Genomic DNA, 72089 nt, shown 5'->3' with positions numbered 1-72089 from the left:
CCTATTCTCTCTGAAGTTGATGCTCAACTTCAGAGACAAGTAGCGAGCAGCAGCAAGTGATTGCCAATCTAATGGCCAATCAGAAGCCAGCTCCTCCCACTCCCCCAACTATTAATGTGGAGACTCCAGGGGTGACTGAAGTCCTATCAGTTGCCCTGGAAGTCGCCACAACACCTAGAAGACAAGAAGCACACCTCATCCAGTGGCTGAAACTAAAACCAGAAAGCTTCTCAGGCACGACTGAGCCCTGGGATGCTCAGGCTTGGTTCAAAACACTGGAGAGCACCATGGAGCTTCTTGACTGGCCAGAAGTCGAGAAGGTCAAGTGTGCCTCCTTTTGCCTGACTGGAGACGCACGTATGTGGTGGGAGAGAGTCAAAAGCAAGAGGGCAGTCAATCAGATGAGATGGATTGATTTTGAGACAGAGTTCTACGACGAGTTCTTCCGCCAAAGGATCACCAATAAGCACTACGAGGAGTTTATGGAGTTCAGACAGGGTGATTTGACAGTGGAGGAAGCAGTTAAAAGATTCAATAGGCTAGCTCGTATCAGCCCAGAGCTAGTAAGCACGGAAAAGGAACGAGTCAGACTGATGCTCAGGATGCTGAGACCAGAAATAACACTTAATGTGAGTAGTGTGTAACGTCCACCCTTCTTACTACTACTACTACTACTCTCTAAGAGTGACCGTTACTTATCTACTACTCTACTTAACCGGTTTATTAAAAATCACATGGAAAACCCTACCGAAAAATTTTGCCAGAGTCTCCCCTGTACCGGTGACCATTTTCCATAATACAAGCATAATATACTCAGCCACAGGCGGCTGGAAATATATTCCAATCAACCACGCAGTTTAATAAAAATGAAAACTAACCACAACCATGCAGTTTAATAAATCAAAATATGCAGGTAATGAAAAGCGGAAACATAACTTCTTACTACAAAATTTTCTTATCAACTTAATAAGAAATTAAACTAAACAAATTCTTAAACTAAGTGAGTTCTTTAGCTAAGTCCAAAGGATCTCCATAGTCCACACATCACACACCGTCACAGCATCTCCTTGTCGCCTTCTTCCTTATACTTTAGCTTTTCCTTTATCTGCAGTAGGAGGAAAATAGTATCTATAAGCTAAAAGCTTAGTGAGCGCTATCCTACTCACAAAAACTCGATATGCATGTATATAAATAAAAAACATGCTAAAACTGAATGCTAACATGTAAAGCTACTCATGCTCATAAATAGCAAAGAAATCAACTAACTGAAAAGCTAACATGTATAGCTACTCATGCTCATAAATAGCAAAGGAATCATGCTAACTGAAATACTAAACATGTATAGCTAATCATGCTCATAAATAGCAAAGGAATCATGCTAACTGAAATATTAAACATGTATAGCTAATCATAGAACTATCATGTGTACCAATAGGAAACTGAACTGATACATTAGCTGAACTAATTAATGCTAAACTGAGTCTAACTTGTATTCACATAACTAATTTGTGGAGTTTTGAAAACTATTTACATAATAGATCAAAATAGTAATCATGCTGCTGATGGGCCCGGCAACTGTACTTGCTGTGCGTGCATCCCTAACTAAACCCGGGATTGCAAGTTCCGAGTCTAGTAGGGTTTACTAGGTTATCTAAACCTAGGGATGACTGTGGGAGCCCAACCCAATGGATATCTAATCCACTGCTGAAAATAAAATACTGATTTCATAGCTAATTTTCTTACCTTGCTTTAACTAGGTTATCTGAACCTAGAACTAGGTTATCTGAACCTAGAGGCGACTGTGGGAGCCCACCCATTGGACCGTAGTCCCATATAAGCTGAAGCAAGACTAAATAAGTTATTTTAAATGCTTCTACTGCATTAACTGAGCTATTAAAATGCCTACTGTAGCATTATATTGAGCTAAGCATTTTATCAAGCACTTGGTGTGCACTAGAACACACCCTACGTACTGAAAATCTGTATACAAAGCTTAACATAAATCTGCATGCAAAGTTTAACAAAAATCTGCATATTAAGCCTATAAAAATCTACATACTAAGCTTATCTAAAATCTGCATGCTATAAAAACTAATAAGGAAGGATCTATATCGAAAACTAAACCAAACTTACAAGCTTTAGAAATCTTGATCTAACCGCAAAAGAACTAGATGCTAAAAGGGAACTAAAATTCTGCGCTGCTAAAGAGATGAACTGCAAATCAATTCCCTTACCACAAAATCCGGAGGCCAAAAGACAACCCCCAGCATACCTATTGAAAACTAAAACCAAGGCATGTTACAAGCAAACCATGAAAAAGCAAACTAAAACCTGTTCATACCCAAACCTAATGATTTCTGAATCTGGCAGCAAACCAAAGTCTTTAAGCATGTTACAGCATATATGCAGGGGAAAAGGAAAAAGGAAACTTGAATCTACCTTTAACTCTCTAACAACAGGTATACTACTGTTCTGTGCCACAACAAGGAAACCATAAGGAACCAAACTGTTCAACATACTTAACTTGGTCTTCTATTCTGTTCCTGCTCCATAATCTGGACTATACCCTTGGACTAGAATTATTCATGCTCAGCATTTACAAGGGAAATTCTATACTGTAATTCTATAAGCCTATTCCTACACCTGACAGCAAGAAGGAAACACTAATACTAAGATGTTACAAGCATGAAGATCAATTCTGTTAACAGCAATAATCCATGAAAACAGCACAAATAGGTTTGCAACCTGCTAAAACTCAAGTTCCATGTAAATATGATCAAAACCTAAACTTTCTTAAAGTAACAAAAACTCTAGGGCGAAACATGTTGCGGCAGAACTTCAAAAGCCTCGCACTTTACAGGAAATAAAGGCTGAACTAAAGATTCAAGAACTACCCTTAATCCTCTAGAAATCCCGGTTCTTACATCCTTCCGGAAACAAAGAAAAGAATCAAAAAAATAACTCTTAGCAAACTCAAATTTCTGTATAGCATGTTCCAAAGCAAAGAGGGAGAGAACAAAGCTCGGAACAACCCCTACTGCAGGTGAGTAGCAACTCACATGTGTTCCTTGGACTTACAGCCGAAGAGAAGAACTTCTAATTCTTCTAGGGCTTGCGGCGAGCTTGAAATCTCGGTCTTCTTCGCGCCTTCGAGTTCTCCTTTACGAGAGGAGCTTGGATCGGTGAAGAACTCACGGAAGAAGACGCTCGCCGACCGCCGGAGACGAAGCCCTAGCCTCGGCTTCGTCTTCGCCCGAGAACAGGAAATCGCGGACGCCGTCGCCGAGTGCGAGAAGAGAAATTTTTGAGGGAAAAGAAAATAATTAATCCCTCTCCTAACTTATCCTTTTATAACCTAGGGTATTCTGTTATGGCTTAAGATTATTTCGCTCCTTACCTTTTCATGAAATACTCGTGGAAGAGTTGGTTGGCTGCGGTTTTGACCAAGTCAAGGGTTGCGGTTTCGAATCCTCCGCTGCACACTTTTATTTCCAATTTATTTTACTATTCCTAACTACTACCTATATATATATCGCTCCATATATAATTAACAAAGCATCCGTAGACCAGATGGTTGGCTGAGTCCGTTAAAATCTGGTTTGGGTCCGAGCTCTTGGGTTCAAAACCCGGCTTTAACACTTTTATATATATATATATTTTTAAACTTCTTTCTCTTGGTAAAAATACCAAACAAACTCCAAAAATTACGTAAAAATACTCTAAAAATTCCTAAAAATCTCTAGAATTTTTCTATAGCATTTCTAGATTTTTATAAGGACTTTTAGAACTCGAAATAGGGAAAATTGGGTCGTTACATAGTGAAACTCACCGACCATAGATTAGTGAAGAGGTGGTCAGCAGGGCATTAGTGAGTACTATCTGAACAGCATCAAGGCACAACAAACACAACACAAGCCAGTCAAGATAGAAGACAAGACAGTGGGGAAACAGAGACCCCAGTCAAGTAATCAGAACTGGAAGAACAAAGATAACAAGAAAGACCCAAGCGGGAAGACTTTCGGGTAGTCTGTGAGTACCCAGAGGTATTTCCAGAAGGGCTACCTGGACTACCTCCCAACAGAGAAGTGGAGTTTGAGATTGAATTGGTTCTTGGTACCGGTCCAATTTCAAAAGCTTCATACCGCATGTCTCCAGCAGAGCTGAAAGAGTTACAAGAACAACTTCAGGAGCTGCTTGACAAAGGCTTCATCCGCCCTAGTCATTCACCATGGGGAGCTCCTGTGTTGTTTGTTAAGAAGAAGGATGGATCTATGTTAAGTTGCATATATTATAGAGCGCTGAACAAAGTGACAGTTAAGAACAAGTACCCCCTTCCCAGGATCGATGACTTATTTGATCAGTTAAGAGGGGCAACAGTGTTCTTAAAGATAGACCTGCGCTCTGGGTACCTTCAGTTGAAAGTGAAAGAAATTGATATACCCAGAACGGCTTTCAGGACCAGATACGGACACTACGAATTTGTAGTCATGCCATTTGGTGTGAGTCATGCACCTATGGTCTCTAGAGACTTTATAACAGGTCTTCCAAGGACCACTAATGGGTACGATGTGATATGGGTAATAGTGGACAGATTGACCAAGTCTGTCAATTTTCTAGCCATCAAGGTGTTCCACTCCATAGAGTAGTTGGCACAACTGTATGTTAAGGAAGTGATCAGACTTCATGGAGTTCCGAAGTCTATTATTTCTAATGGAGATGAAGGCTTCATCTCTCACTTTTGGGAGTGTGTTCAGAATGCACTAGGCACCAAACTCAAGTTCAGCATAGTCTTCCATCCTCAGACTGATGGACAGACAGAGCGAGTAAATCAGATCTTAGAAGATATACTTAGGGCTTGTGCACTAGATTTCAAGGGAAGTTGGTGCAAGTATCTGTGCTTAGCTGAATCTGCCTACAAAAATAGCTATCAGGCCACCATCAAGATGGCACCTTATGAGATGTTGTATGGCAGGAAGTGTAGATCACCCATTGGCTGGCAAGAAGCAGGTGAAAGAAAATAAATGAAAGTAGAACTAGACATTCAGACAGAGATGATAGATGAGATGAGACCACTCAGGTTATCCAGAAGATCAGACAGATAATTGAGAATGCCCAGAGTAGACAGAAAATTTATGCTGACACACGCCGTAGGCCACTAGAATTCCAAGTAGGGGATTCAGTTTTTCTCAAGGTTGCTTCGATGAAGGGAGTGATGAGATTTGGCAAGAAGGGCAAATTAAGTCCTCGCTATGTAGAACCTTACCTGATTACAGACAGGATTGGGAAGGTAGCTTACAAGCTGGATTTACCACAAGACATGTCAGCAATATACAATGTATTTCATGTCTCTATGCTAAAGAAGTGTATTCACGATCTTAGCTGAGTGATTCAGCCTCAAACAGTGCAGATCCAAGAGGATCTTAGCTACGAGAGCAAACCTACACAGATAGTGGACAGAGCAGTCAAGAGACTAAGAAACAAAGAAGTGCCACTAGTGAAGGTCATCTGGCAGAACCAGAAGCACGAGGAAGTCACTTGGAAGCGTGAGGATAGTATGAGACAGAAATGTCCAGAACTATTCTAAGTTTGAGGACGAACTTTTTATAAGTTATGGGGGATTGTAACGACCCAATTTTCCCTATTTCGAGTTCCAAAAGTCCTTAAAATAATTTAGAAATGTTATAGAAATATTCTAGAGATTTTTAAAAATTTTTGGAGTATTTTTATGCAATTTTTGGAGTTCGTTTGGTATTTTTACCAAGAGGAAGAAGTTTCAAAAAAATAAAGAGCTCCAGCCGAGGTTCGACCCGTAGACCTCGGACAAGTCATAAGCCTTAAGTGAAGCGAGATAACCAAGTGTTCCACAAATATTTCATGAGCAAATAGGAACTCAATTGATCTTAAGTCAGAGTTAGCCTTAAGCTATAAAAGGGAACAGAAAATACCAAAATAAAGGGCTGAGGCAAGGTTCGAACTAACGACCTTTGACTCAGCCAAACCTTTACCTGTCCAGGCTAGCCAATTGTTCCGCGGGTATTTTGTGATCAAAGTAAGGGCGGAATTAATTTAAGTTATAGTAAAGAACAGAAATAAAACTCAAGTTATAAGGAGAGGACTTAAGTTATTTCCCGTCACCTAATTCCTTCTCACCTCTTCTCCTCTCACGCACGCGCAGCGCGGCGAGGCGATTTTCTGCTCTCGGCGGAAGAAAGGGCGACGGAGCTAGGTTTCCTCCCTCCGGCGCCGGCTAAGGGTTTTTCCGGCCGGTCTTCACCGTGCGTGATCACCTCGACGAGGAGAACTCGAAGACGCGAAGAAGAGGCCGAGATCATGAGTTTCTCCGAAGCCCTAGAAGCTGTCTCTTACGGTTGTAAGTGCAAGAACAAGAGGTGAGTTGCTATTCACCTACAGTAGGAGTAGTTCCGCGATTTTGTCTTTCTTCTTTGCTTTGCTTTCGGATTCTTGTTCCTTCTTTAATTTCGAAGCATGTTGACCCTTCAGCCCTTTTAATTGAGTTTCATGTTCAAAATTATATTGGTTGTTACCTTAATGGGCAGTTCGGTTGCACAATGAGAAGGGTAAGAACAGTTTTCTGGAGTTGCTGTGCATCCGGGTTTTTTTTTTTTTCATTTGTGGACAGTAAGCATAAAGATATGTTGCATGAGGTTTGGTTTGTGCACGTCAAATAAAGCAATGCAGATTTTATTAAGCTTTTACTTTCATGGTACATACAGTAGGCATGAGAGAAATATGTAGCAGTGCAGTTGCATCTCCTTAAGAATGCACTTCCTTTGGAAATACAGTAGGCATGAAGATTTTGATATGCATGTTTTAATGTAGATTTGTAAGCAATCATTTTAGTTTTTAATGCAAGTTTTGTGAGCAATCAACTTAGTTTGTATGCAGAATTAAGCATAAGCTGATATGTAGATTTTGTTAAGTTAGTATGCAGAATTTTATAGCTTGAAGAAATGTAACAAGTTTTACATAAGTTTTTGAATCCCAGCAGGTTTTAGCTTGAATTGTGCTATTTAGTGGGCACGAACAACCTTAATCCAAGAACGTAGTGTTGACTTTCTTGCTATTTAATAAACATGAACAGCCCTGTTTAGTAGCATTAAAAATTTAGTTTTTCTTGTTTATTTTATAAGCACGAGCAATTTTTTTTAATTGTTGTAATGTGAGCATGTGCAGATTTCATTAAGTACTAGTATGCAGCTTTTATTAATCTTACAAGTGTAGATTTTATTAAGTTTATAATGCAGAAATTTATTAATAGTATGCAGGAACTTATTAGTAGTATGCAGATTTGATAAGTATAGTATGCAGACTTTAATAAGTAGAATTTTATAAGTATAGCATACAGATTTGATAAGTATAGTATGCAGACTTTAATAAGTAGATTTTTATAAGTATTGCTTGCAGATTTTGATAAGTATTGCATGCAGAATTTCAGTTTTAGAATAGATTTTTATTAAGCTTATAGTACAAAATTTTTGATTAGCATAATATGCAGCATTTTATTAGCATAGCATGCAGAATTTTGATTAAGCTTGTATGCAGATTGTTTTTAGTTAAGCCTTTCGAGTTTAGAATTGTTTAAGCATATCAGATTTAGAATTTGCTTAAACATTTTAGTTTGTAGAAGCATTCCTTTATTGGAATTATTAATAAGAACAAGTATTTTACTTGAACAAGTATAAGAAAGATAAAGAAAAGAAAGAAAAAGGCCAAGGCCTTAAGTAGATCCCAAAGTCAAGACTTTAGGGATTTTGGCACACGAGGTGCTTATTAAAATGCCAAGGCATTTAAAGAAGAAGTAAATAAGATAATAAGTATTTTACTTTTAAAGGGCATGTACCGGACACAAGGTCCAAGGGATGGGCTCCAAGTTGCCCCTAGGCACAAGGCCTAGAAGTATCTTAGTAGTTTCAGGATTAGCTACCTCGATTCTTATTAAGAATGCGCGCAAAGTGGTACAATGTCGGGCCCAAGAGAAGTTGATTATTATTTTCAAGTATTAAAGTATAAATTTTAAACAAGTGAAATAAAAGAATAAATTTAGAGTAAATGAAGTAAGTTTCACTTTGTTTTAAAGATCAGCCAGTTTAGCTTTCTTTTATGCTAAGCAGCTTTTACATGTTTAGTTTCTTACATGTTATTTATTTGCTAGTAGATGAGCATGTTTAGCTTTATATGTTTAGTAGCTTTACATGTTTAGTATTTCAGTTAGTATGCTTCCTTTATTGGTTTATGAGCATGAGTAGCTATACATGTTTAGCTTTTCAGTTAGTTGATTTCTTTGCTATTTATGAGCATGAGTAGCTATACATGTTAGCTTTTCAGTTAGTTGATTTCTTTGCTATTTATGAGCATGAGTAGTTATACATGTTAGCTTTTCTGTTAGTTGATTTCTTTGCTATTTATGAGCATGAATAGCTTTACATGTTAGCATTCAGTTTTAGCATGTTTTTATTTGTATACATGCATATCGAGTTTTTGTGAGTTGATAGCGCTCACTAAGCTTTATGCTTATAGACTGCATTTCCTCCTACTGCAGATAAAGGAAAAGCTAAGGTATGAAAGGAAGGCGACAAGGTGGTGGTGATGAAGGTGTGTGATGGCTGGACTATGGAGAGATCATGAGTTTGCTAAGGAGTTGTTAAAACTTACCTGATTAGAGTTTCCTTTTCTTTTCTCCTTAATGCTATGATGAAGTTGAGATTGTAATTGAGTCTATTCCGCACTTTGTTATGTTTTATTGTTGGAGTATTATCTGTTTACTATTGCTAGAGTAGTTTCATTCTTCTTATTGAGTTATTATACTGCGTGGTTGAGTGATTATATGTTCCAGCCGCCTGTGGCTGAGTATATATTATTTGTATTGTTGATTTGGTAACCGGTACAGGGGAGACTCTGCCGAAATTTTTCGGTAGGGTTTCCATGTGATTTTTTTTTAATCATACCAGTTAAGTAGAGTTAGTAGTCAAGTAACGGTCATCCTTAGAGTGTAGTAGTAGTAAGAAGTGTGGTCGTTACACATGCTGTGTTGACAGCTTCAGCCCAAAAGTATTTTGGTGTATTGTATTCATTTAACATGGTTCGGGTAGCCTCTTGTAAGGTTCTATTCTTACGTTCTACTAAGCCATTTTGTTGTGGTGTTTTAGGGCATGAAAACTCATGGTGATAACCATTTTCTAAACATAAATTATTAAAATTATGATTTCTGAATTCTCCTTCATTATCACTTCTTATCCTTTTTATTTTAATATCTCTTTCATTTTCTACTTGTTTACAAAAATGCTTGAATGTTTCAAAGGTTTCATTTTTATTAGATAAAAATTTTACCCAAGTATATCTAGAGTAGTCATCAATGATTACTAAGAAATATAGATTTCCATTAAAAGATTTTATTCCATGAGAATCAAATAAATCCAAATGTATTAGTTCAAGTATTTTATTTGTTCTATTTTGATTTGTAAGTTTATGAGTTGATTTAATTTGTTTACCTTGTTGACAGGAATTACAAAATTTATTTAAAGGATTTCCTAATTTTGACAAACCTTTAACTAAACCATTTTTGCTTAATTTTAATAAATTTCTAAGGTGAGTATGGGCTAATCTCTTATGCCATAACCAAGTTTCATCATTATTTGCTAGAAGACATTTAGATATTGTTTTAGGTAGATGAATAGAGTATATATTTTTGTCTCTAAAACCTTTCAGTAAAACATTAGTTGAGTCATTGTAACTTATTAAGCATTTAGAAGACAAAAATTGAACCTTAAAACCTGAATCACAAAGTTGACTTATACTAAGTAAATTATAATTAAAATGTTCAACAAGTAAAACCTTTTTAATTGAAATGTTTGACTGTAATTGAATTTCACCTGTACCGATTACCTTTAACTTGTCATTGTTTCCAAAGGCAACTGACCCTAAATTTTTGAATTCAATGTTGGTAAATTTGTGTTGATCTCCAGTCATGTGTCTGGAACACCCGCTATCCAAGATCCATTTATCTAGAGCTTTGGAATCCTACAAAATGTAGGATGAGACCAAAGTGTGGTTAAAGGATTAAGTAAGTAGTTTTGAAATCTAGTTGATTTTCATGAATTTAATATGTATTATTTATTGTTCGAATCAAGTAAAGTGATTAAGTTTTAAATTTAAAGTAATTTTAAAAGTTTTAATTTTAATTATGTAACGACCTAATTTTCCTCATTAGGAGTTCGAAAAGTTCTTAAAAATATTTAGAAATATTCTAGAGATTTTTAGAAATTTTTAGAGTATTTTTATGTAATTTTTAGAGGTCATTTGGTATTTTTACTAAACGAAGGAAGTTTCGACAAAAAAATGTCCAAGCCGAGAATTGAACCCACGACCTTTGACTTGGTCAAAACCCAGCTGACTAGGTGGGCAAACGGATTTTTCTGTTTAGAAAAGGTAGCAAATTTATTTAAGATAGTTAACAGAATATTGGATTATAAAAGGGATAAGTTGATCTTGGATTTGTCTATTTAGAAAAGGTAGCGAATTTATTTAAGATAGTTAACAGAATATTATAAAAGGGATAAGTTGATGTTGGATTTGTCTGTTTAGAAAAGGTAGCGAATTTATTTAAGGAGTTAACAGAAATATTAAGTTATAAAAAGGGATAAGTTGATGCTCTGTTTTCCGGTGACTTAAACCATTCTCTCCTCTTCTGCGTACGATGGCGGAGCTCGGGCAGAAAATGAAAGGGAGTTAGGGCATCATCTCCGGCGGTCGGCCAAGGTCCTAGAAGCCCTTTTTGTACGGTTGTGAGTCCAAGAATCAAGGTAAGTGCTTCTCACCTGCCGTAAGAGTAGTTTCGGACCTTTGTTCTTCTTGAATTCGAAGCATAAGAAGTGTTTATAGTGCAGATTTTTAATTAAGCTTATAGTACAGATTTTTAATTAAGCCTATAGTGCAGATTTTAATTAAGCTTATAATGCAGACTTTTATGTAAGCTTATAGTGCAGATTTTAATTAAGCCTATAGTGCAGATTTTAATTAAGCTTATAGTGCAGATTTTTAATTAAGCTTATAGTGCATATTTTAATTAAGTTTATAGGTGCAGGTTTTAATTAAGCCTATAGTGCAGATTTCAATCAAGCTTATAGTGCAGATTTTTATGTAAGCTTATAGTGCAGATTTTAATTAAGCTTGTAGTGCAGATTTCTTAGAGCTTAAAATGTAGATTTCTTTAAAGCAGATTTCTTTAGAGCTTGTAGTGCAGATTTCTTAAGAGTTTATGGTGCAGATTTCTATAAAGTTTATAGTGCAGATTTTTGGTGGAACCTGTAGTGCAGATTTTTGGTGGAATTTATAGTGCAGATTTTTGGTGGAACTTGTAGTGCAGATTTTTGATGGAACGTATAGTGCAATTTTTAAAGAAAAAGATTATAGTGCAGTTTGGTTAAGTATTATAGTATAGAATTTATGTTTGCATAGTATGCAGAAATAGTGTAGCATAGAATGCAGAATCTTGATTAGAATAGTATGCAGAATTTTGATTAGCATAGTATGCAGATTTTTGTTTATGCATTTCAAAGTTAGAATTTGTTTAAACATTTCAGTTTTTAAAGAAGGATTCTTTTATTAGAGGTATTAACAAGTATAAGAAAGATAAAGAAAAGAAAGAAAAAGGCCAAGGCCTTAAGTAGATCCCAAAGTTAAGACTTTAGGGATTTTGGCACACAAGGTGCTCGTTAAAATGTCAGGGCATTTAAAGAAGAAGTAATTAAGATAAATCATCTTATAAATCAGTATTTTACTTTTATCAGTGGCACTGTGTTAGACTCTCAGTTGTCCTTGGGTTGGGCTCCCATAGTCGTCCCTAGGTTTAGATAACCTAGTAAACCCTACTAGATTCGGGACCAGCTATCTCGGGTCTAATTAGGGATGCGCGCATAGCAAGTACAGTTGTCGGGCCCAAGAAGAAAGATGATTATTATTTTGAAGTATTATAAGTATAAGTTTTTGAACAAGTAAAATAAGTTTTACATAAGTATAAAAGTATTAAAGAAGAAGTGTTTAAACAAGTGAAATAAAAGAATAAGTTTAGAACAAATGAAATAAGTTTCATTTTGTTTTAAAAGCAGCAAGTTGAGTTTTCTTTTATGCTAACATGTTATTTAGATTAGCTTACTGTTCTTTGCTATTTTCTGAGCATGAGTAGCTTTACATATTTAGCATTTCAGCCTGTTTGATTCCTTTATTATTAGATGAGCATGAGTAATCTTCAGTATGTAATCAGTTAGATCATGTTATAGATATATGTACATGCATATCGAGATTTTGTGAGTTAGATAGCGCTTACTAAGCAATTTTGCTTATAGTTGCATTTCCTCTTACTGTAGATAAAGGAAAGGAAAAGTTATAGCAAAGGAAGGCGACAAGAAGGTGCGGATGGATGTGTGATGCCTGGACTATAGAAGCCTTGGGACCTAGCATAAGAATTTATTAAGATTGCTATTTATTAAGAATGTATTAGATGAATCATTTAGTCTTCCACTGCTAGTTAATTGTAAGTTTTGAGTTCTCTAAGACTTTTAGGAATTACTATTAACATGTGAACAAGGATAGTTAAGTAAAGTTAGTAGTCCAGTAGCGCTCCGCCCTCACAGTCCAGTAGCGAGAAGGGTGGAGTGTTACAAATTAAGTTTTTAAAATAATTTTAATTAAGTTTTAAAATAATTTTAATTAAGTTTAAAATAATTTTAATTAAGTTTAAAATAATTTTAATTAATTTTTGAAAATAATTTTAAGTTTAAAATAATTTTAATTAATTTTTAAAATAATTTTAATTAAGTTTTTAAAATAATTTTAATTAAGTTTTTAAAATAATTTTAATTAAGTTTTTAAAATAATTAAGTTATAAAATAATTTTAATTAAGTTTTTAAAACAACTTTAATTAAGTTTTAAAATAATTTTAATTAATTTTTAAAATAATTTTAATTAAGTTTAAAATAATTTTAATTAAGTTTTAAAATAATTTTAATCAATTTTTAAAATAATTTTAATTAAATTTTAATTATGTTTTTAAAATAATTTTAATTAAGTTTTAAAATAATTTTAATTAAGTTTAAAATAATTTTTGAAATAATTTTAATTAAGTTTTTAAAATAATTAAGTTATAAAATAATTTTAATTAATTTTTAAAATAATTAAGTTTTAAAATAATTTACATTAATTTTTAAAATAATTTTAGTTAAGTTTAAAATAATTTTAATTAATTTTTAAAATAATTTTAATTAAGTTTTTAAAATAATTTTTAAAATAATTTTAATTAAGTTTGAAAATAATTTTAATTAATTTTTAAAATAATTTTAATTAAGTTTAAAATAATTTTAATTAATTTTTAAAATAATTTTAATTAAGTTTTTAAAATGATTAAGTTATAAAATAATTAAGTTATAAAATAATTTTAATTAATTTTTAAAATAATTAAGTTTTTTAAAATAATAAAGTTTAAAATAATTTTAATTAATTTGGTTTGAATTAGATTAGATTTGAATTTAGTTAGGTTTGAATTAAGTTTTCAATTGAATTAGTTTGAATTAGATTAAAATTAATTTAGTTCAAATTAGAATTAATTTGAAAGAGGTTATTGAACCCATGTTAGATTCAAACTTTGCTTTGGGTTAATCAAGCAGGCGTCCTAAGGATAAGTTTCAGTTCAGTGGTGAGGCATATGACCTACTTGAATATCATTAGACCACTTGCTGAAGACTTTCCAAAGTATTCCTGCCCAAAAAACTTAATACTAAATTTTGGTCTAACTAGCCCATGTTTGACTGGGGTAGCTTCGGTCAGATCCACTAAGTCTAGTGCACCAGGTAAAATTCCATATTCAACCTAGACATGCCTTCGACAGAGTTTCCTTGACGTACTATCATCCCAATCCATTCCGGTGCTATGTTATAGGGTTTGGTAAACCTTTTTCATCTAACCGTTATAATAATCCTAATCCTAAGTATTGAGTTTGGTTTAAGTTGGTTGGATTGTTTTTCTAGTTGCTCCCCCTGAGTCATAGCTTAGATAAGGTCTATCTAAGTAATGAATTTGACTCTTAGGGACCAAGTAGTGGTTTGATTTGATTGGTTTCGTTAAGTGTTTTGTTTGAACCCATGCTTGGACTTGACTTCTATCATTTTGACTAATTAGAGACATGTATGATTTGTTTGTTTTGTTCGGTTTATAGCCAAGCCCCGATTTGTTGTACACGACTCGTTGCGATCCAAGTACCATATTTAGACACTTGGATCCCATTTCGAACCTTTCAAAAGTTTTCTTGAGTCGCTCGACTTGACCTTTCAAATCGGAATTTTCTTCCTCGAGTTTTTCAACTTGAGTTGAAGTTCCGACTTGAACTTGGTTAGTCGAGTCACTCAAGCTAACTTGTTGCTTAAGGTGGTCTATTTCCTTAAGTAACAAGTTATTTTGTTTTTCTGATTTTGCTATTTTTTTAAACAAATATTTAACTACTTTAAGCAAATTTGACTTTGAATAAATCGTTACCATATTTGGATCTTTCGATCCGGGGCTTCTCTCAGAATCGAGGTTGATCTCGGACTCGTATTCTTCGTCGGACTCGGACTCGGAATCTTCGTTCCTTGCCATAAATGCAAGGTGACTTGAGTGCTTCGTTTTCTCCGTGTCGGATTCGTCGGAAGAGGTTTCGTCCCAAGTCGCTTGAAGTGCCTTCTTCCGTCTTGTCGATTTGGGTCGTTCTTCTTTCCGATTTGGGCATTCATTTTTTAAATGTCCCTTTTTGTTGCATCCATAACAAATCATTTCTGATTTGTTTTTGATCTGGTTCGGTGGAATCTTTTTGGTATTTCTTCTGAACTTTTTCTTAGTCAACAATCTTCGGACCATGTTGACTAGTTCTTCTTCATTTGTTGAATCTGAGTCTGACTCGCTTTCAGACTCGATCTTAGTTTTTGATTTTGTCTCTTTGCTTGAACCTGCATACAAAGCAACTCCTTTCTCGACATGGCTCATGTTAGATTGCTCGTGTAATTCCAACTCGCAAAATAATTCGTCTAACTTAAGAATTGAAAGATCTTTGGAAACTTTGTATGCATTTGCAATTGATGCCCACAAAGCATTCCTCGGAAAAGCGTTCAGAGCGTACCTTATCGTGTCATGATTTTCGAGTTCGTATTCGATCAGGTGAAGACCGTTGAGGATGTCTTTCAGTCGGGCGTGCAGTTGCGAGGCCGTCTCTCCAGGAAACATTTTTATATTAAGTAAATTATTTAAAAGAAGATCTCGTTTGTTTACCTTTGAGTCGTCGGTTCCTTCGTGTAATTTGATTAGTGAGTCCCACAAGTCTTTGGCGTTGTCATAGGGACCAACTCGGTTCAATTCCTCCATTGTGAGTCCACACTGAATGGTGTTGATCGCCTTGTAATTTAGTTGTGCCTTTTTGACCATTTGTGGAGTCCATTCTTCCGGTTCTAGAGTTGTTCCGTCCTTCGTTGGAGGAGTATAACCTTTCAAGATTGTGAACCAGAGCTCGATGTCGGACTTCAGGAAACACTCCATCCTATTCTTCCAGTATCTAAAGTTTTCTCCTTTGAATAGTGGAGGTCGGACCGTGCTATACCCTTCTTGATATGAATTCGACATCCTTGCAAAGCACAGATAAAAAAATATTTCCAAGACTTTTGTCTTGGGATTAGTAGTGCTTGAAAAAATAGAGATAATAAAAAATATTAAAGAAATTTTAAGAAAAGAAAAGATTTTAAAGATGCTTAGAAAATCGGTTAAGAAATTTCAGAGCTAACATAGCTCTGATACCAATTGATAGGATCGAGTAGCGCGATAGCGGGGGGTGAATATCGCTTCTTATTAAAAACTATTCTTTTCTTTTTAAGTCAGAACCGTGCAGCGGAAAATAAGAAATGAGACACAATCGTTTACTTCGTTCGGAGCCTAGCTCGACTCCTACTCGAAGGCCCGCGGTCCTTGACTGCACCGATGGGCAAAACACTATAATCCTTCTTTCCGAACTCCTCGGAAAGAAGTGAATCGTACAAGTACAGATATGTAAGATAGTAACACTTCTACTATCTTATAGAATTAAAGTACAGTACAAAAATAAAGCTATACCGAAAATTACAGAATTTAAGTCGTAGCTCGGTCGGCAATCGGATGAAGTCGCTTGCAAATTTGATGAAGACTTGTAGCGTGGACAGATTGCAAACGAGCATAAGGGTTGATCAGAAAAGTTGTTCCCGCCTCTGTCTTCGAGCCTGGTTTTATAGGAGTACTGAGGGTTCGATCGACCGATCCCCTGTTCGGTCGACCGAACCAGCTTCGATCACCTCCAGCTGGCAATCTGACACTGGCTCATAATTATGCTTTAATTTGCCTTCAATGGTTCGGTCGATCGAACCCTTTTATCGGTCGACCGAACAAGGTTTTTCCTTGTTCGCTGAAATCTGCCGAGATCACTCTTTAATGTTGATTAAATGCTGATTGGATCGGTCGACCGATCCTCTTGTTCGGTCGACCGATCAGCCCTTCTTTCCTTTGCTTGCTGATTCGGTGCTGATGAACTGGCTTGCTGAGTCAACAGGTTCGGTTGAATGATCTTACCTTTCGGTCGACCGATCAAGCTTCGACCGGACTCTGGCTCAGTTCTGATCTGGATTAACTTCTGTGCTGATCTTACTTGGTTCAGTCGACCGGTCCTCTGGTTCGGTCGACCGATCCGCCTAGCCCTGCAAAACAGTGTTAGAACAAAAAACACTCTGCAACACAGATGTTAGCATAATAGTATAATAATGCATGAGTAATAAAAGAACAGTAGAACTGTTCTTGATCTCAACTTGGAAACTTTCCCGGTTTCTTCAGTTGGATCAGCGGCCTAAGGTTGTTCCCTCCGGAAACCCGACCTCACTGTCGCTCCTCCAGTTTGCTTACCTCAACCTACCTGCCAAACTTTGATCCTCCAGATCTAGTTTGGACTTCTCACTCAGCCTTGATCGGCTCCCCAGGACTTTTCCTTTGATCTTCGGTCCTTCAGACCTCTCGATCACACTGCCAAGCTTTGTCTCCCCCCGACCTTCTTGGACTTTCACCTGGGTTCCACGATCTGCTAAGATTTCTTCTGCCTAGCCTCCAACTAAGTCTTTCCCGGTTGAGTAACACATTCTGCACACTCAGTAAACTTGTTAGATCACAACAAGACTTAACTTGAACCTTTGACAACATCAAAACTCAGGTTTGATTCTGGTGCAGTTTGCACCAACAATTCTTGGGATCAAAGTAATAAGGAATCGCAAGAAAAGGATGTTGTGCTTATCCCAAGCTTCATACATCGATATTATCCTAGCTCATTTTAGCATGCAAAACTCTAAGAAAGGTTTTCTACCTTTTCGACATGGAGTACCTTTATATAAAGAAATGTGTCTTAGGACACCAAAGGAGACAGAGGAGATGAAGACAGCTCCTTATGCTTCGGCTGTAGGAAGCCTAATATATGCGATGCTATGTACGAGACCGGATATCTATTTTGCCGTAGGCATGATTAGCATATATCAAAGTAACCCAGGACCGAGACATTGGACTGCTGTAAAGCATATATTAAAGTACTTGAAAAGAACTAGAGATTCTATGCTGGTTTACCAGGCAGATGATTTGCTCCCTGTGACTTACACGGATTCAGACTTCCAATCAGATAGGGACAATAGTAAATCAACCTCGGGGTATGTGTTTACTTTGGGAGGTGGAGCCATAGCATGGAGGAGTGTTAAGCAGAAATGCGTTTCAGACTCCACCATGGAAGCTAAGTATGTAGCAGCCTCTGAGGCAACGAAAGAAGTTGTATGGCTCAGAAACTTCTTGATGGATTTAGATGTGATTCCTGGTTTGCCCAAAGTTATCATAACTTATTGTGATAACAATGGTGTAGTAGCAAACTCGAAGGAACCACGAGCCCATAAGGCAAGTAAACATATTGAGCGCAAGTACCACATGATACGAGACATCATAAAACGAGGAGAGGTTGTTGTCGCCAAGATTACATCAGCAGATAACTTGGCAGATCCTTTCACTAAAGCTCTTCCGGCGAGAGCCTTTGATAGGCATGTTGAGAGAATGAGAATCAGATGTATGGCAGCATTTATGTCGGCATAGTCTTTTAGTATAAGTGGGAGATTATTGGAATGTATACTATAAGCTTAGCTTTTATATGAACATCTGTTTTGAAATATTTTGAAATAAGAATCACTTTGGTCAAATATTTGTATTTTATATTTATATATATGTCAACGCAGTTATCCATTTAATTTATATTATAGATAACATGATGTGTGGTGCCACATAGAAGATCATGTTAAAGGTTCCTTATAAATTATAAATAGTAGCTCACAACCAAGATGGATTGGGACAAATCATTGGAACGGTTGTAGTATAATTTGGTATTAGTATGTCTTGACTATAAAATTATACTAGTACACTATATATGTATTGAGCAGGATCGTTTGAGGTTATTTGATTTGTACTGACTACATAAAAGAACAGAACCTCTGTTATTATGGATGTAGATCCTCTTAATCCCTATATAATAACAAGCATGTATACTTAGTATTTATTCTTTAACTTACCAATGGGTGATATTTATTCGTAAATCAATCGATTAGATCTTTAATTCAACTTATACCTTGTAAGCTCTCACAATCTTCCAAGATCAAGTTCATGCTTCGACTATGACTAGGCACTACAAAAAAAAAGCTAATAGACAATGCTTTTAAAGCGTTGTCTTTGTGCCTGAAAAAGCGTTGTTAAAGGCACTGTTGTTAAAAGTCTGCTCAACGACAACGCTTTTAAAGCGTTGTCATTTGTAGCGAAGACAACGCTTTAAAAGCGTTGTGTATTTTTTTGTAAAAACATCATCTTTGCAACGCTTTAAAAGCGTTGTTGTTTTTGGCAAAGACAACACTTGTGCAACGTTTTAAAAGCGTTGTATTTTAAAAATAAAAAAAAATCTATTTACAAAATTATTTTTTTTTATATTTACAAAACTATTAATTTTCTTTTACCATGTCTAGATTTGAATTTGGAATATAAAATAACATTAATAATGATTTTAAACTCATACCAAAACAATAGAATTCAATTACAAAGTATTAGTATTTACAGGAGAATTCAACTATACATAAAGACTAAATAGTTCTGTTTCAAAGTAGATAGTGACATTCGAATTTAAAACAAAAAAAAGCACAAAATAGCTAGTTGGCCTCGAAGACAATGATCTGCATGCTTACTTCTACTAGATATACTAATCAAAAAGGATTGTCGGCTTGAGACTGGGATAAAACACCTACCACTGTGTATCTATCACAGAAAACAATACCATCAGTATTATGCAAAAGAAATTTTCACTCTTAAAGTTGAAAACAAAGGTCACAGTTCACACCATATAGCAATGAGAAAATTTGGATTGATAAAGACAGAAGAAAGAAATGGATCTTTGGCAGGTAAATTAGTGCACAAGAAAAAGGCAACCAAAGCCACACATGATTCTATACATAGAACCTAGAATGATATCTTGGATTGGTTTTATATTTTACTGGATACATTTCTTTAACAGGCATATTAATGCTATAAATCACATAGATATATTCTTCTCGCATTACTGAAATTGCTTCTCATTGTCAAATGTTTGACAAGATAATAAGTAGTCCTCGTCTATTGAAAAAGCAACAGTAAGATACATCTACAGACTATATTATTTGTTATTCATTGCATATCATTATTTGTTTGACAAATCATATAGCATAAAACACATTCTAGTACATTCACCAGTCATGCTCACCAGGCATCCATCAATACAAATTGTTCTAAACATATGGTAAGGTCTCACAAAACATAAAAAAAGCGTTGTTTTCTTAGTAGAAGATAAGAAGTTTAAACTATTATCTTTTAATATCAAAGATAAATAAAAGATAAATGAAAATAAATATAGCATATATGTTGGATGCAGTGCCACATAACATGTATTTGTTGCTCCTATAATGTTGGAAAAGAAAAGAATATATGAACAAAGAAAATTCAAGTATCAGATAATAGACATAAAATATGAAATAGGAGAAAAAATAAGATTCAAAATATAAACCAATTCAGCATGCTTACACAACTTCTAGAAAAATAAAAGAACTAACAGATTCAAGATATGAAGAATTTGAGCAGATTGAATTCTTAAAAGAATTATTACAGATGAGATAATCATCCAATGACAAACTATATATGCATGTTGACAATTTGCAAGGAAAAGTAGGAAACTCACTTGTTCGTAGTCTAGATTTTTAATCCAATCTAGCCTAGAGCATGGAAAGTAAAAACATATCAAGTAAACATCTAGTGAAACAAAAACTAGAGCATGTAACAAAACCTAAAGTAATTGCATTCCAATAAAGAACAAACATCATAGGAACATAAATCACTAAACTAACAAGCATTACATGGAATTAAACTAAAGAAAATGTATCAACTAAAATCTATATAATGGAAGAGACATTTAATCAAACACTTGATGGGCATGAGTCAATGAAATCATAATGTGTGCAAATTGAAACATAGGAGGTCAAATTAATACATGCACTTAACATTCACATAAAACATTACTCAATATGAAAGACAACAATAAGAAAAACATAGAACGAAACCTAAAGCATGAAATGAAATCTACATGAAGCTCTAAAATAGCAAAGACTCAATCAGCTAACCTATCAGCATTCAAAGGGTTTTCCTATGAACGATAGCATTTCACTTTTCAGCTATCCTTACCCCTGATAGACTATTGCGTGGTTTGATGGAAAGAGCTTGACAGATGTTAAGAATTCACAACAGGTTTATGTTTATTTCTCACTCAGGAAAATAATTGAGTCAGACATCTAGGAAAGAAATGGATGAATATCATGGCAGCTATTAGACAAAAGGTTTCAAATTAAGACACAAGTAATCTTCAACCAGACCTCGGATAGTATGCTATCATATATAGTTCTTCCTCTACCTGGCACCTTCTAATTTTCATTGATTTAGTTTGTCTAACTACAAAATCAATGGTCTTCCTTGAACATGAACTAGTATCTCTCATATTCCTTGTTTATTGAAGCTACACCTAATTGATGCCAAACAGTAGTATTTCTTTATTTTATCTTTTCTAATCATCCTACTTGATATTACTAACTTTTCATTCATGATATTCCAAACTCTAACCTATATAGTCTTACAGAATTAGCCAAGGATGACAGGAAAATGGACGAGGAAGCAACAACCTAGCTTCTAGCTTAGCTTACAATCACCTTAACAAAATCCCTTTTCTAGAATAGTTGAGAACTACCCAAAACATACAAAATAATTTGGAAAAAAAACACACATATCTGAGTGATATGACCACATATCTGAGTAATTTAACTTATGACATTTCCATCTATCTTATGAAGTACTACATTCCCTCCATCATAAATAAGATATAGTCTTACTTCATCCAATACTAACTCAACATTTTCAGCAGTTATGGGAAACTCTACTAATCGATTTGGTGCAGCAATTGATTTAACCACTGCAGCAAACATTGGCAACAAAGACTGTCAGCTTTATCACAGAAATCAACAAAATCAGAGAAAGAACAAACATCCTTTCATTTTGGAAAATATGATCAATGGGTGAACCTTAAGATATTTAACATGAATTCATGGAATTATGGTAGGTGTAGAATATCTTCTAAGTAAAACAACAAAACACGGGAAAAACCAACCTTGAGGCGGAGAGGATGGAGCGGTACAAAAGAGGCGGCAGCAGAAGAGCATGCGGCTTCCATAAAAGGTGAGGTATTCGTCAACACCGAGGCTCACATCAACACCGAGGCGAAGTGAGACTTCCACTTCAGGTATATATGTTATAGAAGTCAATCTATCTATTTCTTCATCATGGGTATTAGATACCGGATGTGCTTCACATTTGTACTAATGAACGGCGCTGAGAAATAGCAGGGCATTGGCGAAGGGCGAGGTGGACCTACGAGTAGGCAATGGAGCACGGGTTGCTGCTGTTGCTATAGGAACTTATCATCTATCTCTACCCTCTGGGCTTGTATTAGAATTAGATGATTGTTGTTATGTGCCTGCATTAACTAAGAACATAATTTCAGTTTCTTGTTTGGACAAGAAAGGTTTCTCTTTTATAATTAAGGACAAATGTTCTTCTGTTTATTTGAAAGATATGTTCTATTATAGTGTACCTCTGATGAATGGACTCTATATTCTAGACATTAAAAGCCCTATCTATAACATAAATACCAAGAGGTTCAAGTCAAATGACATGAACCAAACCTATCTCTGGCACTGTCGCTTAGGTCATATAAATGACATGCGCTTATCCCAGCTCCATAAGGATGGTTTGCTAGACTCATTTGATTTTGAATCTTATGATACGTGCAAGTTATGCCTACTAGGCAAGATGACCAAAACTCCCTTTAGTGGACACAGTGAGAGAGCGACTGACTTGTTAGGTCTTATACATAGTGATGTATGTGGCCCTTTCAATGTCGCTGCTAGAGGTGGTTATAGGTACTTCATCACATTTATTGATGACTTCAGTAGATATGGTTATGTGTACTTGATGACACATAAGTCAGAATTCTTTGAAAAGTTCAAAGAATTCAAGAATGAAGTACAGAACCAGCTTGGCAAGAGTATTAAGATACTTCGATCAGATCGAGGTGGAGAATACCTTAGCCATGAGTTTCATGACTATCAAGCTAAGTGTGGGATTCTATCCCAACTCAGTCCTCCTGGAACACCACAGTGGAATGGTGTATCCGAAAGGAGGAATCGTACCCTATTAGATATGGTACGATCTATGATGAGTCACACAGATCTTCCGACATTCCTTTGGGGCTATGCTCTAGACACGGCAGCTTTTATACTCAACCGAGTTCCATCCAAGGCCGTGATAAAGACAACATATAGGATATGGACTGGGAGAGATGCCCAGGTGTCTTTCATGAGGATTTGGGGTTATGAGGCTTACGTTAGACGTCAAGTCTCAGACAAATTAGGACACAAATCTGACAAATGCTATTTCATTGGATATTCCAAGGAAACTAAGGGATATTACTTCTACATTCCCAGTTAGCACAAGGTAGTTGTGGCAAAGACTGGAGTCTTTCTAGAAAGGGACTTTGTTTCTAGAAAGACTAGTGAGAGTACGTTCGATCTTGAAGAAGTTCAAGATGCGGACCATAGCACTGAAACCTCGATGGAAGTTGAACTGGAACCACAAAGTGTTGTGGATGATGTTGTTCTACAAGGAGTTGAGGAATAACAACCAGTTCAAGTAGACATACCTCTTCGCAGGTCTGATAGGGTACGTCGTCATCCTGAGAGATATTCATTTCTCTTGTCTGACCATGATGACGTTGTGCTCATAGAGGATGATCCTACCACCTATCAGGAAGCTGTGATAAGACCAGATTCCGAGAAATGGCTAGAGGCCATGAGATCCGAGATGGAATCCATGTATACCAACCAAGTATGGACTTTGGTTGATCCACCTGAAGGGGTAAAACCCATTGGGTGTAAGTGGGTCTTTAAGAGAAAGACTGACATGGATGAACTTATCTATAAGGGTCGCTTGGTAGCTAAAGGTTTCAAGCATATTCATGGTATTGACTATGATGAAACCTTTTCTCCAGTAGCAATGTTTAAGTCCATTTGGATCATGCTTGCTATTGCAGCTTACCATGACTATGAGATATGGTAGATGGATGTCAAAACCGTGTTTTTGAATGGAAACCTGCTCGAGGATGTGTACATGACACAACCTGAGGGTTTTGAAGATCCACAGCATACTAGCAGAGTATGCAAGCTGCATAGGTCTATTTATGGATTAAAGCAAGCTTCTCGGATCTGGAATCTTCGATTCGATGGTGCAATCAAACAGTTTGGTTTCATCAAGAATGAAGATGAGCCTTGTGTCTACAAGAAGGTTGCAGGGGATATAGTTGTCTTCCTCATATTGTATGTGGATGACATACTACTCATTGGGAAGGACATCCCTTTGCTTCAGTCTGTCAAGACCTGGCTAGGGAGTTGCTTCTCAATGAAGGACTTAGGTGAAGCATCCCGCATTCTAGGGATACAGATCTATAGAGATAGATCTAAGAGATTGCTTGGCCTAAGTCAGAGTACATATATTGACAAGGTACTCCTTCAGTTTGCCATGCAGAACTCCAAGAAGGGATTTCTGCCGATGTCACATGGTGTGAGTCTTTCGAAGACTTAAGGTCCCTCTTCTAGAGAGGAGAGAGACCGCATGGATCAGATCCCTTATGCCTCAGCCATAGGATCTATCAAGTACGTCATGCTATGTACTCGAGATGATGTCTCGTATGCTTTGAGCATGACGAGCAGATACCAGTCAGATCCAGGTGAAAGACACTGGATAGCGGTCAAGAATATTCTTAAGTACTTATGAAGGACTAAAGAATATTTCTTGATATATGGAGGCAATGATGAGCTAGCTGTAAAGGGTTATAGTGATGCTAGCTTCCAGACCGGCCAGGATGATTATCGATCGTAGTCAGGGTTCGTATTTTGCATTAATGGTGGTGCTGTGAGCTGGAAGAGTTCGAAGCAGGACACAGTAGCTGATTCTACGACAGAGGTCGAGTACATTGCTGCATCAGAGGTAGCAAAGGAGTCAGTTTGGATCCGCAAGTTCATCACTGAACTTAGGTGGTTCCCAGTATCGCTAACCCTATTGAGCTCTATCGTGACAACATTGGAGCTATAGCACAGGCGAAGGAACCTCGCTCACACCAGCAGACCAAACACATACTACGGCGCTTCCATCTCATTCGAGAGATTATCGAGAGAGGAGATGTGAAGATATGCAGAGTACCTACGGAAGCTAACATCGTAGATCCCTTTACCAAGGCTTTGGCACAGAGGAAGCATGATGGTCACACTAGGTCATTGGGGCTTAGAGCCTACACTGATTGGCACTAGTGCTAGTGGGGATTGTGAGTTAGAGCCCTAGAGCCAATCATTTGATGATTGTATTATGGACTTATTGTATCATATTCTTATATAAATAAAGGCATTTGTTTTGGTTATTATACTTACTTGTATTGGTGTCAAATAAACTAAGTATAATAGCATCCTTGAGTAGAAGGTTCTCACCTATATCAATCGGTTAGTTGAACCGATAGTGAGATGATATAGGGAACACTACTCTTAATCATTCCTAGTCGTGTATTAACATTCAGGGACAATGTTAATGCAATAAGACTAGCATGTAGGTAAACTCGATGACTTGATCTCACAAGGCATGGATATAGAGATATCAAGTTGACACATTGGTATGCATTGGAGAATGTATACTGAATGACCCGCCATGAGAAAGTATCATGGATCGTTATATGAGTGTCATATACTTTCTCATGTGGCTATTAGTATGACTACTAGTCCTTAGACCTGAAGTCACCATGGTTCCCTACATAAGGAGTTATGTACTTTGGTTTCGTCAAACGCCACCCGTAACTGGGTGGACTATAGAGGCGATTTCTGGGTATGTAACGAATTATGCAGAGGGATGTGAGTGATGTAGATGGGATCTATCCCTCCTATATGATGGGAGAGACATCAATATTCTTGATAGAGTGAGACCACAAAGTGCATGGCCATGCCCAAATGAGTCAATATGAGATATTGAGCTCATTTGATTTAGTGAGTCTACTTGGAGTTCAAGATTTAGATTGGTCAGAGGATGACACGGTCTATGCCTCACATTGATCAATCTAGATGTCTAGGATAGAAGGACACTTGTCATATATTGTGAGGAGTCACAATTAGTAGTCACGAGGTGATGTTGGATCTCAACATTCTTATAACTTGGGTAGTAATGATGTGTTGCTAGATACCGCTCATTACTTATGCTTCTAAAAGGGTTTAGGAGCATTGCCAACGTTATAAGAACCTATAGGGTCACACACAAAGGGCAATTAGATGGAGATTAGGTTCATTTGAAGAACCTAAAGGATTAGGTTCATGTGATGAACCAAATTGGATTAAGAGTAATCCAAAGTAAGCTAATTGAGTTGGACTCAATTTGGTTCATGTATTAGATGAGTCTAATTTGGACTTAGACTCATTAAATTAATTTAATTCAATGAATAGAGATTCATTAAATTAAAATTGACTCGAACCAATGGTTAGATTAGATCATCCAAGAGAGAGAAGTGGTCAAGTTTGACTTGACTTGAGAGGAAGATGAAAGGTCAAGTTTGACTTGACCATTTGCCACCTCATTGGTGAGTTGGCATTGAGTGGGCCAATGATGATGCTCCACATCATCATGGTTGCTTAAGTGGGATGCCACCTCATGGGAGTTACCAAGAGTTGTGACTCTTGGCCTTCCATGGAGGTTACAACCCCACCTAAAGTGGCCGGCCACTTTTATTCAAGGAGGGAGTTTTATTTTTCTTGAGTAACTCCATCTTCTTCTTCCTCTAGAGTTTTCTTCTTTCTCTCCCTCTCCTCTCTTACTGATCTCTAAGGTTACTAGCACATCCTTAGAGGTTTTTCTCCATCTCTTGCTTGTGTGGATACACATAGAGAAGTGTCTACTTTGACACTTTCGAGATCCGACGAACCGAGGACAAGCGGGATTGCGAAGGGCTTCGCATCAAGGGTATATTCCTTTTCCTTTGTAGATCCACTATAGATCGAGGTTTAGAAACTCGTACTCATAAGTTTTTTGAAAGTTTTATCTTCGCACGGATCCGGTGGCGGGGGTTTTGGATTTTCCGCGACGTGAAAAAGTGGTTTTCGTGGCTCGAAAAACCCAACACATCATCATCGTCGTCGATGCTTGCTGCTGTCGCCGCTGGAATCAAGAAGAAGGGTGGGCTATGGAGGTCCGGCCAGCGGCAGTGAAGAGAAGAAAGAGCTGTCGGCCGGTGGTGAGGAAGAAGAGACGGCCGGCGGTGGGAGGTCGCGTGCCTTAGCTGCGCGAGAGGAGATGTCACGAACAGAAAGGAATCACCAGCACTGTGTCGTCGCATGGGTAAAAGGAAACGAAGTTTTCTCCTCCTTTAATCTGGGTCATCCATATTGTGATGAAGATGGATGAAGATCCAGCCGTCAGATCTTGAGATAAGCAGTCTATATCACTTAAGATTGAGATGATAACTTGACAGTAGACAACGCTTTTTAAAAATCGTTGTCGTAGACATTAAAAAAAAAGGCTAATAGACAATGCTTTTTACGAAGCGTTGTCTTCGACCCATAAAAATCACTAATAGACAACGGTTTTTAGAAAAGCGTTGTCTATTAATAATAAAATAATGAAATAGACAACGATTTTCACTAAAAGCGTTGTTAAAAAAAAATAGACAACGCTTTTTAAAAAAAGCGTTGTCGTTTAAGTGTTGTAGAATCCTAATTTTCTTGTAGTGAGGAACTCACATTCTTTTGTCATAGGCTCTTAATCAAGCTTATCAACTTGAAATCCTAAACTCAGAGATTAGAAGTCACACAATCTCCCCTAGCTTAGTATCTTTCAATTGTTGTAGTTTTATGGTATCCAAGAGTCCACCTTCATTAGGTCCTATAGTGCCTTGAATTCTCCAAGCCTATGATCTAGTCCACGTACGTCCTTCACGTTTACCTACGAAGTTCAGTTCCTGTGACTCTCCCATCAGAGATATTGAACCAGCTCTAATCTCTTTATCCTATGGTATCTTGAATGCCACATACTATCCTAACTCCAATGAACTTCATTTGCATACTAAGTCCATGCAAACTCCCCGAACACATTAAAAACTTAACTTAAAATCTTTTGCTAAACACATTAAAAACTTAACTCAAAATCTTTTGCTAAACACGTCAAAAATATATTGATCAAATACGACCACTCAAGACATGCTTACACCAACAAAAACATCATAATCAATCTAACTGATGCGGGGATGAGATGAGCACAAGTGGAAGGGAGGGTATTTTCATCATTTGGCATATTAAGGGTTTGATTTTTTAAGGGGCACTGTTCATGGTGAGAGGGGGCGATTTTTGGCCTCGGCCAGCCTCGCACGTGAGAAGGGGGGCGGGTTGTTAGGGTGTATACTAAAAGCCTAGCTTTTGGTATAAACATTTATCTAGTAATAAGAATCACATTGGTCAAATGTCTACATTTATGATAAATGTAGTTGTTCAATTAATTTATATTGTAGATAACATGGTGTGTGGTGTCACACACAGAGGATCATGTTATCAGTATCTTATAAATTATAAACAGTAGCTCACGACCAAAATGGAAAGGAACAAACCATTAGAAGGTCGTAGTGTAATTAGATATCAGTTTATCTTGACTGTATAATTACACTAGTACACTTAGAGTGTATTGAGTAGGACCATTTGAGGTCGTTTCTTTTATACTGATTTTATAAAGAAAACAAAGACCTCGGTTATTATGGAAGTGTGTGCTCTTAATCCTAATATAATAACAAGCACATATATTTGATATTTATTTCTTTAATTTATCAATGGGTGAGATTTAGTTCGATGAATCAATAAGCCCGATAAGTTGGGAAATGATATCACTTATAGTGTGTGTTGTTGATTATAGAAGGAAACTGTGTCCTAGAGATACTAGGTTGATAATATCCTCAAGAGGAGCTCATAAGGATTGTCATGTTAAACCCTGCAGGTGGACCTAGTCCGACATGATGATAAGGTTGAGTGGTACTACTCTTGGACTAAGATATTAATTAAATGAGTTGTCAGTAACTCACTTAATTAGTGGACATTCGATATCTTAAACACATGGAGACTAACACACTCATGATAAGAAGGAGCCCAAAATGTAATTTGGGATTGGTGCGGTAGTTCAATAATAGTTCTCTAGTGGAATGAATTATTATTGATAAAATTAAGTTGTGTGTTCGGGGCGAGCACGGGATGCTTAATTTTATCGGGAGACCAAAACCAATTCCTCCTCTCGGTCCCTATCGTAGCCTCTTGTATATAGAGATGTATACCCACCACATACCCACCTTCTTACCCAACCAATAGGGGCCGGCCAAGCTAAGCTTGAAGCTCAAGCTTAGGGCCGGCCAAGCCTAAAGGTTGGCCTTAAGGTGGCCGGCCAATAGCTTGGAGCCCAAGTTTAGGTGGCCGGCCACATCATATTAAAAAGGATTTTTTATTAAAATTATTTCTTATGTGGATATCATAGTTTTAAAAGAGAGTTTAAAAATTAAATCTTTCCTTTTAAAAGCTTTTTACAAACGATTAAGAAAAGATTTGAAATCTTTCCTTATTTGTAGATTGAAAGGAGATTTTATTTTTAAGAAAAACTTTCCTTTTTAACCATGATAATAATTTAAAAGAGAAGTTTAAAAATTAAAAATTCTCTTTTATTAGTTTCTACAAAAGATTAAGAAAAGATTTGATATCTTTCCTTATTTGTAGATTGAAAAGAGATTTTAATTTTTAAGAGATAACTTTCCTTTTGGAAATTATCCACATGTTTAAAAGAAGAATTTTAATTTATAAAATTTCCTTTTTATTAACCACCATGAAGGGAAAATTATTGGAGAAATTTTTTATAAATTTCTGGAGACAAATTAGGAAGTTTTAATTAATTAAAACTCTCCTTGTTTATAGCTTGATGGTGGCCGGCCATGTAAATTGAGAATAGGAAAATTGTTTTTAATTAAATAAATTTTTCTTTTTCATGGCAAAAGAATTAAGGAAGTTTTTAATTAAATTTCCTTATTTGCCAAGACCAAGGATTATAAAAGAGGGGATAGAGGTGCCTTCATGGATGATCAACTCTATTATTCTTCTCCTCTCTTTTCCTCATTGGTGGCCGGCCCTAGCTTCTTCCTCTTCTCTTCTTCTTATGGCCGGCGGCAACCTCTCTTGGAGCTCTTGATGGTGGCCGGTTCTAGCTAGGAGAAGAAGGAGAGAAAGGTGGTTTTGTTTCTTGCATCCCTTGGAGCTTGGTGGTGGTGGTCGGACCTCTACTTCTCTTGGAGAATTGTGGCGGCCGAAACTTGTAAGGAAGAAGAAGGTGCTTGGTGGTTCTCATCTTGGAAGATCGTTGCCCACACAACGTCCGAGGTTAGAAGAGGAATACGGTAGAAGATCAAGAGGTTTTTTAGAAGGTATAACTAGTAATTTTTCCTTTCCGCATCATGCTAGTTATTTATGGAAATAATACTAAATACAAGAGGCATACGATTCTAGAGTTTCGAATTCGTTTTCGATATAGTGTTCTTTTGTTTTTCTTTTCCTTGTGATTTGATTGTTCTTTTCGGTTAACCTAAAGTTATTTTAGGAAATTAAATATTAGCTTTCTATAAAAGGTTTTGTCTAGTCGGTGGTGGTTGCTCCCATATCCAAGAAGGCCATGTACCTCGCCACGTCAGTACTGGGAACCGATTATGGAAATTAATATTTAATGAAATTAATAACTTAAGGTGACTTGGGTCGAACGTGTTAAGTTCCGCAGGAGATCCAAGTCAAAACCTAAAAGAACAAATAGATTAAGTTTTGGATCAAACGTGTTAAGTTCCGCAGGCGATCCAAAATTTAATTTAAAAGAACACATGGTAGCTAGGAAAAGGTTCAGACCTTTGTACAAAATTTTTGTACAGTGGAACCTCTAGGCTTTCCGAGTAGCAACCAACAATTGGTATCAGAGCTAGGGTTTTGCCTCTGTGTATTTGGTATTAGTTTAATTATGCACATGTCATACATAATTTAGGCAGGTTAATAGTAGGATGTGCTAACTTTGTGGATGCAGGATCCAACTATTATGGCTTTTAATTATTATGTGTGTGATTGGACCCTTGGACATGTCAAGGGCATTTATATGTGTGTGCATGATTGTATTAAAATACAGCAGGAGTTGTATTTAGTTTTATTAGGATTTTATTTTTGATCTAGATACATGTACATTCCTTTTATGGAATATAGGATCAAAATTGTAAAATTCTATTTATGTCGCGGATCGAATCTTGCAAAGCGTGGAACCTTCTAAGGACCAGAGGCGCAGCGGAACAAGGAGCAAGATGGATGCGACAGCTAGACCCGGTGGCAGTGGCCAAATATGGCAGCAGCTTGGGATGATAACACACGGAGGACAACTAGAGATAAAAGCCATAATAGTTGAAAATTAGATTTTCTATTTATTGCTTTTATATTGTGCTGTGTGTGCATGTTAGTTTACAAGTTTAGTAGGCTAGCATAGTTAAAATTCCTCATTAATAAATAACTAAGTGGGAGAGGGATTTTTAAGTAAATCCCATGGTCTCCATTACTGGTTTGTAAGTGATGCAAACAAGCTTGCGCGTTGGCTCTGAGTGCCTTCCTCCATATCGGATGAGCTTGTTTGCGGATCACTAGAACAGACTTCCATTTTTGGATGACTATAGGAAGTTAATTAAGAGCGTGTGATCTTCCCCAACGGAAGGGGCATAATCTTATTAATAGACTTAGTGTCAAGTAATGGTATACACTTAGACACATCTAATAGTATCCTCCCCATCGGAGTCACTGCTATTATTTGTGTGACCAAATGAAACCAACTATTAATTTGTCATAAAACTAGGTTGACAAGATAATAAAATTAAAGGGTTAAAACCCCTCTTACAAATGATTGATTTTGTATACGTCCACACTAACGTGGCATACAAAATTAACGGTGTTTGAGATAATTTTATTTGTCATAAAGTTACGTTGACAAGATAGTTAATGGGTAAAACCCTCCTCTTACAAATGTTGATTTTGTATACGTCCACACTAACGTGGTATGCAAAATTCACGGTGTTTTGAGGTGTTGGTAAATTTAAATAGTATTGTTAGAGGAATCAATATTATTTTAAATTTAGAGTCTTGACCAAATATTTGATTAAAGATAGACCAACTATTAATTTTATTCGTCATAAAGTAAGGTTGACGAGATAATAAAATTAAATGATAAAATTTCCTCTTTGAATTTGTATACGTCCACACTAACGTGGCATACAAAATTCATGGGGATTTTTAAGGAGTTGGTCTTAACCAAATATTTTTGTGATTCTTAGGAAGATGGTCAATCCCTAGCTGATATACTTTAGGATAGACTTAGTGGTCCCAATTATAATTGATTGGAAATAGAATTTGGACATTTAGGTAGATTGTCCTCTTAGAACTAAGAACAATATAGGTGTATTTTATTCATTAGTTGATACATGTTTAGTGGAGTTATCTACCGGTACCTGGTGTGTAGATATGGGAGCCACTGATCATGTCTGCAATTCATTGCAGGGTTCCAGGAAACCCGACAACTAAATGAAAATAAAAAACACCGTCCACATGGGCACTACTGCAAAAGTAGCAGCTATTGCAGTGGGAGAGGTTTATTCTCTAATAGGAATAAAATTTGGATTATTAGGAATTGTCTTTACATACTAAGTTTAGAAAGAACCTGATTTCAGTTTCTAAACTATTATAGAATAGATATTGTGTCTATTTTGATAACAAAGTTGTTATCAAGAAAAATAGGCAAGTTATCTATTCTGGTATGTTGGTTGACAATTTATAATCCAATAACTCCCATGATGCAACAAATGGAAATTAATAACACATCTTCTAACTTAAGAGAAAGCAACATTCGAAAATGAACCAATTATATCTTTGACATCTAAGGCTAGGTTATATTAACTTAAGTAGGATTCATTGGTAGCTGATGAACTTTTGGGTTCATTAGTAGTGGAAATCTTTCCAACCTGCGAGTCTTACTTGGAAGGAAAATAACCAAGAAGCTTTTAAGTCCAAGGGGTATGGAGTCAAGATATGTTGAAATCGGTTCATTCTAATTTGTGTGATCCTATGACTATCCAGACAAGAGGTAGTATTGAATATTTCATCTATTTTATAGACAACTATTCAAGATACAAATAAATTTACTTAATGTACCGCAAGACTAAGTACTTTGATTAGTTCAAAGAGTACAATGCTGATGCGGAGAAATGTTAAAGTAAATGTCACTATGGTAAGATCGTAGTGGCAAGTACCTCTTGGGAGAATTTAGGAGTCACTTATCAAAAGTAGGGATTCAATCCCAACTAACTGCACCTGGTACACCCCAACAGAATGGTGTAGTAGAAAGAAGGTAAAGGACTCTTATGAAATAATTAGATAGATGATGAGTTATTTAGAAAATTACCAAATTTGTTTTAAGGATAAACTCTGATAACGAAAGTGAACATAGTACCTTCCAAGTTAGAACTCTCTACTCATATAGAATTGCTGAATAGGTGAAAACCTATTTTGAAGCATATTCGGATTCGGGTAATCCAGCACATATGTTAAAGAGAGACAATGATAAGTTGGATAGGTGTTCACTTATTTGTAAGTTATCCTAGATAAACAAAAGTAGGTTTATAGTCTTAAAAATCAGAAGGTCATTGTTAGCATCAATGACTGTTTTTTTAGAAAAGGATTATATAATGAACCACGTGCTCATAAGTAAATTTGTTCTTAAGGAAATAATAAAGGACATGTCTAACCTAGTACCAACTGTACAAGATGAGATACCACAAGAAAACTACAACACGTATCACAAATTGATACACAATTACAGAAAGTGTCTTATTGTAGTGGGAGGGTTGTTATGCAACCTAAATAGGTTCATGTTTTGGGAGAGTTTTTGGACTCGATCCCTGGAGGGCATGAACCTGATCTCCGGTCATATGATGAAGCACTCCAAGATAAAGATGCAGCATCTTGGCAAAGAGTAATGAATAAAAGAATTAGAATATATGTATTCTAATAAAATCTGGAAGCTTGTAGAATCACCAAATGGTGTAAAAGCCGTTGGGTATAAAAAGGTCTATAATAGGAAAAGAGGGATAGACAGGAAGGTAGTAACTTTCAAAGCAAGGCTTGATGAAAAAGAAAACTTTTTCACTGGTAGTCATGCTTAAGTCTATCCGGATTCTTTTATCTATTTGGAAAGAGGATGTCAAGACAACATTCCTTAATGGAAGTTTTGAAGAAAGCATCCGTATAAAGCAACCAGAAGGGTTCATTGCAAAGGGCTAAGAGCATCTTGTGTAAGCTCAATCAGTCTATGGACTGAGGCAAAGCTTCAAGGTCTTGGAACATCCGGTTTATCAAAGTAATCCAGATCTATGGATTTATTTAGTAACTGGATAAGTCTTGTGTATACAAAAGGTGTGATGGAAGCGTGGTGGTATTTCTTGTACTATACGTAGTAACATTTTTGGTAGTTGGAAACAATATCAAAATGTTGTCAGAAGTAAGGGTATGGTTGTCCAAATAATTCGATATAAAGGACTTGGGAGAATGTATATATTTTTTAGATCAAAATAATAAGGGATCGAAAGAAAAATATATTTTACTTATCCCAAGCATGATACATCGGAAAATCCTTGCTCGTTTTAAGCATGCAAAACTCCTCGAAAGGTTTCTTACTTTTTAAGGATGGAGTAACTTTATCTAAAGATATGTCTCTGTAGACATCAAAGGAGATAAAGGAAATAAAGGCAGTTCTTTATGCTACGGCTGTTGGAAGCCTAATGTATGCTATACAGAAATCTGTTTTGCCAAAGGCATAGTTAGCAGATATCAAAGTAACCCTGGACAAGGACAGTGGACTGCAGTAAAGCATATATTGTAGTACCTTAGAGGCACTAGAGATTATATGCTAGCTTACAAGACAGTTAATTTGGTCCTTGTGGGTTGCATGGATTTTGACTTCCAATCGGATAGGGACAATAATAAGTCAACCTCGGGGTTTTGTGTTTACTTTAGGAGGTAAAGTCATAACTATGGAAGAGTGATAAGCATAGGTGTTTTTCTGGACTCCACCATAGAAGCTTAGTATATGGCAAGCCTCTGAGGTAGCTATAAAAGCTGAATGACTCAATAATCTCAAGATAGACTTAGATATGATTTCTGGTTTGTCCAAAGATTATTACAATTTATTGTAATAATATTGGTGCAGTAGCAAACTCGAAGAAACCATAAGTCTATAAAGGCAAGTAAACACAATAGAGCGCAAGTACCACCCAATACGAGAAATCGTATAAACGAGGAGAAGTTGTTGCTGCCTAGATTGCATCAGGTGATGACCTATAGATCCTTCCACCGAGGTCCTTAAGGCAAGAGCTTTTGATGGACATGTTGAAGGGTTAGGAATCAGATGTATGGCAGCAGATATGGCAGCTTAGTCTTTTAGTACAAGTGGGAGATTGTTAGGGTGTATACTAAAAGCCTAGCTTTTGGTATAAACATTTATCTAGTAATAAGAATCACATTGGTCAAATGTCTACATTTATGATAAATGTAGTTGTTCAATTAATTTATATTGTAAATAACATGGTGTGTGGTGTCACACACAGAGGATCATGTTATCAGTACCTTATAAATTATAAACAGTAGCTCACGACCAAAATGGAAAGGAACAAACCATTAGAAGGTCGTAGTGTAATTAGGTATCAGTTTATCTTGACTGTATAATTACACTAGTACACTTAGAGTGTATTGAGTAGAACCATTTGAGGTCGTTTCTTTTATACTGATTTTATAAAGAAACAAAGACCTCGGTTATTATGGAAGTGTGTGCTCTTAATCCTAATATAATAACAAACACATATATTTGATATTTATTTCTTTAATTTATCAATGGGTGAGATTTAGTTCGATGAATCAATAAGCCCGATAAGTTGGGAAATGATATCACTTATAGTGTGTGTTGTTGATTATAGAAGGAAACTGTGTCCTAGAGATACTAGGTTGATAATGTCCTCAAGAGGAGCTCATAAGGATTGTCATGTTAAACCCTGCAGGTGGACCTAGTCCGACATGATGATAAGGTTGAGTGGTACTACTCTTGGACTAAGATATTAATTAAATGAGTTGTCAGTAACTCACTTAATTAGTGGACATTCGATATCTTAAACACAGGGAGACTAACACACTCATGATAAGAAGGAGCCCAAAATGTAATTTGGGATTGGTGCGGTAGTTCAATAATAGTTCTCTAGTGGAATGAATTATTATTGATAAAATTAAGTTGTGTGTTCGGGGCGAGCACGGGATGCTTAATTTTATCGGGAGACCAAAACCAATTCCGCCTCTCGGTCCCTATCGTAGCCTCTTGTATATAGAGATGTATACCCACCACATACCCACCTTCTTACCCAACCAATAGGGGCCGGCCAAGCTTGAAGCTCAAGCTTAGGGCCGGCCAAGCCTAAAGGTTGGCCTTAAGGTGGCCGGCCAATAGCTTGGAGCCCAAGCTTAGGTGGCCGGCCACATCATATTAAAAAGGATTTTTTAAAATTATTTCTTATGTGGATATCATAGTTTTAAAAGAGAGTTTAAAAATTAAATCTTTCCTTTTAAAAGCTTTCTACAAAAGATTAAGAAAAGATTTGAAATCTTTCCTTATTTGTAGATTGAAAGGAGATTTTATTTTTAAGAAAAACTTTCCTTTTTAACCATGATAATAATTTAAAAGAGAAGTTTAAAAATTAAATATTCTCTTTTATTAGTTTCTACAAAAGATTAAGAAAAGATTTGATATCTTTCCTTATTTGTAGATTGAAAAGAGATTTTAATTTTTAGAGATAACTTTCCTTTTGGAAATTATCCACATGTTTAAAAGAAGAATTTTAATTTATAAAATTTCCTTTTTATTAACCACTCATGAAGGGATAAAAATTATTGGAGAAATTTTTTTATAAATTTCTGGAGACAAATTAGGAAGTTTTAATTAATTAAAACTCTCCTTGTTTATAGCTTGATGGTGGCCGGCCATGTAAATTGAGAATAGGAAAATTGTTTTTAATTAAATAAATTTTTCTTTTTCATGGCAAAAGAATTAAGGAAGTTTTTAATTAAATTTCCTTATTTACCAAGACCAAGGATTATAAAAGAGGGGATAGAGGTGCCTTCATGGGTGATCAACTCTATTATTCTTCTCCTCTCTTTTCCTCATTGGTGGCCGGCCCTAGCTTCTTCCTCTTCTCTTCTTCTTATGGCCGGCGGCAACCTCTCTTGGAGCTCTTGATGGTGGCCGGTTCTAGCTAGGAGAAGAAGGAGAGAAAGGTGGTTTTGTTTCTTGCATCCCTTGGAGCTTGGTGGTGGTGGCCGGACCTCTACTTCTCTTGGAGAATTGTGGTGGCCGAAACTTGTAAGGAAGAAGAAGGTGCTTGGTGGTTCTCATCTCGGAAGATCGTTGCCCACACAACGTCCGAGGTTAGAAGAGGAATACGGTAGAAGATCAAGAGGTCTTTTAGAAGGTATAACTAGTAATTTTTCCTTTCCGCATCATGCTAGTTATTTATGGAAATAATACTAAATACAAGAGGCATACGATTCTAGAGTTTCGAATTCGTTTTCGATATAGTGTTCTTTTGTTTTTCTTTTCCTTGTGATTTGATTGTTCTTTTCGGTTAACCTAAAGTTATTTTAGGAAATTAAATATTAGCTTTCTATAAAAGGTTTTGTCTAGTCGGTGGTGGTTGCTCCCATATCCAAGAAGGCCATGTGCCTCGCCACGTCAGTACTAGGAACCGATTATGGAAATTAATATTTAATGAAATTAATAACTTAAGGTGACTTGGGTCGAACGTGTTAAGTTCTGCAGGAGATCCAAGTCAAAACCTAAAAGAACAAATAGATTAAGTTTTGGATCAAACGTGTTAAGTTCCGCAGGCGATCCAAAATTTAATTTAAAAGAACACATGGTAGCTAGGAAAAGGTTCAGACCTTTGTACAAAATTTTTGTACAGTGGAACCTCTAGGCTTTCCGAGTAGCAACCAACAGGGGTCTCCTCCTGCACGCCCATCGTCACTCCTCCTCTTCTCGCCGATGCATACCTCTGCCGCTTCGCCGCCTCCGGCTTTCTTGACGCTACCGCTACCTCCTCCAGTGGCCGTCACCGTGGCCTCCACACGTTGTAGTCATCTCCACGCGCTGCAGCCACCTCCAAGCACCACAGCCGGCAAGCTCTGCCGCTAGCGCGCGCCGCCGCCCCCAACGGGCACTGATGCCTCCTCCAACGGCCTCCAGCGCCTCCGGTAGGCCGCTGGTGCCTTCCCTTCCCGTTGTACGCCAGCGGCATCGCCATCTTCACCAGCTGCTACTCTCCGAACATCGTCCCCAGTGGCCAACAGCTCCAGCATCCGCCACCTACAGTGGTTGCTGCCACCTCTTACAGCGGTCACCGCCACCTCTTCCAGCGATCGCCGATGCCTCCAGCGGTCGCTGACGCCGCCCCACCAATGGCTGTCGCCATTGTCGCAGCCGGCCCCATTGGCTGATACCATTGTCGTTGCCCCTAGCGGCTGTTGTTCCTGCCTCATCCACGGTCTTTGCCCTCTGAGTAGCCGCCGCCCGAGTTCTTAGCCTCCACAGTATTTATCTGCTTCGGCCTGAGAGTCGATGAGGTGTTAGGCCTTCATTCTATTATTCCGGCCTAAGAGCCACCGTTGTGTTTCAGCCTGAGAGTCGATGAGGTGTTAGGCCTTCATGAGTGGTGTGTTCGGCCTGCGTGCCGATATTGTATCCCGGCCTTCGTGCCGACGTCATCTCTCGGCCGACGTGCCACTATTGTTTCTCAGCCGGCATGTTGTTTGCCAGATCCAAGTCACGCTCGAGTCCCGACAGTCAGATCCGGCTCCTTAGCTGGCATATTCATCTGTCTTTCAAGGTCGCGATGACTCGATCAGCACTGCGATCAGCTCACCGATCCATCCGAGGGCGCCCCCTGGGGTCAGGGTACGTTCCCGTACTCATTATTCGTTCGTCTTTCTATACTATTATTTTTCGATTGCTTATACATTTGTAGTACCTGCCTCGAGCATCAGGGTACCAGGGACCAGGGTGACCTGGTCGCTGGCTGCAAGTAGTGTTGACCAGAGGACATCGGACGACTTGGTCAACACAGAAGATAGCTCACCATCCAAGTCATGGAGATGCGGTCAACATTCCAGACACGTCGTTCCGGCAGTTCCGTCTTCCCAGATTCCCGACAGGGATAAATTTGGCACCGTCTGTGGGAATGCACCTGATCCGGAACGTGAAGATGGACGACGCTGGAAAATTCTGCCATATTCATGACCTTGATGGGTTTCGAGGAGTATATCATTTTCTCCTCCCTCCACAAATATTCGGGAGTCGAGAAATTGAGTCAGATCCTCTGCTGGTCGGCAGGTCAGTTTTTCCGTTATATTCTCTTTCGGTCATAGAATCTATCATAGTTTCCTGAACGAGGTATCCCGTGTCGATCGGTCGGGTTTCTATCATGTTAGAGCCACAAGCTCATTGTCAAAGACCCCGTGTCGATCGGCTGAGATTATATTTGTGGAAACTCCCGCGCCGATTGGCCGGGATTATATTTGTGAAGACTCCCGCTTCGATCGGCCGGGATTATATCTACGAAAACTCCCACGCTGATCGGCCGGGATTATATTTGTGAAGATTCCTGCGCCGATCGGCTAGGATTATATCTGCGAAAACTCCCGCACCGATCGGCCAGGATTATATCTACGAAGACTCCCACGCCGATCGGCCGAGATTATATTTGCGAAAACTCTTGCGCCGATCGGCCGGGATTATATCTGCGAAGATTCCCGCACTGATCAGCCGGATTATATTTGTGAAGACTCCCGCGCCGATTGGCCGGGATTATATCTGCGAAGACTCCCAAGCCGATAGGCTAGGATTATATTTGTGAAGAATCTGTTAGAGTGTATACTAAAAGTATAGCTTTTGTATAAACATTTATTTTGAAATAAGAATCACATTGGTCAAATGTCTACATTTATATGCTAAGTGTAGTTTTTCATTTAATTTATATTGAAGATAACATGGTGTATGGTGTCACATAAAAAATCATGTTATCAGTTTCTTATAAATTATAAATAGTTGCTCACAATCAAGATGGAATGGGGCAAACCATTGGAATGGTTGTAGTGTAATTTGGTATTAGTTTATCTTGACTATAAAATTACACTATTACACTCTGAGTGTATTGAGTAGGACCATTTGAGGTTGTTCTTTTTATACTAACTGTTAAAAAGAACAAGACCTCTATTATTATGGAAGTGTGTACTCTTAATCATGATATAATAACAAGCACGTATACTTAATATTTATTTCTTTAATTTATCAAAGGGTGTGATTTAGTTCGTTAAATCAATAGGCCCGATAAGTTGGGAAATGATATTATTTATATGGTGTGTTGTTGATTATAGAATGAAACTATATCCTAGTAATCTAGGATGATAATGTCCCCTTAAGGAGCTCATAAGGATTGTTATGTAAACCCTACAGGTGGACTTAATTTGACATGACGATAAGGTTGAGTGGTACTACTCTTAGAGATAGATATTAATTAAGTGAGTTGTCAGTAACTCATTTAATTAGTGGGCATTTGATATCTTAAACACAGGGAGACTAACACACTCATGATAAAAAGGAGCCCATATTCTAATATGGGATTGGTGCGGTAGTGCAATAATAACTCTTTAGTGGTATGAGTTATTATTGATGAACTCAAGTTGGGTGTTCAAGGTGAACACGGGAAGCTCAAGCTCATCGGGAGACAAAAACCAATTCCTCCTCTATGTCCCTATTGTATCCTCTTATTTATAAAGCCTTATATCCACTTAAAGCCAAGCTTCTTACCCATCTTATGGTGACCGGCCAAGCCAAGCTTGGAGCCCAAGCTAGGGCCAGCCAAGCCAAAGACTTTAGCCATGTTGTGGCAGGCCAAGCTTGGAGCCCAACCTAGGTGGCCGACCACATTAAAATAAAAGGGTGTTTTAATTTTAAAATCTTTTCTTTTGTGGAAGCCATGGTTTTAAAAAGAGAGTTTTTAAAATTTTAAATCTTTCCTTTTATAGTTTTCTACAAAAAATTAAGAGAAATGTTTGATATCTTTCCTTATTTGTAGTTAAAAGAAAGATTTTAATTTTTGATAAAACTTTCCTTTTTGATAATCATCCACATGTTTTAAAAGAGAGATTTTAACTTATAAAATTTTCCTTTATAACCAACAAAGGGATTTAAAAGAGAAATTTTTAATTAAAATTTCTTACCAGAAACAAATAAGGAAATTTTAATTTTATGTTTTAAAACTTTCCTTGTTTAGAGCAATAGGGGTGGTCGACCATGACAAGAAGAAAAGGAAGTTTTAATTTTTTTTGTTTTAAAACTTTTCTTTTTAGTCATTGGTAAGGAAAATAAGGAAGTTTTAATTATGTTTAAAACTTTCCTTATTTTCCAAGACCAAGGATTATAAAAGGGAGAGAGGGTGTGGCTAATGAAGTAATTGGACATCTTCTAATCCTCCTCTCATTTTCCTTGTGGCTGCCCTACCTCTTCCCCTTTTCTTCTTCTTTGGTGACCGGCGGCATCAATCCTTGTGGAGAAATTGGTGGCCAGCTTATGCTTGAAGGAGGAGTAGAGAAAGGAGGCATTGTTTCCTAGCATCCTTTGGAGATTGGTTGGTGGCCGAAACTCATCATCCTTTAGAGGTTGTTGGTGGCCGAAACTTGGAAGCAAGAAGGGAAGGCTTGGGTGGATTTCATCTTGGTATATCATCGCCCACACGACGTCCAAGAGAAGGAGAGGAATACAATAGAAGATCAAGAGGTCTATAAGGTACAAAAGGTATAACTAGTTTTTGTTTCCTCTTCATGACTAGTTCATCCTTTTGTATAGATCTTAGAAAACCAAACACAAGAGGTTAACGGTTTTAGGTTATCATTTTTGTTATCGATTTTATTGTTTGATTTCATGTTTCAATATTGTGTTTCTATTGAGGTCTCTATAATTAAACCTAGTTTACTATAAGAAGTTAAATATCCAATTTCTTTGAAAGGCTTTGTCTAGGAAGTGGTGAATGATCCCATACCCAAGAAGGCCTAGTGCCTCTCCATGTTTAACTTGGAAGCCGATCTTTGAAATAGATAGTTGATAACTTCTGTAATATGGTTTAACTTAGGAAGATCACATCGGTTAAACTTGGAGTAAAAATGTTAAGTATCGTTTCCAATCCAAGTTTAATTTCTGAAGGATAATTTGGATTAATAATGTTAAGTATCGTTTGCAATCCAAATTTAATTTCAGTAGAGCACATGGGTAGCTAGGATAGTTCTATGCTTGTACAAATATTTATACAGGGAAACTAGGATGGTATTCCGAGTAGCAACCAACATACTCCCACATCGATCGGCCGAGATTATATTTGCGAAGACTCCCGCACCGATCGACCGGAATTATATCTGTGAAGACTCCCGAGCCGATCAGCCGGGATTATATTTATGAAGACTCCCATGTCGATCGACCGGGTTTGAGTTATATTAGAGCCACATGCTCTAGAAGTTGAGCGGCGATTATAAACCCTAGAGTCGAGCGGCGACTATAAACCTATGTGAAGATCGTCGAGCGCTGACGTTAAACCCAGGTCTCCATCAACGAACGAGCGACGACCTTAAACCCGCGTCTTCATCGACCAGCTTATAAGAGCATCTATCTCCCCCGTTCGGGGTCGAGCGGTCTTCACTGGTCTCGGACTAGTCTTATCAGATATTCTATCTCCCTCATTCGGGGTCGAGTGACCTTCACTGGTCTCGGACTAGCATATCGAATCTCATATCCCCCTCCCCCCCCCCTCCCCATCGGTTCGGGGTCGAGTGACCTTCATTAGTCTCGGACCAGCATATCGGATCTCATATCCCCTCCCCCCCCCCCCGGTTCGGGGTCGAGAAGTCTTCACTGGTCGTGGGCCAGCCTATCAGATATTTTATCTCCCCCATTCGGGGTTGAGCAGTCTCTATCGGTCATAGACCAGGTTATCAGAGCATCTATCTCCCCCGTTCGGGGTCGAGCGCTCTTCAATGGTCTCGGACCAGTATATCATATTTCTTTATCTCCCCCGTTTGGAGTCAAGTGATCTTCACTGGTCTTGGACCAGCTCATCGGATCTCATATCTCCCCCGTTCGGGGTCAAGTGATCTTCACTGGTCTCGGACCAGCTCATCGGATCTCATATCTCCCCCGTTCGAGATCGAGAGGTCTTCATTGATCATGGAGTATATCAGAGCAGCCTATCTCCCCCGTTTGGGGCTGAACTATCTCCAATGGTCACGAACAAGAGTATCTCCACTGGTTTCGGTCCAGGATATCTCATAGGCTCTACGCCGGTTCGGCTCACAGCTTTCGCGTCCATGCGCCTTCGACTCATGGGCTACACTCCAGTTCAGTTCATGTGTGATGCGCCCGTTCGGCTCACGACTTTCGCATCCATGCACCTTCGACTCAAAGGCTACACTCCAATTCAGTTCACGTGTGATGTGGCCGTTCAGCTCACGACTTCTATTTCCGTACGCATGCGATTTTGTGGGTTATGCTTCCGCTCTGTTTTCGAGCTCCACTTTCGCCTAGCTTTGCCTCATCGCTCGTTTAGAATTCACCCGGGTGGTCACTTGGCGTTCGCCCAATAGCTTGGGTGGCATCCGCTCGGCACTATTTTTTGTCGCTCGGTCAACACGTTTTTCTCACCACTCTACCAAGCGCATGTCATTCTGTCAGCACTTGCAAAGTCGTTCGACCGGTATCGCTCAACCGTCCGCTCGACCATACACGCTTGAACTACTCGGTCTGACCGATCAACATTTTTTAGATGGCCTGGTCAGCATTTTACGATCGACGGGTCGATATTCTCTGTCGCCCGGTCGTATTTTATGACAATCCGATCGACATTTTTCGATGGCCCGGTCGACTGTAACGACCCACCTTTCTACACTACTACTACTCTCTAAAGGTGACCGTTACTTGACTACTAACTCTACTTAACCGGTATGATTAAAAATCATATGGAAACCCTACCGAAAAATTTCGGCAGCATCTCCCCTGTACCGGTAACCCCAAACTGGGATACATAACATGTATACATCATCCACAGGCGGCTGGAACATTTATATATTAATCAACCACGCAGTAATAATGACCAACAACTAAAAAAAACTATTCTAGCAATAGTAAACAGATAGAACTCCAACGATAGGACATAACAAGCTACAAGTGCGGAATAACTCAATTACAATCTCAACTTCATAATAACATAAACTAAAACTGTAAACAGGTAGGTCCGGAAAATTCGCTAGCGAACTCTGGATCTCTCCATAGTCCTGGCATCACACACACTGTCACAGCATCTCCTTGTCGCCTTCCTTCTTATACTTTTCCTTTTCCTTTATCTGCAGTAGGAGGAAAATAGTATCTATAAGCTAAAAGCTTAGTGAGCGCTATCCTACTCACAAAAACTCGATATGCATGTATATAAATAAAAACATGCTAAAACTGAATGCTAACATGTAAAGCTGCTCATGCTCATAAATAGCAAAGAAACTAACTGAAAAGCTAACATGTAAAGATAATCATGCTCATAAATAGCAAAGGAATCTAACTAACTGAAATACTAAACATGTATAGCAAATCATGCTCATAAACCAATAAAGGAATCATACTAACTGAAATACTAAACATGTATAGCTAATCATAGAACTATCATGTGTATCAATAAGAAACTGAATTGATACCTAAGCTAAACTAATTAATGCTAACCTGAGTCTAACTTGTATTCACATAACTAATTTGTGAAGTTTTGAAAACTATTTACATAATAGATTAAAATAATAATCAACTTCTCTTGGGCCCGGCATTGTACCACTTTGCGCGCATTCTTAATAAGAATCGAGGTAGCTAATCCCGAAACTACTAAGATACTTCTAGGCCTTGTGCCTAGGGGCAACTTGGAGCCCATCCCTTGGACCTTGTGTCCGGTACATGCCCTTTAAAAGTAAAATACTTATTATCTTATTTACTTCTTCTTTAAATGCCTTGGCATTTTAATAAGCACCTCGTGTGCCAAAATCCTTAAAGTCTTGACTTTGGGATCTACTTAAGGCCTTGGCCTTTTTCTTTCCTTTCTTTATCTTTCTTATTCTTTTCTAATATTTCTAAAAGAATACTTCTTTAAAAGGAACTGAAATGTTTAAGCAAATTCTAACTTTGAAAGGCTTAAACCAAAAATCTGCCCACTATGCTAATAAAATTCTGCATATTAAGCTTACTAAAATCTGCACACTTAACAACAATCTGCATTCTATAAGCTTACAAAATCTGCACTTTATACTTATAAAATCTGCACTATACTAAGCTTAATAAAATCTGCACACTTATAAAATCTGCATACTTATAAAAACAATCTCATCCTATAATCATCTCTCACATGGTTCGGTCAGATCCAATGTTAAATGATGGACCACTAGTTAGCCATCCAATGCCAGTTACACTGTCTTCATCTCTATTAAAGAGTAGGCTCGAAAACTACAGCTCTAGCTACAGTCGACACCCCCACTCATTTCTCTATCCCTCTTAACTAATGGAGATAATTTCACTAATTCCTAGCACGTACTTTGAGCCATCTACTTTAGAACTTCTGAACACATATCTGATAACAACAATCCTTTATTTAGTATCACATCACCGGCATCTACTATCAGTGTCATGCTTGCAAGGGCCCTCTCGCACTCATAAAAGACATTGGGTAGGACCATATTGCTTCATCATTATCACTTTCCCCCTATAAACCTGAATTAAACAGTAAGCTCAAAAGATACAATTCGTGCCCCTTTCACAGCACATATCACGGCAAAGAAAGCCTAAACTCAAATACTATACATATATATGTATCAATTCTGCTCAACATAGTAACAAAGAACCTAAATCCCTTCAAGCTTCTGATTATTTAATCATGCTACTATAGATGAAGACTAGCAACTCAATCCTGCTCACAGCAGTAACATGGAACATGGAATCCAAAAATGGTATGCTAACTATAAGTTATATTCCTAGCAACTCAATTCTGTACCCTATGTTCCGATTCTGTGAACACAAATTCCACTTCAAGGAAACCATGAGAACATCAAGATCGAAACCTTTCATCCAATTCAAGAATTTCTCACGGCAGCAACTCAAGAAAAACAAACCACATGCTAAGCAAACAAAACTATCTCCTTTCTTTGAGATTCTCGGAAGCAACTTCAACAGAAGGCAAAACTTCGGGAACAAAGAAAGGAATCAAGGAATAAACCTCGGAGCTCCGGAATCAAAGAAGGAAACAAGAATCCGAAAGCAAAGCAAAGAAGAAAAACGAAATCGCGGAACTACTCCTACTGCAGGTGAGTAGCAACTCACCTCGCTGTTCTTGGACTTACAACCGAAAAGGAAGAAGAAAAGCCCTAGGGTTTCGGTCAACTCAAGTCTTCCGGTTCCTCTTCGTGCGCCTTCGTGTGTTCCTCGTCGAGAGGAGCTCGGCGGTGTGAAGACCGGCCGGAAAAAGCCCTTCGCCGGCGCCGGAGATCAAGCCCTAGGTCCTCCTTTGTTTCCGCCCGTGAGTCGGCGCCGTCGCGCACCAGAGAAGAGAAGGAGAAGATTTTGAGAGAAAATGTTGATTTTCCGAAAAGAAACCTAAATTCCTTTTCTTATACTAGGGTTTCAAATCGAACTATACCTTAAATCAATTTGTTCCCATATTTAATTAACAAATCGAGCGCAGCTCGGTTGGTTGGCTGGGTTTTAACCGAGTCCAGGGTCTCGACTTCAATCCATCAGCCGCGCACTTTTTCCCAATTTATTCCCTAATCATTAACTATGCTATAAACTTAGTTCTCACCATATAAGGTTAACAAAACCGTTTAGCTCAGCTGGTTGGGGCCGGTTTTGCTTGGGTCAGTGCAACCCGAGATCGTGGGTTCGAATCTCACCTTCAACATTTTTTTTAAAAACTTCTTTCTTTTTATAACCCTACTAAACGACCTCCAAAAATTACGTAAAAATACTCTAAAAATTCCTATAAATCTCTAGAATATTTTAAAAGTATTTCCAAATATTTTTATGGACTTTTAGAACTTGAAATTGGAAAAATTGGGTCGTTACAATTCCCCATACCTTATAAAAAGTTCGTCCTCGAACTTAGAACAATTCTGGATACTTCTGTCTCATACTGTCCTCACGCTCCCAAGTGATTTCCTCATGCTTCTGGTTCTGCCAGACGACCTTCACTAGTGGCACTTCTTTGTTCCTTAGTCTCTTGACTGCTCTGTCCACTATCTGTGTAGGTCTGCTCTCATAACTAAGATCCTCTTGGATCTGCACTGACTGAGGCTGAATCACTTGGCTCGGGTCGTGAAAACACTTCTTTAGCATGGAGACATGAAACACATTGTGTATTGCTGACATGTCTTGTGGTAAATCCAGCTTGTAAGCTACTTTCCCAATCCTTTCTGTGATCAGGTAAGGTCCTACATAACGAGGACTAAATTTGCCCTTCTTACCAAATCTCATCACTCCTTTCATAGGAGCGACCTTGAGAAAAACTGAATCCCCTACTTGAAATTCAAGTGGCCTACGACGTGTGTCAGCATAACTCTTCTGTCTACTCTGGCCAGTCTCAATCCTCTGTCTGATCTTCTGGATAGCCTGAGTAGTCTCATCTATCAGCTCTGTCTGAATGCCCAGTTCCACTTCCATCTCTCTTCTTTCACCTGCTTCTTGCCAGCAAATGGGTGATCTGCACTTCCTGCCATACAGTGCCTCATAAGGTGCCATCTTGATGGTGGCCTGATAGCTGTTGTTGTAGGCAAATTCAGCTAAGCATAGATACTTGCACCAACTTCCTTTGAAATCTAGTGCACAAGCTCTGAGCATATCTTCTAGAATCTGATTTACTCGCTCTGTTTGTCCATCAGTCTGAGGATGGAAGGCTGTGCTGAACTTGAGTTTGGTGCCCAGTGCAGTCTGAACACACTCCCAAAAATGAGAGGTGAAACGCCCATCTCTATCAGAAACAATAGATTTAGGAACTCCGTGAAGTCTGATCACCTCTTTAATATACAGCTGTGCCAACTGCTCTATAGAGTGAGACACCCTGATGGCTAGAAAATGAGCAGACTTGGTCAATCTGTCCACTATCACCCATATCGCATCATATCCATTTGTGGTTCTTGGGAGACCTACTATAAAGTCCATGGATATGTCTTCCCACTTCCACTCTGGTATTGGAAGAGGTTGTAGAACTCCTCCTGGTCTCTGGTGTTCTGCTTTGACCCTCTGACATGTCAGGCAGGTACTGACATATTTCGCCACATCTCTTTTGAGTCCAGACCACCAGAACTTCTGCTTCACGTCTTGGTACATCTTGGTAGAACCAGGATGCATGGAGTATGATGTACTATGGGCTTCTTCTAAAATTTTCTTTCTCAGCTCTTCATCATTTGGAACACAAAGGCGATTCCCCTGATAAAGAATTCCACTGTCTGATACTCGAAACTCCGAATTTCCTTCTTTCTGTATCCCTTGCTTGATCTTTTGGATATCAGGATCTTCACTTTGCTTCTTCTGTATATCCTCAAGCAGGGTTGACTCTTGAGTCAATACAGAGAATTGCCCATAAATAATTTCAAGTCCGAAATCTGATAACTCCTTCTGTTGTGGCAGGGCTAATGATGACAGGGACATCAGGGATGCACTGGATTTTCTGCTTAGTGCATCTGCCACTTTATTAGCTTTGCTTGGAAGCATAAGCTATAATTTTTTTTCCTTCTTGCATGAGTACAGCTCCTAGACCCATCTTGGAAGCATCACTTTAGATGTCAAAACTCTTGTCACTTTCTGGGACTGTCAGAATGGGAGTACTGGTCAGTCTCTTCTTCAACTCTTGGAAACTCTGCTCACATTTATCTGACCATTCAAACTTCTTGTTCTTTCTGGTGAGGGCTGTTAGTGGAGAGGCTATCCTGGAAAAGTCCTCCACGAATTTCCTGTAGTACCCAGCTAAACCAAGGAAGCTTCTGATCTCCCTGGCATTCTTGGGTCTACTCCAGTTGTTGACTGCTTCTATTTTGGCTGGATCCACTTGGATACTTTCTTTAGAAATTATGTGGCCTAGAAATGCCACCTGATCTAACCAGAATCCGCACTTTGAGAACTTAGCATAAAGCTGTTTCTGCTGTAGGGTCTGCAGGACTATTCTCAAGTGCGTGTCATGCTCCTCTGGGGTTCTGGAATAGATTAGAATGTCATCGATGAACACAATGACAAATTTATCAAGGTATTCTCTAAACACTCTGTTCATCAGGTCCATGAAAACTGCAGGTGCATTAGTCACACCAAAAGGCATGACTATGAACTCGTAGTATCCGTATCTGGTCCTGAAAGCCATTCTGGTTATGTCTCTTTCCTTCACTTTTAGCTGATGGTACTCAGAGCGCAGGTCTATCTTTGAGAACACTATTGCCCTTTTTAGCTGATCATATAGATCATCTATTCTGGAATGAGGGTACTTGTCCCTAACTGCTACTTTGCTCAGCGCTCTAAAATCTATGCACATTAGCATGGATCCGTCTTTCTTCTTAACGAACAACACAGGAGCTCCCCAAAGTGAATGACTAGGGCGGATGTAACCCTTGCCAAGTAGCTCCTGAAATTGTTCTTGTAACTCGTTTAGCTCTGCTTGAGAAATTCGGTACGGAGCTTTTGAAATTGGCTCCACTTCTCTGTTGGGAGATAGTCCAAGTAGCTCTTCTGGGAATACCTCTGGATACTCACAAACTACTCGAACATCTTCCTGCTTGGGTCTTTCTTGTTATCTTTGTCCTTCAGTTCTGATTACTTGACTGGGGTCTCTATTTCCCCACTGTCTTGTCTTCGATCTTGACTGACTTGTGTTGCGTTTGTTGTGCCTTGATGCTGTTCAGATAGTGCTCACTAATGCCTTGCTGACCAGCTCTTCACCAATCTATGGTCGGTGAGTTTCACTACTCACAATAGATGTTATTTCTGGTCTCAGCATTAGGAGCATCAGTCTGACTCGTTCTTTCACTGTACTTACTAACTCTAAGTAAAGGTGAGCTAGCCTGTTAAATCTTTTAACCGCTTCTTCTATTGGTAGGTCACCTTGTCTCGAAGTCAACCCAGCTCATCTGGTTGACTGCTCACTTACTCTTAACTCACTCCCACTACATCCAAGCATCTCCAGATAGGCAGAAAGAGGCACACTTAATGGTATCAACCTTCTCGACTTCTAGTCAGTCAAGAAGCTCCATTGTGCTCTCAAATGTCTTGAACCAAGCCTGGGCATCCCAGGGCTCAGTCGTTCTTGAGAAGCTTTCTGGTTTCAGCTTCAGCCACTGGATGAAATATGCTTCTTGTCTTTTAGATGCTGTGGTGACTTCCAGGGCAGCTGATGGGACTTTAGTCACCACTGGGGTCTCCACATTAATGGTTGGGGGAGTGGGAGGAGCTAGCTTCTGATTGGCCATTAGATTGGCAATCACTTGCTGTTGCTCGCTACTTGTCTCTGAAGTTGAGTAACAACTTAAGGGAGAATAGGCCCAGGGGTTCTGGGCTCTTCGTTCTCCTGATCTTGGTTCTCGGTACGAACAGTACGAGGATGTTCTCTTCTTGCCATCTAATTATGCAAAGAAAGATACTTGCTATCTTCTCTATCTTTCCTAAACATACATACATATGGATCAAGAAAGGAGAAACCATAATTTCTATCTTACTTAAGTACTCATAAGCAATTACTCTGTACTGCAGTTAATAATAAGGAAAGCAATAAAGAAAGAACTTAAATACTTTCTTACTTGAAGACGGCAAGGATGATGCTGATGTGTGTGATGCTGGAGAATGGGAACTGCTCTGATACCAACTGTAACGACCCACCTTTCTACACTACTACTACTCTCTAAAGGTGACCGTTACTTGACTACTAACTCTACTTAACCGGTATGATTAAAAATCATATGGAAACCCTACCGAAAAATTTCGGCAGCATCTCCCCTGTACCGGTAACCCCAAACTGGGATACATAACATGTATACATCAGCCACAGGCGGCTGGAATATTTATATATTAATCAACCACGCAGTAATAATGACCAACAACTAAAAAAAACTATTCTAGCAATAGTAAACAGATAGAACTCCAACGATAGGACATAACAAGCTACAAGTGCGGAATAACTCAATTACAATCTCAACTTCATAATAACATAAACTAAAACTGTAAACAGGTAGGTCCGGAAAATTCGCTAGCGAACTCTGGATCTCTCCATAGTCCTGGCATCACACACACTGTCACAGCATCTCCTTGTCGCCTTCCTTCTTATACTTTTCCTTTTCCTTTATCTGCAGTAGGAGGAAAATAGTATCTATAAGCTAAAAGCTTAGTGAGCGCTATCCTACTCACAAAAACTCGATATGCATGTATATAAATAAAAACATGCTAAAACTGAATGCTAACATGTAAAGCTGCTCATGCTCATAAATAGCAAAGAAACTAACTGAAAAGCTAACATGTAAAGATAATCATGCTCATAAATAGCAAAGGAATCTAACTAACTGAAATACTAAACATGTATAGCAAATCATGCTCATAAACCAATAAAGGAATCATACTAACTGAAATACTAAACATGTATAGCTAATCATAGAACTATCATGTGTATCAATAAGAAACTGAATTGATACCTAAGCTAAACTAATTAATGCTAACCTGAGTCTAACTTGTATTCACATAACTAATTTGTGAAGTTTTGAAAACTATTTACATAATAGATTAAAATAATAATCAACTTCTCTTGGGCCCGGCATTGTACCACTTTGCGCGCATTCTTAATAAGAATCGAGGTAGCTAATCCCGAAACTACTAAGATACTTCTAGGCCTTGTGCCTAGGGGCAACTTGGAGCCCATCCCTTGGACCTTGTGTCCGGTACATGCCCTTTAAAAGTAAAATACTTATTATCTTATTTACTTCTTCTTTAAATGCCTTGGCATTTTAATAAGCACCTCGTGTGCCAAAATCCTTAAAGTCTTGACTTTGGGATCTACTTAAGGCCTTGGCCTTTTTCTTTCCTTTCTTTATCTTTCTTATTCTTTTCTAATATTTCTAAAAGAATACTTCTTTAAAAGGAACTGAAATGTTTAAGCAAATTCTAACTTTGAAAGGCTTAAACCAAAAATCTGCCCACTATGCTAATAAAATTCTGCATATTAAGCTTACTAAAATCTGCACACTTAACAACAATCTGCATTCTATAAGCTTACAAAATCTGCACTTTATACTTATAAAATCTGCACTATACTAAGCTTAATAAAATCTGCACACTTATAAAATCTGCATACTTATAAAAACAATCTCATCCTATAATCATCTCTCACATGGTTCGGTCAGATCCAATGTTAAATGATGGACCACTAGTTAGCCATCCAATGCCAGTTACACTGTCTTCATCTCTATTAAAGAGTAGGCTCGAAAACTACAGCTCTAGCTACAGTCGACACCCCCACTCATTTCTCTATCCCTCTTAACTAATGGAGATAATTTCACTAATTCCTAGCACGTACTTTGAGCCATCTACTTTAGAACTTCTGAACACATATCTGATAACAACAATCCTTTATTTAGTATCACATCACCGGCATCTACTATCAGTGTCATGCTTGCAAGGGCCCTCTCGCACTCATAAAAGACATTGGGTAGGACCATATTGCTTCATCATTATCACTTTCCCCCTATAAACCTGAATTAAACAGTAAGCTCAAAAGATACAATTCGTGCCCCTTTCACAGCACATATCACGGCAAAGAAAGCCTAAACTCAAATACTATACATATATATGTATCAATTCTGCTCAACATAGTAACAAAGAACCTAAATCCCTTCAAGCTTCTGATTATTTAATCATGCTACTATAGATGAAGACTAGCAACTCAATCCTGCTCACAGCAGTAACATGGAACATGGAATCCAAAAATGGTATGCTAACTATAAGTTATATTCCTAGCAACTCAATTCTGTACCCTATGTTCCGATTCTGTGAACACAAATTCCACTTCAAGGAAACCATGAGAACATCAAGATCGAAACCTTTCATCCAATTCAAGAATTTCTCACGGCAGCAACTCAAGAAAAACAAACCACATGCTAAGCAAACAAAACTATCTCCTTTCTTTGAGATTCTCGGCAGCAACTTCAACAGAAGGCAAAACTTCGGGAACAAAGAAAGGAATCAAGGAATAAACCTCAGAGCTCCGGAATCAAAGAAGGAAACAAGAATCCGAAAGCAAAGCAAAGAAGAAAAACGAAATCGCGGAACTACTCCTACTGCAGGTGAGTAGCAACTCACCTCGCTGTTCTTGGACTTACAACCGAAAAGGAAGAAGAAAAGCCCTAGGGTTTCGGTCAACTCAAGTCTTCCGGTTCCTCTTCGTGCGCCTTCGTGTGTTCCTCGTCGAGAGGAGCTCGGCGGTGTGAAGACCGACCGGAAAAAAAACCCTTCGCCGGCGCCGGAGATCAAGCCCTAGGTCCTCCTTTGTTTCCGCCCGTGAGTCGGCGCCGTCGCACACCAGAGAAGAGAAGGAGAAGATTTTGAGAGAAAATGTTGATTTTCCGAAAAGAAACCTAAATTCCTTTTCTTATACTAGGGTTTCAAATCGAACTATACCTTAAATCAATTTGTTCCCATATTTAATTAACAAATCGAGCGCAGCTCGGTTGGTTGGCTGGGTCTCGGCTTCAATCCCTCAGCCGCGCACTTTTTCCCAATTTATTCCCTAATCATTAACTATGCTATAAACTTAGTTCTCACCATATAAGGTTAACAAAACCGTTTAGCTCAGCTGGTTGGGGTCGGTTTTGCTTGGGTCAGTGCAACCCGAGATCGTGGGTTCAAATCTCACCTTCAACATTTTTTTTAAAAACTTCTTTCTTTTTATAACCCTACTAAACGACCTCCAAAAATTACGTAAAAATACTCTAATAATTCCTATAAATCTCTAAAATATTTTAAAAGTATTTCCAAATATTTTTATGGACTTTTAGAACTTGAAATTGGAAAAATTGGGTCGTTACATCGACATTGTACCGATCCCTCGGTTCGCATCTCCGCGGTCGCATGCTCTGCCCAGCGTCTCTTCGCCTGATCAGCATTCTTCCGATTGCCCCGTCGGCACTTTTTCGATCGCCCGCTCGATCTGCTCGGCATCCTATGTGTCGCTCGATCGACTATCATTTTACTCGTCACTCACTTGACAATTTTTTGTTCGCTCAACATCAGCCCGATTATCAACTTGGTATTATTTATCATAGTTCGCTCACCATCGCTACCATCTCTCGCATGACACCATTTCCATAGCGACCACTCGTGAGGCATCACATGACGGGTTCAGCGATTTGATTCTGCACTCCGGAATGATTCAGCTTTGGCAATAGACTGTCCAGTCAGTTGGACTCGCGCCTCATTCAACTAGACTTGAATGAGAGACTTGTGATACAGGGATGAGATGAGCACAAGTGGAAGGGAGGGTATTTTCATCATTTGGCATATTAAGGGTTTGGTTTTTTAAGGGGCACTGTTCATGGTGAGATGGGGGTGATTTTTGGCCGCCGCCAGCCTCGCACGCGAGAGGGGGTCTCCTCCTCCACACCCACCGTCGCTCCCCCTCTTCTCGCCGACGCATACCTCTGTCACCTCACCGCCTCTGGCTTTCTTAACGCTGTCGCTGCCTCCTCCAGCGGGCATCACCGCGGCCTCCACATGTTGTAGCTATTTCCATACGCTACAACCACCTCCACGCGCCACATCCAGCATGCTCCATCGCCAGCGCATGCCGCCGCCCCCAACGGGCACCGATCCCTCCTCCAACGGCCTCCGGCACCTCCGGTAGGCCGCCTGTGCCTTCCCTTCCCGCTGTACGCCGACGGCATCACCGTCTTCACCGGCCACTGCTCTCCGGACATCGCCTCCAGCGGGCAACAGCTCTAGCATCCGCCACCTACAGTGGCTGCTGCCACCTCTTACAGCGGTCATCGCCATTTCTTCTAGCAACCGCCGATGAGCACCGCTGACGCCACTCCCCATCTGTTATCGTCGTTGTTACAGCTGGCCCCATTAGCTGATACCATTGTCGTTGCCCCTAGCGGTTGCCGTTGATGCCTCATCCACGGTCTTCGCCCTTCGAGTAGCCGCAACCCGAGTTCTTAGCCTCCACAGTATTTATCTGCTTCGGCCTGTGAGTCGATGAGGTGTTAGGCCTTCGTGCCGTTATTCCATCCTTCGAGCCACCGTTGTATTTCGGCCTACGCACCGTTGTAGTGTGTTTGGCCTATGTGCCGATATTATATCCCGGCCTACGTGTCGACATCATCTCTCGGTCAGCGTGCCACTATTGTCTCTTAACCGGCATGTTGTTTGCCGGATCCAGGTCACGCTCGACTCCCGGTAGTCAGATACGGCTACTCAGCTGCCACATTCATCTATCTTTCAGGGTCGCGACGACTCGATCAGCACCGTGATCAGCTCACCGATCCATCCGAGGGCGCCCCCGGGGCTAGGGTATGTTCCCGTACTCATTATTTGTTCGTCTTGTTGTTCTATTATTATTCGATTGCTTATACATTCATGGTACCCGTCTCGAGCATCGGGGTACTAGGGACCGGGGTGACCCGATCGTTGACTGCAGGTAGTGTTGACCAGAGGAAATCGGACGATTTGGTCAACACAGAAGACAGCTCACCATCTGGGTCATGGAGATGCGGTCAACATTTCAGACACACCGTTCCGACAGTTCCGTCTTCCCAGATTCCCGACAGGAACACTAACCAAAATAGAGTGACCACTAAAAAAAATAAGGCTTTCTGGGATGGATTTTTAAAAAAATTCGTTGCAAAATTTTTTGGGACGAATTCAGGGACAAAAATTTTTTCGTCCCAAAATATTTGATGCCAACTTTTGCAACGAATTATAGTTTGTTGCAAATTTGACAACGAATTTGGGGACGAATAAAATTTTTCGTCCCCAAATTTGTTACAAAAAAGCATACAAATTTGCAATGAATAATTTTTTTATTGCAAACTTAGCAACGAATTTGGGGACGAATTCACATAATTTTTTTTTGCCAAATTTGTCTCTATTTTTGCAACAAATTTGGGGACGAATTCGGTGACAAATTATTTTTTGTTGCCAAGTTTTTCCCTAATATTGCAATGAATTTGGTGAGAAATTTTTTTTTGCAACCAATTTTGTCCCTAATTTTGCAATGAATAATAAATTTGTTGCAAACTTGGTAACGAATTTGGCAACAAAATTTGCCAACGACTTAAATTTTCATTGCCAAATTCGTTGATAATTTTCATAAGCACTTGCGATGAATTTGGCAACGAAAATACTAATTCAATTAATTAATAAATTTTCGTCCCAAAATTCTTCCCAGAATCTGGGACAAATTTTGGGACGAATTTTGTGGATTCGTTCCAGATTTTGGGATGAATCCACAAATTCGTCCTAGATTCTGGGACGAAATCTGGGACGAAAATAAATTTGTCGTGAAATTATCGTGGAACAGTAATTACGATAGAATGGGGACAAATCGTTTTCGTCGCCAAATTCGTCCCTATATTAAATTTTTTTTTCAGATTCAATTTATTTCTGCAATTCAATCCATAGATACATAAACACCAAATTCAAATAACAGATTATATACATTTAACACATCCTAATTTCACATACAGTATTAATAATTGAACTCAACTCATAATTCAACAAATTTTACAAAATCTATCTTGTTCAAGCTTCTAGAAAATATTATACAAGTTCAACAACCCAATGTTATATAAGTCCATCATTCATCCAAGAAGGTAAATAAACTAAGAATACATCAAGTTATCTTCACCTGCCACAAAAGCTTTGCTCCCCCTCAAATCTCCTTTGCCTACATAACAACAAACAAATAAACCAGATCATGTGTAACAAGGAAGATTGTAAATATGATACGATATGCCCATGTAACAAGAAAGATTGGAAACAAGACATAACTGTGAAATTCCTTAAACATTCAAATAAATGCCCTATTTACCAACGATATGAACCATCTATGTCATAGCAACGGTAAATAAAATTATAAGAAGTATCTTGAAGCTAAGTACAAGTATCGTAAATATGATACAACCTAATATAATTGCCACATCAAATTGTTATGATAATACCTATTTCACCATATCAATCAATAGCTACAAATATTCTATGTCCATGTGACATGGAGAGCATGAAAGGTATTCTTAAAATTTCCTAACATATGAAAATAGCTCAAATGAAGAAAACACAAACTAGTTAAGCTTAATTTGGTGATACTAGTCTTTTAGTACTAATGTTTACTTGGTTGTTAAGTAAACTCTAATCATAATTTGGAATTTGAACTAATAATGCAGTAGTAACAAATTTCAATAAATTAAAAGCAATTAGAAATAAATAAATAAAATTAAAAGTTTAACATGTTACTTAATACTTACTTTTTTCTCCGACCTTTAGTTCGCCTCACCAACCCTGTTAAAAACAAATTGACAATATTAATTAAAATAAAAATTAGAAAAGTTAACAAGCCATTGATTAATGTGTAAAATAGTAAACATGAGACAAATAATCATCATACTTAATTAAAATCATTAAAAACCATCACCACCATCATCGTTATCATCGTAGGCATCATCATCATCGTCATTGGGAGGATTCTGACTTTGAGCAAAGCTCAACTGAAGGTGTTGCATGATTAATTTTTGTTGTCGGCACATATCTCTAATATCTTTCTCCAAATTAGCCTATTCTAGGTCTCTTTGCGCCCTTTCTTGGTCTCTTTGCGATATTATTTCCTTCAGATTGCTAACCTAATCAGTCAAGGTATTTATTTGGGTCGTAAGTGCTGATATGGAGGAAGATGTTACAACTAATCTTTGGGTTCTGCTCAAGGAACTCATCCCCAATATCCTTCCCCCTTTTGGTCCTCCACTGGCCTCTAACCATAAACTCAAATTATTGTCAACAGACTCCTCAGACCCTTGACTATCGATACCAGCTTGTGAGCATGTTTGGGCTAGCTCGAGTTGATCATATTTTTCCTATTTTGTAAAAAACATATGATATTGATTAGATATAATAGAAAAACATATAATATTAAAACAGTGATGGTACATAACTAATTAAATTTAAACCATATATTAAGATAAAATAAATATTAATTCCAACCTTGACTGCTTTTGCTCTCGCCCCACTCCATGTGTTATCTTTTTTTTTTTTAAGTGCGGGTGAAAGTATCAATGAAAGAAGGCTTCTTCCTTATCTCCTTGGTCTAAAAAATATTATTTCAAATAATGAAATAATTTGATATATATTAAAAATTTGTGAAAGAGTGAAAAAATTACCATTCTCCGTCTATTCTCATCTATGTTAATGGAGCCTCCCGCATATATAGCACATGAGTCACCAGAATTGTGAGATTGATTCATTCTATTTAGGTCACTTCTTTCCTTACTCTCCTCCATTGCCCAAAATATAGTGATCCTCTCCCAATTTTCTTCGGTGATGAAGTTTGACTTTTTCCCCCGATTCTTGGCGTGACTTAATACATGTCTAATGTGATCGCCACATTTCTTTTTAAATATTCTTCGTATCTCCATTTCGTCATTCGGGTCCCAAGTATTTAAGCGTTGAAATGGAAATTTGTATTATTATATATTAACTATAATATTGAAGTAAACTCAAGAAAATATACTTTGAACTCGCTCCACCAAAGTTGTTTTTTGGCCGGTGGAGTGCTTGAATATGTCATAGAATCCCCTCCCCAATGGTTGTTCACGATTCTATTTATTTCTCAAACAACTTGTACCGAATTTTCAAATCTGCATTAAATTATAAAATAACAATGTTAAATAATTAAGATAAGACTAAAAAATAAAATATTTTATAGTACTTACGAATCACCGATGGGGACTAAAGGAGCTCTATCATTCCTAAACTCAGCAAATGAGTTTCTTGCTAAGTCAAGAGGATCTGAGTGGACAGGTAACTGCTCTGGGTATGGTACTTACGGCGGCGAATATGAAACCAGTGCAGAAGGTACATGAGATGAGCTCGGCTGATGAAGGGGTGGCATAGGTACACTGGCAGGGGAATATGATGCCGGTGGAGAAGACACATGGGGTGGTCCTGCCTGATTAGGGGGTGGCATAGGTTCACTGGCAGGTGATGGATTTGTCTGGTCCTGTGGCCACCGTCTACGTCCACCATGTCGATATATATGCTGGAAATTCCAATAATTTGATAAAGTTAATTACAGATCAAATGCATAACAAAGAATAATTGAAAACCTACCATTTTCATGTAAATATTCTAGAAAAGGGGGGAGGGGGAATTTATGAAATGTCACCTCTGATGACCTGTAGGAACTAATACAATGTGTTAATAGATAAAGTAAATCAAATTATAAAAGAGACAGTATATACAATAAATTATGGTAAATTTCTTTAAATAAGCTAACAAAACTTACGCATCAAAAATCAAAGTCATCATTGTCATTATCATCCTCCTCCTCCTCCTCCTCCTCTTCCTCTTCCTCCTCCTCCTCCTCCTCCTCTTCTTCCTTCTCCACCTCCTCCTCCTCCTCCTCCTCATCATCATCAATTTCACTTTTATCCACGTTTATTACTATACCGTTGGGATCTCGTAAAGTTGGAATAATATATTCCTTAGTCTGAAAGGTGATTGCAACTTCCTCTTGTTGATATGCAATGTTTTCCCAACGTGCCTCAATTTTTTTTCGTGCTTTGGTTTTACAAACAACCCACCAATCAATCTTATCGCGTTTCAAACTCGGATATGAAGAATAGAATACTTGAATTGCTTGTTGTGCCAACACAAATGATTCATATCTCTTATAAAATCTCTTATGATTTATTTCAACTAAATTATAATGTGGATGCACTTTCATCCCTCTAACAGGGTCAAACCAGTGACACATAAATAATATAACTTGCATTTGTGGCCTTGGGTATTCTACTTCTATAATTTCATCCAACAAACCATAAAAATCATTGCTTGCACCTCCTTCATTGGATGACGATATGCACACCCCACTATTCATGGTATTCTTACTGTAACAACCTACCCTTCTAACTTCTACTCTCTAAGGGCGAATGTCACCTAACTACAACTCTCTATCTAGTGTCACTGACGCTATTATTAGAGTCAGTTAGATTTATCATGGTTCAGAGGAATTCCTACCAAAAATTTCGGCAGAATCTCCCCTGTACCGGTGACCAAATCCGTAATACACAAGATATATATACGCAGCCACAGGCGGCTGGAACTCATTTTTCCCAACCACGCAGTTATAAAACAACAGTAAAGACAACCAACTATTTCACTCCACAAATAATTAAAGTGACTAAATGCATATACGGAAATAAACTCAACTACAATCTCACAAACTTCATAATAGTGTTAAAGGAAAGAACTAAAACATAAACTCTAATCAAATAGGTCCTGCAAGTTTGATAATACTCTCTGGATCTCTCCATAGTCGCAGTCATCACACACCTTCATCACCACCACCATCCTGTCGTCTCCCTTCATATCTTAGCTTTTCCTTTATCTGCGGTAGGAGGAAAAAGAAAAGATCTATAAGCGAAAACGCTTAGTAAGTACTAATCTATCTCACAAAACTCGAAATGCATAAATGTAATGCAATAATACTGAAACTGAAATGCTAAAGCCAATCTGCATGTGCTCATGGTATACAGAAAATGAAACTGAATACTAAACATGCTCACTATCTAACAGGGTAATAAGAAATGAACATTGTAAGCTTAGAATTAAAGAAACTAACTTTTTATTTATTCTAAGCATAAAACTTATTATATTTTCTTATATCCTTGTAATAGAAATTAATCTTTTAATTTCTATCTTTTACTTTCTTCTTCTTTCTTTCTTTCTTTTGGTTTTCTTTTCTTTGGGCCCAGGCTTAGTACCATCTCATGCGCGTTCCCTAATAGGTTGGGGTTGCGAGCCACCAATCCTAAAAGAGCAGACCTCGGTCTACCAGGGCCAAGACCTCGGAAATGGTCACCTGGATTTGTTTAACGACAAGCTCTTGGATGTCGTGTACTAGCCTCTTGCTTGACTTACTTGTTATCTTCCTTATTCTTTTATCTTCCTTATTATCTTTTATTAAAGATTGTGGGAGTCCTTTAAATATACTTAACAAGTATGGATGTATAATCAACTAACCATGCTATATAACAGAATAAAACAAGTAACTTAAAGCTTACTGATCATGCTATAAGCTAAACTAAAGAAAGCAATTTAAAGCCTTTGAATCATACGGTGAAAACATGGCAAAGGATGCTATTTTAGTGCTTCTAAACATGCTGTAAAATCAAGTATGGAATGATTCTAATCATGCTATAAATAAAGCAAAAGGAATCTAACTTTGGGCTTTCTAAGTATGCTGTAATAAAAGCAATATATGTAACTCTACACTTTCTATCATGTTGTAGAAACAGAGCATGGAATGCTACTTTAAGGGCTTCTAAACCTGCTATTAAAACATGACAAAGAATACTACTTTAAGGCCTTTAAACATGCTATACAAAATAAGGTAACATGCTACTTTAAACTTCTTAAACATGCAATAAACGAAGCGTAAAGGAAACAAATTTCTTGGCCTTCTAAGTATGCTGTAAAGACAAGTATAGGATGCTACTTAGAAATTCTCATCATGCTATAATGGAAGCAAAGGAATGCGACTCAGGTTTTATAAGCATGCTGTCCAAAATATTTACTTATCAAACTTAAGTATGTACAACGTGACCCTAAAGCAAAGAGGTTCATGAATAACATACGCTCAAGAATAAAATGCATACAAATCTAATTAGCACTAAACCATTCTTCTTGCTCAATTATCCCAGATGATACTTGGAGTTCCCTATGCAGGTCACGGCATAAACCCAAACTTCATGTGCAGGTCACGGCAGGTATCAAGGCTTCCTGTGCAGGTCTCGGCAGCACTCGGATGGCACCAAAAATCCACCCACTTCAACCCCGCAAGCTCAAATCATGCTAGACTTAGGCTTAAAACCGAAATCTACAAACCCTAATGTTAAAGGATGTTGTTCGGCTATGAACAGGGCATGGAAAGGAAACAAAACCGAGCTTACAAATCTACACGGCAAGCAAAAATCCGAAAGCAACCATACCAAACGAAGCAACTCCTACCACAGGTGAGAGTAGTACTTACCCTTGCTCTTAGAACTTACAACCAGAGAAGAAAAGAGGCTTCTAGGGTTCGGACGAGACTCAAAATCGCAGCGCCTTCTTCACGTCTACGTGCTCTCCACGTCAAGAAGATCACGAGAATGTGAAGGATTCTCGAAGACAACCCTCTGTCGACCGCCGGAGAAGAAACTAGGGTTTCTTCGGTTTCGCCCGAGAAGAAACGGCGCACGCGAGGAGGAGAAGGATCGAGAGGTTAGGGTTCGGGAGAAGGAAATAACCCATCTTATAATACTTAGGGCATTTCTGTTATTAACTACAACTTATATACATCTCGCTTCATACTTGGTTAACAAAATGAGCGCAGCTCAGTTGGTTAGCCGCGTCTAGTTAGGTCGGGTTCGGCCGGAGGTCACGGGTTCGAGCCTTACCTTCAACGATTTTTGTCAAAATTTCTTTCCTTTTGTAAACATACTAAAGGACCTCCAAAAATTATGTAAAAATACTCTAAAAATTCCTAAAAATCTCTAGAATATTTTAAAAGTATTTTCAAATATTTTTATGGACTTTTAAAACTCGAAATAGGGAAAATTGGGTCGTTACACTTTCCCATTCCATAGTCTTGAGTATGAAAATTATATCCATTTATGAAATATGCTGGCCAAGTGTGTACGCATGAATTTGGACCCCATGACAGATGGATTAGCCATTCTTGCTCAAGGTGAGCTTGATTAGCTTGAACCTAAGGTCAAAACACCAATTGTTAAAAGTATGCATATGTATCAACAAAATATGGATTGTTTACTTACATATGATTTGAACCATGAAGCAAATTCTTCTTCACAAAATTGATCAAACTCTTGTGTCGATAATTCAGAATATAAGTTGTTAAATATCCTACTCAAAAAAACATATTGTTACATAAACAATTGACAAAATAAAAAAATAAAAAATATATATATACTTACTTGTAATATGACGATACTTCTGGATAATTTAGTAAAATATATGTTTGGGTTGCCCGCCATTCTTTACCAGTTAAGTATCTTTGTTTACATGGTCCACTTGGTCTACCAAGGTAGTTAAAAATTGAAAATGAGGTAACATTTGGATCAATAGGACCCTCATCATTTCTGCCCGCTCTTCGCCTTTTACATTGAACATGAGGTTCAAAATAATATGATGCAAAAGTGGTGACTTCCTCAACAATGTATGTATTAACAATAGAGGCATCAACTCGTGCTTTATTTTTCACTATTTTCTTCAAATGATATAAATATCTGTTGGAGATATATAAAGTTATATTAAATATAAATATATGATCTAGGAGTAGAAGTAATTTTTTTTTTGCATTCAAATAGTCGAATTGTACAAAAAGACACTCTACCTTTCAAATGGATACATCCACCGAAAATGGACGGGTCCTCCAACTTTAGCCTCATATAGCAAGTGAACCAAAAGATGTTCCATGGAGTCAAAAAAAGAGGGTGGAAATATCTTTTCCAAATTGCACAAAATGATTGGAATATCTCTCTCTAACTTCTCCATGTGTGAACGTCTCAAAACTGTTGAGCAAATATCATGTAGGAAAATACTTAACTCCGTAATCGCTCCCCATACAAATTGTGGTAAGAGTTCCTTAAAAGCAATAGGAATCAGTCTTTGCATTATGATATGACAATCATGACTTTTCATACCAATTAACTTCCATTCTTTCATATCGACACATCTTCCAAATTAGAGACATACACATCTGGAAATTTCAAAGATTTCAACCATTCACATAGGACATGTCGTTGATCCTTATTTAATGTATAAACTGCCTTTGACTTTGGTCCCCTACTATTTTCATCGACATCAAGAGTGGGTCTTTTACATATGAGTCGCATATCTTTTCTTGCATTGAGATTGTCTTTTATTTTTCAGGTGATATTCATCACAGTATTTATCAGATTATCAAAAACATTCTTCTCAATATGAATTACATCGAGATTATGATGTATCAAATGACTAAACCAATACGACAAATCACAAAATATACTTCGTTTAGTCCATTTATGTGTACTCCCATATTCATATGTTGTTCAATAACAGATGGAAAGTGAAGCACTCTGTACCAAATATCTAGACCTATCAATCTAAATGGCAGAAGTGTTCTTTCGATCCTATTTTTAGTGAATTCATCTTTATTCTTTCTGAAATTATGATTTGTTGGTAAGAATTGCCTATGACAATCAAAATAACTTGGTTTCTTTTCGTGTTTCAATCTGAATGACTTTGATCTCTCCATACATATGGGGCATCCCAAGATCCCAGTAGTACTCTAACCTGATAGCATACCGTAAGCTAGAAAGTCATTTATGGTCCAAAGAAGAGCAGCCTTCAGTATAAACATCAGGTTAGAATGAACATCGTATGTAGGAACACCTTCATCCCATAGTTGTTTAAGTTCTGCTATCAGGGGTTGCATATAAATATCTATTAACTTCTTTGGATTTTGCGGACCTGGTACAACCAATGTTAAAAACATATAAGGTGTTTTCATGCACATCCCAGGTGGAAGATTATATGACGTTAAGATAACTGGCCAACAAGAATAATTTCTTCCTGATTTAACAAACGGAGCAAATCCATCAGCACAGACACATAATCTAATGTTTCTAGTCTCCTTTGCAAAATCTGGATATGTTCTATCAAAATTTTTCCACGCATCTGCATCTGATGGATGACACATTAAACCCTCTTCTATTTGATGAGTTGCATACCAAGTCATGTGTTCCGCAGTTGCCTTTGATACATACAATCTTTGTAACCTAGGAGTTAAAGGTAAATAAAACAACTGGCTGTGTGATTTACGTCGTTGTTGACTCCTTCTGGTTGTCTTATACCTGTCTTGATTACAGAATTTACAAACCTCTACATCTGCATCATCTCCCCAATATAACATACAACCATCTCTGCAAACATCAATTCTTTCAACCGGAAGACCTAAATCTTTCACCAGTTTTTTCATACTGTAAAAATCAAGAGGCAAATTGTGATCACGTGGCAATGTATCATCAAACGCTTGAACAATATCATTAAAACAATCTTCCAACATATTATGATCTGCCTTTATATTTAATAGTCGGGAGGTGAGAGATAATTTAGTTTGACTGTCACAACCGGAATATAATGGTTTATTTACGACACTCAATACTTCTTGAAATTTGTAATATATTTCATCCAGACCTGGTACATTAGGCTCCTCCAACGGCAATGTATTAGTGGCAAACATTTGTTCACTTGTTGGAGAAAAACTGGAACTTGCACCAAGCGTCTCGGGAATATAATTCTAACAGCTTTCATCAATTACCATCCTCTGATATGAATTGAATTGTTCATAATAACTCTGATCCCCACTAGCAGAGGCTTGGAAATTCCATCCATAATCCTCATCAGATATGAACGGTTCGCCATGACTTGTCCAATTATAATAATTCGGAGTAAAACCAAATCTACAAAGATGTTCTTCAACTTTATTGGTGGGTAAAAATTTGCCATTGCAACACTTTCTACACGCACACCTTATCTTCTTGCCATCCATATACATAACTTGACTAGATGCAAAATTTAAAAATTACCTCAGGCCAGTGATAAACTCAGGAGTTAACCCCTGACGATTAGGCAAATTCTTATTATACATCCAACTTCGCTCATTCTGCATTTTACCTGAATTCAGCTATTTAGTTAAACATTATTAAAAGTAACTACAGATAAATCTTATCATTGAATACAAAACAACAAAGAGCAGCTTATCAAAAAGAAGGAACGCAATTAATAAACTATAACATAATTATTTAAAGCTAACTTTATATATAGATCAGTAAATGCATATTAATGAACTTAGGAATACCGAAAAGAGGTGAACAAATACAATTTTCTTCAACTACACTGAGATCACGCCAAATTGAGACCTGCACAATTCAGTCAGTAACTTTCGAATATTAAATAAAAAATGAAACAATGATCAATGTCATCTTGCCTGGCACTTCCACGCGGCTACCCGCAGCCAAACGTGGCCACCGATGGCACCAGCAGCCAACCCCGGGCACCCACATTCAATCGAGGCCAAGGACGCGACACGGGGCAGAGTCGGCCAGCAACACGACGGCGGCCAGCCACGGCTAGGCCCACGCCGGCAGCCAGACGCCGACCAGCCAGCGCCTGGCAGCGGTCAGCCACACGCGGGGCAGGCAGTGGCCAACCAGCGGCCAGCCAGCGCCTGGCAACGGCCAGCTAGTGCCTGGCAGCGGCAAGCCCACGCCTAGCGGTGGCCAGCCCGTGGCCACCCCGGAAATCACGTCATCGCTGAGAGAGGGAGATCCGAGAGCATCGTAGAAAGATGGGCTTACCAATTGAAAAGCTTCCACCGTCGGAGATCACGCGGTCGTCGCAGATCACGCCGTCGTCGGGCGGAGATGTGGCAGAAACCCTAGAAATCGTAGGTTGGAAGGGGGAATGGAGGAGAGAGGAAAGAAATGGGGAAGAAAATAAGAATCATGATGAGGTATAGATATAGAGTTTTTACCATCAAATATTTTTTGTTCCCAATTTCGTCCCTAAATTTGGAACGAATCCTTGGATTCGTCCCAAATTTTGGGACGAATCCTGGATTCGCCCCATAATCTGGGACGAATTCAGGGATTCGTCCTAGAATTTATTTTTTTTAATAAAAGATGAAAAATTTAGAAGGAATAAATACGGACCTAGAGATATTGATGAAACAAGTTTCTATACGTTCATATCATTGTCCTGATTGTAAATATATCCATAAAAATATTTTTAACCAAATATATTGATTTTTAGAATTTTTTTTAATCCCAATTTAACCTATTTTTGGAGTTAAAATTTTGAATCACTCAAAATAATAATTCAAAATTATGGATGATGGTATATTTATGATCAAGACAATGATACGAACGCATATAAATTTGTTTCATGAAATTCCGATGTCTCTAGGTCAAGATATAAGCCTTTGGTGTTTGATTTTTTATTTTAAATTATTTTCTATTTTCGGAGGAATCCTGGATTCGTCCCAAAGTTTGGGACAAATCTAAGGATTTGTTCCAAACTTTGTGACGAACCCAGAGATTCGTCCCAAAAATTAAATTATTTAAAAAAAATGAAAAAAATGGGATGACTAAAATATGGACCTAGAGACATTGGAATTTGATGAAACAAGTTTCTATGCATTCCTATCATTGTTCTGATTGTAAATATATCCATAAAAATATTTTTGACAAAATATATTGATTTTTGGAATTTTGTAATCCCAATTTGTCCTATTTTTGGTGTTAAAAATTTGAATCACTCAGAATAATAATTCAAAATTATGGATGATGGTATATTTACCATCAGGACAATGGTACGAACGCATAGAAACATGTTTCATGAAATTTCGATGTCTCTAGGTCAAGATATAAGCCTTTGGTGTTTAATTTTTTTTTTTAATTATTTTCTGTTTGGGACGAATCCTGGATTCGTCCCAAAACATGGGACGAATCCAGGGATTCGTCCCAAAGTTTGGGGTGAATCCAGAGATTTGTCCCAAAAATTAAATTATTTTAAAAAATGGAAAAAATAGGGTGACTTAAATATGGACCTAGAGACATCAAAATTTGATGAAAGAAGTTTCTATACATTCGTATCATTATCCTAATCGTAAATATATCCATAAAAATATTTTTGACCAAATATATTGATTTTTGGAATTTTTAATCCCAATTTGACCTATTTTGGGTGTTAAAAATTTGAATCACTCAAAACAATAATTCAAAATTATGGATGATGGTATATTTACTATCATGACAACGATACGAATGCATAGAAACTTGTTTTATGAAATTTCGATGTCTTTAGGTCAATATTTAAGGTTTCGATTACTTATTTACAACCATTCGCTGTACAACATCTTTTTAGTTAGTAACAACCTATATATGTTTTAAAAAATATCTACCTAGAGACATCAGAATTTTGTGAAACAAGTCTTTGTACATTCGTATCGTTGTCCTAATTGTAAATATATCTAGAAAATTTTTTTTGACCAAATATATTGATTGGCGAAATTTTTTAATCCCGATTTGACCTCTTTTTGGTGTCAAAAATTTGAATCACTCAAAATAATAATTCAAAATTAAGGATGATGGTATATTTTCGATCAGGACAATGATACAAACGTAAAGAAACTTGTTTCATGAAATTCGATGTCCCTAGGTCAAGATATAAGCCTTTGGTGTTTGAATTTTTTATTTTAAATTATTTTCTATTTTGGGATGAATCCTGGATTCGTTCCAAACTTTGGGACGAATCCATAGGTTCATCCCAAAAATTAAATTATTTTAAAAAAATGGAAAAAATGGGACGACTTAAATATGGACCTAGAGATATCAGAATTTGATGAAACAAGTTTATATGCATTCGTATCATTGTCCTGATCATAAATATATCCATAAAAGAATTTTTGACCAAATATATTGATTTTTGGAATTTTTTAATCCCAATTTGACCTATTTTGGTGTTAAAAATTTGAATCACTCAAAATTATGGATGATGGTATATTTACGATCAGGACAATGATACGAATGCATAGAAACTTGTTTCATGAAATTTCGATGTCTCTAGCTTAAGATATAAGCCTTTGATGTTTGATTTCTTTTTTTAAATTATTTTCTATTTTGGGACGAATCCATGGATTCGTCCCAAAATTTGGGACAAATCCAGAGATTCGTCCCAAATATTAAATTATTTTAAAAAAATAGAGAATAATGGGACGACTTAAATATGAACCTAGAGACATCGAACTTTGATGAAACAAGTTTCTATACGTTCGTATCATTGTCCTGATCGTAAATATATCCATAAAAATATTTTTCACCAAATATATTGATTTTTGGAATTTTTTAATCCCAATTTGACCTATTTTTTGTGTTAAAAATTTGAATCACTCAAAATAATAATTCAAAATTATGGATGATGGTATATTTACAATCAAGACAACGATACGAACACATAGAAACTTGTTTTATGAAATTCTGATGTTTGTAGGTCAATATTTAAGGTTTCGGTCACTTATTTACAACCACTCGCTATACAACACCTTTTTAGTTAGTAGCAACCTATATATGTTTTAAAAAATATCTACCTAGAGATATTGGAATTTGATGAAACAAGTTTTTATGCATTCATATCATTTTCCTGATCATAAATACATCCATAAAAATATTTTTGGCCAAATATATTTAATTTTGGAATTTTTAATCCCAATTTGACCTATTTTTGGTGTTAAAAATTTAAATCACTCAAAATAGTAATTCAAAATTAAGGATGATGGTATATTTATGATCAGGACAATGATACGAATGCATAGAAACTTGTTTCATGAAATTCCTCTCTAGGTCAAGATATAAGCCTTTGGTGTTTGAATTTTTTTTTAAAATTATTTTCGATTTTGGGACGAATCTTGGATTCGTCCCAAAAATTAAATTATTTAAAAAAATAGAAAAAAATGGGGTGACTTAAATATGGACCTAGAGACATCGAAATTTGATGAAATAAGTTTCTATGCATTCGTATTGTTGTCCTAATCATAAGTATATCCATAAAAATATTTTTGACCAAATATATTGATTTTTGGAATTTTTTAATCCCAATTTAACCTATTTCTGGTGTTAAAATTTTGAATCACTCAAAATAATAATTCAAAATTATGGATGATGGTATATTTAAGATTACGACAATGATACTAACGCATAGAAACTTGTTTCATGAAATTCTGATATCTATAAGTCAAGATATAAGTCTTTGGTGTTTGATTTTTTTAAAATTATTTTTTGTTTTGGGACGAATCCTGGATTCGTCCCAAAAATTAAATTATTTAAAAAAATAGAAAAAATGGGTTGACTTAAATATAGACCTAGAGACATCGAAATTTGATAAAAACAAGTTTCTATGCGTTCGTATCATTGTCCTAATCATAAATATATCCATAAAAATATTTTTGACCAAATATATTGATTTTTGGAATTTTTAATCCCAATTTGACATATTTTTGGTGTTAAAAATTTGAATCACTCAAAATAATAATTCAAAATTATGGATGATGGTATATTTATGATCAAGACAAAGATACAAATGCATAGAAACTTGTTTCATGAAATTCTGATATCTCTAGGTCAATATTTAATATTTCGGTCACTTATTTACAACCATTCGTTGTACAACACCTTTTTAGTTAGTAGCAACCTATATATGTTTTAAAAAATATCTACCTAGAGACATCAGAATTTTGTGAAACAAGTCTCTATGCTTTCGTATCATTGTCCTAATCATAAATATATCCAGAAAATTTTTTTGACCAAATATATTGATTGACAGAATTTTTTAATCCCAATTTGACCTATTTTTTGTGTCAAAAATTTTAATCACTCAAAATAATAATTCAAAATTAAGGATGATGGTATATTTATGATCAGGACAATGATACTAACACATATAAATTTGTTTCATGAAATTCTGATGTCTCTAGGTCAAGATATAAGTCTTTGGTGTTTGATTTTTTTTTTAAATTATTTTCTGTTTTGGGACAAATCCTGGATTCGTCCCAAAACTTGGGATGAATCCAGGGATTCGTCCGAAAGTTTGGGATGAATCCAAGGATTCATTCCAAACTTTGGTATGAATCCAGAGATTCATCCAAAAAATTAAATTATTTAAAAAAAAGGAAAAAATATGGGACGACTTACATATGGACCTAGAGACATCGAAATTTGATGAAACAAGTGTCTATGCATTCGTATCATTTTCCTGATCACAAATACATCCATAAAAATATTTTTGACCAAATATATTGATTTTTGGAATTTTTTAATCCCAATTTTGTTAGTTAGAGCCCTAGAGCTAATTATTTGATGATTGTTGTATGGACTCGTTGTATCATATTCTTATATATATATATAAAGGCATTTGTTTATGGTTATTATGCTTACTTGTATTGGTGTCAAATAACTAAGTATAATAGCGCCCTTGAGTAGAAGGTTCTTACCTATATCAATCGGTTAGTTGAATCGATAGTGAGATGATATAGGGAACACTACTCTTAATCATTCCTAGTCAAGTATTAACATTTAGGGACAATGTTAATGCGACGAGACTAGCATGTAGGTCAACTCGATGACTTGATCTCACAAGTTATGGATATAGAGATATCATGTTGACACATGGGTATGCATTGGAGAATGTATACTAAATGACCCGCCATGAGAAAGTATCATGGATCGTTATATGAGTGTCATATACTTTCTCATGTGGCTATTAGTATGACTATTAATCCTTGGACTTGAAGTCACCATGGTTCCCTACATAAGGAGTTACATACTTTGGCTTTGTCAAACGTCACCCGTAACTGGGTGGACTATAAAGGCGATTACTGGGTATGTAACAAATTATGCGGAGGGATGTGAGTGATGTAGATGGGATCTATCCCTCCCATATGACGAGAGTGACATCATTATTCTTGATAGAGTGAGACCACTAAGTGCATGGCCATGCCCAAATGAGTCAATATGAGATGTTGAGCTCATTTGATTGAGTGAGTCTACTTGGGATTCAAGATTTAGATTGATTAGAGGATGACACGGTCTATGCCTCATATTGATCAATCTAGATGTCAAGGATAGAAGGACACTTGTCACATATTGTGAAGAGTCACAATTAGTAGTCACAAGGTGATGTTGGATCTCAACATTCTTGTAACTTGGGTAGTAATGATGTGTTGCTAGATACCGCTCATTACTTATGCTTC

The 72089-nt window shown here is 37.5% G+C and overlaps 3 long non-coding RNA genes across 3 annotated transcripts; all 3 read right to left on the bottom strand.

The window, feature by feature from the left end:
- Positions 1–44097: 44097 nt before the first annotated feature.
- Positions 44098–46411, bottom strand: LOC122005049. The gene is made up of 2 exons (XR_006118309.1): positions 46340–46411; positions 44098–44337 (listed from the first exon to the last, which is right to left on the bottom strand). It is a non-coding gene; the product is annotated as an uncharacterized LOC122005049 (long non-coding RNA).
- A 4682-nt stretch (positions 46412–51093) lies between these two features.
- LOC122005042 lies at positions 51094–53407 on the bottom strand. The gene is made up of 2 exons (XR_006118308.1): positions 53336–53407; positions 51094–51333 (listed from the first exon to the last, which is right to left on the bottom strand). It is a non-coding gene; the product is annotated as an uncharacterized LOC122005042 (long non-coding RNA).
- Positions 53408–56879: 3472 nt separating this feature from the next.
- On the bottom strand, positions 56880–58886 carry LOC122005035. The gene is made up of 3 exons (XR_006118306.1): positions 58752–58886; positions 57496–57529; positions 56880–56918 (listed from the first exon to the last, which is right to left on the bottom strand). It is a non-coding gene; the product is annotated as an uncharacterized LOC122005035 (long non-coding RNA).
- Positions 58887–72089: the final 13203 nt, after the last annotated feature.

This window comes from Zingiber officinale, chromosome 1A (assembly GCF_018446385.1).
Source record: "Zingiber officinale cultivar Zhangliang chromosome 1A, Zo_v1.1, whole genome shotgun sequence".
NCBI classification, from domain to species: domain Eukaryota; kingdom Viridiplantae; phylum Streptophyta; class Magnoliopsida; order Zingiberales; family Zingiberaceae; genus Zingiber; species Zingiber officinale.
Note: the sequence above shows the minus strand (reverse complement) of the source record. Positions and strands in the feature narration are given on the sequence as shown.